This window comes from Falco biarmicus, chromosome 10 (assembly GCF_023638135.1).
Source record: "Falco biarmicus isolate bFalBia1 chromosome 10, bFalBia1.pri, whole genome shotgun sequence".
Lineage (NCBI taxonomy): Eukaryota > Metazoa > Chordata > Aves > Falconiformes > Falconidae > Falco > Falco biarmicus.
Window position 1 is genome coordinate 15,508,555 of NC_079297.1, and position 60,948 is coordinate 15,569,502.

Consider the following 60,948-nt stretch of genomic DNA (forward strand, 5'->3'; position numbering starts at 1 on the left):
GGAGTTTTATGAAACGCGGCTGAAAACATGCCCCCAGCCTCATCATAAACGCAGTGTCTTCCACCACAAAAATAACAACTGCTGCCCGATCATCTTTGGGCACATGGAAGGGAAGGAGCAGAGCCTCATGATTTCTACTGAGGAAGGAAATGAGAACTCCAAAGCTAACCTAGAAGAAGCGATGCAGGCGGTGAGGAGGGTCCTGGGGAATCTGGGGATATGCAAAAGGGAGGGTGTTGCGCTGAGTGACTCTGGGGATCGTGGAGGGATGATATTAGCGATACAGGATAAGGATCAGTGGGGAGATCTGGCGTGGCCTCCTGCCTGGTGCCTGCCCAGGTCTGCAGCACGCCACGATGGCGCTGGCCAGGGCGGCTGTAGAGGAGCGTGACCCAGAGCAGGGGGAGCAGCACAGCCAGGCACCACCGCTGCCCGGGGACAGGGCGCTGGAGGGCTGGGTCCCAGGTGAGCAGGACCCTCGGTGTCCCCAGGTGAGGATCGCGAAGCAGCTGACACTAGATGGCACCATCCAGCCGGAGAGCATCGCCATCCTGAGCCCCTACAGCGCCCAGGTGTCTGAGATCGGCAAGAGCCTTCAGAAGGAGGGCATCAGCGGAGTGACCACCTGCACCATCAACAACAGCCAAGGTGAGGGTGGCGGGGGCGGGGAGCCTTGGTTCTGTGCTCTCCTGCCTGCCCCAGGACCGAAACAACTTCTCCTAGAGACAGTCTTCCAGCAGGGTCCTTTCAGCCAGGGAGAAAGCATCCCTAGGCCAGCTTTCTGGGTGATTTGTGATTATAATAAATCCTTTGGAAACCTTTGGAGTGCCCAGGCAGGGTGAGACTGCTGAAGATAGGAAGGTGGAGGATGTCTGGAGGGGTGTTAAAGAGCTCTCGTAACGTGCTCCTCGAAGAGCAATGACTGGGAGCCCGATGGCCTCCAAAGCTGGAGAAACCCAAATCGTGGCTGCAGCTCTGGTGGTCTTGCTGTAGAGAAATGAGTGTCTTGAGGGGTGGCCAGATGCTTCCTGCTAAAAAATCTGGTTCTGTTCCACTTTCTAGGAAGTGAGTGGAGATACGTGATCCTGTCGACTGTACGCTCCTGCCCCCGATCAGAGATCGATAGGAAGCCCACCAAGAGCTGGCAGAAGAAGTACCTGGGGTTCGTTACTGACCCAAACCAGGTCAACGTCGGCATCACGCGCGCTCAGGAAGGACTCTGCATTATAGGTGGGTCTCCTGGGAGTGTGCGCAGGCCGGCAGGGGAACAGGATGCCTGGATAAAAGGGTGGAGATCCCAACTAGTACAACTGCTGGTCTTGCTTTATTCTTTAGACTGTCTGTGGTATTGGAGCTGGGCTATCTGGACAATCTGGGCAAAGCAGAGATCGTGCATGGCTCATACACCGCATGTATAATTAGTTTTTCTCACCCTCTGGTTCGGACCACGTTGTTTCTGTCACTTGTGTGCTAGAGCTCTCTCCTAACAGAATCTGGCTGCATATTTTCCTCCTAATCACGCGGGTGTAGGCTGTGATGTGTAGGGAAGCTGCTCGCAGATATGACAGCTCTGAAAAGGGAGCTGGGATTTCACAGAGCTCTGGCTGAAGGAAATATCCCTGCAAGTTACCCAGCACTGTTAGGCTAGAAATGTTAGCCAAAAGTTCCCGTGACCGGTCTGTGATGGTATCGACCAAGCCTCTTGTGGCCACTAACCCACTGCCCCCATCCCTGTGCCAACAGGGAACCGGTACCTCCTGGAGTGCAACCCGTTGTGGAAGAAACTGCTCCAGCATTACAGACAGCACAACTGCGTCACTGCAGCCCAGGGGATCCTCGTCAGCAAGGTTTCAGCCTTCCGCCGATGAGGATGGTTTGTACCTTGATGAGCTTGTCCCGCTCTGCCTGAACTGCGTTACGTGTGCCTTGGGAAGGACACAATCTTTCCATTGTTTAATGACCTACAGAGCCAAATGCAGCGGGGGAGCCAGGATCTGCCCCTGCTCGGTGACAGCTCAGCTTCAGTGTGTGCTTTGGCATCTTGGGTTTTTTTTAATCAGTGCAACCTTGGACAGGACCTTTCAGCTGTAGCAAACCAAAAAGCATTTGAAATGGATGGCTGGGGCTGTGACTTTGATGATGATACTATTTTTTTAACTGTAAGATTTTCAGCGGAGCCCCCATCCTCTCTGCCAGTGCAGCTGCACTTTGGGGACCAAATACTCAGTCCATTCGCATGAAGGGTGGAACAACCGCGCAACGGAGCCACACGGCAAGCTGCGATTTGCCATAGAGGACCAAAGCTTCTGAGTACTACCACTCCTTTTAAAACCAAGGCCAGGGAATTTTTAAGACTTCTCATTTCTCAAAGCAGCAAACCAATTTTGTTTCTGTTTTTCTGTTGTTTTGGTTCTTTTTTAAATGAAGGAAAAAAGCAAAGAGACAACGATGCACCACTCTTTGTCTAACCGAAATGCTGTTCTCTAAGCATGTAAATATCACAGAGCCAAGGCCAAGTTGATTTTGTAAATAGATGTACTTATTCTTTGTACAAAGGATGTTGTCCTCACCAGTATAAAGTTAATGAAAAGTGAGGACCACTCCTACCAGGAAACATTGGAATTTGTAAGCATATTTTAAACTGTTCTGAGTTTTATCTGAAATCTCCTACAAGAGGCCCCCCCTTTCCTACCCAATATTTTTTTAAAGCTGCTTCTAATTTATTATTTTTTAATTCTGTGAATTTGTTTCACAGTCTTATGGCATAAGTTTTTAAGAGCAGTGATGGAAATTTGTTAAATATACCACAACATATATGTGTATAAGGTTGTTGGGTTTTTTTAATTGTAAGTATCCAAACTGCTGTGAACTGGAAGCTGTGATTCATTAGAGAAGGCTGCTTTTGCCCAGTAACGTATGGCTGATACAGATGTATAGTGGTGAAGCGGTGCTCTCTGCTGAATCATGGAGCTGCTTTTTGAGGCATGGTAGTTTTGAGGGAGGCTGTCTTTTATCTCATTTCAATTCTGAATGTATGAAGTGCCTGCCTCAGCTCTCCCCAAGACCACACGCCTGGCTGTCTCTAGATGTTCACGTGGGATGGAGCCAGGATGCAATCGCAGTGGTTGTGCACCAAGGATATAGCGTGCTGGGACACGGGTCCTCCTCAGCATAAGTGAGGGGTCCCTGTGACTTCACAGCACGATGGCAGGGATGAATTTTATGCTGTGTTTGCAACCGAAAATGCAGCATGGCTCTTCCCAGTGTGGTGGAATGTGCAATAAGAAAGTGTTGTATCTGGAAGAGTCCTTGGGTAACGCTGTTTCTTCTCATGCGTTTGTGTTAGACTTGACTCAAGAACCTATGGAGAAATTTTGTTGTTCTCTTCCTTATTTGAAACTACCTTCCTGCACTTCTGCATTTGGTGGGTTTGATTTGTATGCTAGAGACCACCCAGGCTTGCTCTTGTCTTTCTGAAGCATGATAACAAGCACGTGGTTGGTGACGCCATGAGGGACAAAAGCCTATGGGAAGTACTTCTTGCTGGTTCTAAAGGTGCTTGACAAAAGCTGGTAAGATGTAAAGTTCATTGTTCCTCTTTGAAGTTATCGTGGCTGGGATCTTAAAAGATTCTACGCTAGCCTGATTTTGCAAATATTGCAATTCCAAAATAAGCTTGTATGGAAATCATTTTGTAGACTACTGAAATGCAATCTCCAAGATGATGTGGAGAATCACAAAAGGTGCTGGAATTGTTGGGATAAATACTTTATCATGGTGCCAGCATAATTCCAAAATGTCACCCTGGTCCCATTAGAACCAGCAGGTCTCATTTTCATGACCTAATGAATAGTCTCTCCCCTGTTATTTTTTTGCTGGTTATTTCATTACATGTAACACAAACGAGGAGACTCACCCCAAGCGTAGTGGCTCTTAGCCCAACGCTCTTGTGTGAGGTTTAGCTGTGTGTTTGTATAGACTGAGAAAGAGATTTCACAAAGCATCTCCCTTTGCCCTCAGCAGGGAAAAGATGTTTACTGCTTCTCCTTGGAGGGTAAAGGCTAGACTGAATGCTTTGCATGGTCACCTCTGTGTTGCAAGACAACATACTTTTTGTTTTTATTTTCCCCCTGAAGATGCATTTTGTGATTGGTGTTTAGAAAACGCTGCCCTAGACCACACAAGCAGCAGTAACAGCCAGGCTGGACTCGGGCTCTTTGGGCTGAGAGCAGGTACCTGTAGAGTTGGTCATGCAGCTGCAATAGTCAGGGAATAGCAGAAAGTGCAATTAATCAACCTTTTTATAGACTGTTAGTGATGGCTAAATATCATGTTCTTGTTCTTACGCTCATAGATAGAGAATCATATAAATGAATAAGAGAAAAGAAGTTCAAAGTAGTCCGGTTTCATTTGCACACAGAGCTTTGAATTTACCTTTGAATTTTATGTTCAAGCACATATTCTTAAAATACTTTAAAAAAAATACGAAACCACCAAACCTTTGATAATTCCGATAGGAAACCACTGGCAGCATGGTGCACAGGGTATCTGTCTGATCACAGCCTCTATGTTTTCCACAGCTCACAGAAGAAAGTATTTTTGCAGGGCACAAATGTCAGTTAATCCAACAAGATCATTTCCTTGGCACTGACTAGAGCTTGAGGCCAAGCTGAACAAGGGGAACCTGCGCACGCAGCAGGCAGTGTGCCAGGCATCAGCCTGAGATAGTCGGAGCGGTTGTAGCCATTGCCCTGTGTCCTGCTCGGACTGGCAGTGAAATTACAGACATCCAGAACTAGGAAACCTCTCCTTGGCTCCAGCTGGCCAAGAAGAAGCCCACTGGACTGTTTTTGAGGATTTGGACAGATCTGTATAGGACAATCAATTTACTGCAATAAATTGTTGGGATTTTTTAAAATGGAAATGAAATGTTAAGTGTCATGAAGTGTAAATTAAGGAACTCTAAATGTGGCAGGTTTTTATCTTTTGTATGTCTGTGACTGGCAGCAAACCTCAGATGACGTTTTGGATACAAATATTTTTACCTGCTTCTACCGTTTATAAGAATGAACCTCAACATTCCTTTTTTGATACTTAAGCCATAATTGTAAAAATTATTTGAATTTATTTAAATAATAAATTTTTATTACTAAAAGATCTGTTTATGTGATGGTTTGACTAGAATCTGTGTGGGGATGGCTACATTTGGACTGAACTAAATGGTAAAAAGAAAATTAGCATTAACTGCAGTACATGGCTAAAAAGATTGTTTTCTTCATATCGGTGGTGTAGATGTATTACCCTTCCCCATTTGTTGTAGGGTTTTAGGGGGTTCTTGGGCTTTTTTTGTTTTGTTGTTGTTGTTTGTTGTTCTGTTTTATTTAATCAGAGTGATCTTTTCCTGCACTGTAGGGGAGTGAGGATGAAATCATGCTTAGGTAGCTGTAAGGCACAGGGTATAGAGGGTGAGAGGAATCAGAGATGGAGATAAGCTGGGGTGAGAAATTTGAAGAGCTTAGGATTTAGTTCAGGTGTTTTAGAGGGAGAACATGGCAGGGCGAGGCATAACTTGTGGTAAAAAAACTGCAACTTGCAACATCATTGCAAGAAGCTGGCACGGGGCATGTTGCAGTGGATGAAAAGCACTGGATGATGGCGATGCTGTGCTATCCCTGTGCTTTGCATCTGAGGTGTCCTGCAAGACTGCCTGCTTCCAGCTGCTCCCGCCTGTGGGTTCTGGCAGTGGGAAGTGAGTGCTGAGTCTGGAATGCTGCCCAAGGATAGCATTTTGTGTGAGAAATTTGGAATGGGTTACTGTTAACCTGGAAATATTTGGGGAAGGTGCTTGTAAAATTGTTGAAAACAAATTGAGTCCAGTTTTACGCATAATGTTTTAAAATAAGGTTTACTTTTTCTCATTTGTCTTTTTGTAATGGATAAAATGAGAAAAATGTTCTTCTGTGCCATGTCATCCTTTTGGTGTCCAAGCACTTCTGTCTGCTTCTCCAACAGCATCAGTTTGTGTCGTCAATGTAATGCTGTCGTGCCATCTTTCAAAAACAAGAGTCTGAGTGTTTGATCTTCTGATGAGGAATGTGTATGAACTGCCAGGCTGCAAGTCCCGGACTACACACGTGTTGGAGATGACTACCTGAATCCTACCATATCCCACTTCTGCCTGACTCCCACCTGTCAGTAGCCTCACGTGCAGTTCATATTGTTCAAGGTGTGACTTTTGATCTTCGGCAAACCACTTGAGTGTGGCCCAGTCCTTGTGTGCAAATGATTCATTTCGATCAAAAATCAGTGGCATCTTGGTACGGAGAGAAAGCCTAATGTTGGGAAGCGTAGTACCTCTGAGATCTGCTTGTGACACCATCTGGTGCTTGACATGGAGCTTTCCCGGCACTTGCAAGGAAGTGAGAGTTTCCATATACTCGGAGAGCTTGGACAGCCTCTGCATAATCATGTCCCACCGGGAAAGAAAAGTTACAGTGTCATAAGTCTCTACGTAATGGCTCAGCTCCTCCCGTCCTCGTTCCAGTTGTTCTAAGAGCTCAGTTAGAAGTGACAGCTGGATTTCAGTCTGGTTTTTTCCCACCTTCTTCATCCTCTGGAATTGCCTGGGGTCTATTAGTTGCAAGATGTTAGTGCGATGCATCACTTGGTTCTGTTCTGTCACGGTCACGTGTTTGGGCTCAATATCTAAGTAAAAGTAACATTTGCTCAGAAGCTCAACTTTTTTCCGGTGGTGCTGGAGGTGGTGCAGGCTCAGGGTGGAGTTCAGGAACTGCAGAACAAAGCTGCTCCTTTCTGAGTACTGCTCCCAGCTGGCATTGTCTTGTGCTTCACTGTGTGCGGTACTGTCCAAACTGGTTTCAAATTCATTCAAAATCACAGCCATGATTCCAAAGCTCAGGTGCTGTGTAAGAAAGCAGTAATAATAACATTAAGAATCAGAGGAAAAGCAGCTGGGAGGGAGTATAATCATGACTGTGACTCTTCTCTTAATTAAAGCTTAGCTTATAAATTTATAGATGCAAAAGAACTCTTAGACTAGATGTAGTACCAGAGGAATTTTCCTTTATAGTTGTATGCTTTCTAATGTTTTGTATAGTCTACTTCTATATATTCCAACCAACTAGTTTCCTTCTACACCCCCACCCCCCGGGAGGTTCTACCTCTGCTTAATAGATTCAGAATGTCAGGAACTGTTCTCTGGTATACTCTGCCAAAATTTCTCCCTATCTTATTATCTTCTGTTTCATTCTAATTAGATGCCTTTGTACTCCTGTAAGCAATTTCTTTCCATTCTTCTACATCTCTGGAGATGTCTGTTTTTCTCTCTTTGTAATCTGCCAGGCTGCCGAGGTTTGAGACCCATCGTCTAAGCCCATTCCTACAGCTATATAATCACCTTGGTGATGATATATTAATTTATATAATATATATTAATTTATATAATATATTAATATATAATAAATTAACACTCTGCCCCCTAGGCGAGCTGGTATCCAGCAGGCAGAACCATGAATGCCCCAAGTGCCACCTCACAACAGCTTTCAAGAGGAACGCTAGCGTTTTCCCTTGTACCTCCACCTTTCACAGTGGATTGACAGTTGTAACCTGACAATGTTTTCAGTGATGTATTGCTTTCCCTTTCTCTGTTTTTAATTTACATCATCACCTTGGACCATGATATCTACTTGCTTTCTTGTAGAGCACTGTTAGTCTATAAACAACATACAGTAAGAGAATGAAACACGTGTAAAGCACCTATGAACAGGTAACAGTTCACTGGAAGGAAGGTGTTTAGGTAGTGGCCCTTTGCAACTGTATCTGCTGTCTTAGTCTTAGCTGCTTCATTTACTGGCAAAGATGTACCCTGGGTGGTGGTGCCCACTGAGCCAAGGTGGAAGGTGTTTCTTTATTCTACTTTAGCTGAAGTACCTGTGGCTCATGCAGCTTACCTATCATAAACAGAAATTAGTTAAATGCCTGTGCCTCCCTGTTGTTGGTGACGTTGTAATGAGAACCCTGCTTGATGCTGAGAATGTGGCTTTCATAAGCTGAACACATTGGATTTGAAAAAGAAAGAAATACAGAATTCTGAGAGGAAGATTTTGTGACCCCAGTTAGACTGCGATGATGCCATCTAGCAACAGGTAACTTTCCTCATTCTATGTAATTTCCTGGTTATAATTATTTAAGTTCTTGTAGTATCTAGCTGGGATATTTTAATTCTTACATGTCTTGTAGAAGCTAGATGGTGATATCTAGTTGACAAAGCAATTTTTCTTAGCCTCATTTTCCATAAATACGTAACAGAACTAATAACACTTCCTCATAGGAATTTCAAGTGTTTGTAAACCTTTCAGATGTCTGGCCCCTAGCTGCACTGCAATTTATTCATTTGCAGCAACTTTGTTTCCCAGAGAGCTGTCAACTTAAAAAACAAGCTGTATTTCCTTTCCACTTTTTTCTTTCCACAAAAAAAAAAAACACCTAAACCAAAGCACAGTGCCAGTTCCTGGCATCCCCGTATGGAGTGCAACAGGGACAGCACATGCACCAGGTTACATTACCCCGCTTTCAGAGTGATTTGGCTCTGTAGAGCAGTCTGTTTGCCCACAGACAGAGCTGTGATTGTGCTTGTTTTCCCTTTCTGTTTTTATATCCCATTTTTTTCGTGCCAGAGACGGCTGTTTTCCCAGTAGCACTGCTACATTTGCAGCCTGGGAGGCTGCAGTTGCCCAGGCTGGGGGCTGCGTGGCCCTGGACTCACCCAGGCCAGGGCTTGGAGGGGGTGGAAGGGGGCACCCATGGGAGCCGGAGCCACCCCAACACCTTCCCCGTGGCTCAAACCCAGCCCTGTATCCCAGGCCTGCAGCCTCCTCAAGCTGCCCTGGGCTGGGGGCCAAGGCCTGGCCCCTCTGGCAAAAGCCAAGCCCGGAAGGCCCCAGATTGCCTTGACCAGCACCAACCCAGCTTGCCAGGCCCTGGGGAGCTCCATCCAGCAGCACAGGGCTGGCCCTGCCTGCAGCCCGGCTCTGCCTGCGGCCCTGCCTGTGGCCCTGCCTGTGGTCCTTCCTGCAGCCCAGCTCTGCCTGCGGCCCTGCCTGTGGCCCTGCCTGCAGCCCAGCTCTGCCTGCGGCCCTGCCAGGCCCTGCCTGTGGCCCTGCCTGCAGCCCGGCTCTGCCTGCGGCCCTGCCTGCGGCCCTGCCCATGGCCCGGCTCTGCCTGCAGCCCAGCCCGGCCCTGCCCAGCCCTGCCCGTGGCCCGGCTCTGCCTGCAGCCCAGCCTGGCCCTGCCTGCAGCCCGGTTCTCTCTGCAGCCCGGCCCTGCCTGTGGCCCTGCCCGGCCCTGCCTGCGGCCCACCCCCTCTCCCTCCGGCCGGCCCGGCCACCCGCAGCCGCGGTTGCCATGGCGATGCTCCTGGCACTCGGGGCCGGGGTCCCCGCCTGCCCTGCCAGCGCCCTGCCCCGGGCGGCCCGGGCAAGCCTCAGGAGGGGGCTGCAGCGCCTTGGTCGGCCGCGGGGGCCGGAGCCTGGTACCCACCACCCAGCTGTGCCCCGGCTGGCGGCTGGCGGGGCTGTGGCACCCCCCAACCCCTCCCCCAAGCCCCCGCTTTACACCGCCATGCTTGTTGCTCGGGTTGTGGGGCCATGCCCCAGTTACCGGTGGGACTGTCGGCCCCAAAATAATTTGTACTTAACCCTCCATGAATCTCAGCAACCCACCTCTCAGCCGCCCCTCCTTCTCCCTGCGGTCCCTGGGGAAACACAGCACCGCGGCTCCCTGCGGGGTCCGTAGCACCGGGCCGGCCTCGAGGGGAGATGGCCGCCGCTGTGTGGAGAGGAGCACGGCCGTGCCCTCCTCTGCCCGCTTAACTGGCGGCGCCTGGGGTTGTACTGAAGCGGTGACACGGGTGGCTTACAGGGAGACAGCACACAATGCCCAGCTGCTGTGGTCACAGTGGGCGCATCCCTCGCTGCCAGGCACGGGAGGGGGAGGGGCCGCTGCAAACCCTGGGCTGGCATCGCCCACCTGGAGGTGTGAGAAGGCCCTGTCCCCCACCCCGGGCCCTGTCCCCCACCCCGGGCTCTGTCGCCAACCCTGAGCTCTGTCGCCAACCCCGGGCTCTGTTGCCAACTCTGGACTCTGTCCCCCACCCCAGTCTCTGTCCCCCACCCCGGGCTCTGTCCCCCATCCCGGGCTGTGTCTCCCACCCCAGGGCTGTTTCCCATTGTACCGGAGGCCATGGAGGAGAAGAGCAGAGGGGCCAGGGGCTCTGTGGGTCCCCCTTGGCAGGCACATTGTGGTCTCACTCCCTCCTTGTGCCTTTGCTGTTGTGTCGGTGCTGTGGGAGTGCTAAGCTGATGAGAGGACCGTGTTCTGAGGACCACATGGTTTCTGATCATTGGGGCACTCAAAACACAATTTCCAAAGCTCTGCCTCCCTGTGTGTGACATTCCCGCTGCTCCTCCAGTGTGCTTCACCTCTGCTCCATGGAGCTAGGTAGCAACGTCAGTGTTTTCTGAGCCCCGCTCCAAGGTCAAGGAGCCTGACTGAGCTGTTCACTGCAGGCAGGTGGAGAGCTCTGTTCTCTCTGCAGAGCCCAGGCCTCAGTAGCAAACTGCGGGGACACAGCCTCGAGCCAGGGGTCCTGGCGGACAGATGAAGTAGCTAAGGCAGGACAGCCAGAAAATGGTAAATGCTAGCTCAGAGCCAGGTGCAGTGAGCGCAGCACGGAGCAGAAAAGCCGGCCCTGTCCTGGAAAACCTTAAGGTTGTGGTGGCACCTTGCAAAGTGGCTGCTGTGAAGTGCTATGCTGGCACAGGGCTGCCCTGCTCCGCACACCCACAGGCACCTCACTGGGGTTTTGAGTTGCTGGGTGTAGGTACACCTCTGCCTCTGATGCTTAGTATCCTAACAGCCCCAGTTATCCACGCTGTTCCAAACAACACATCCATTTCTGGGAGCAGGATTGTGAATGACCCTGCCCTGAATTCCTGAGCATTAGGGCATCAGCAGCAGCACCCCACTGCTGCTCTGCCTGGGACCTGTCTGAGCCCAGTGCGGGGCGGATCTGGGATACCCACAGGTAATGCTTCAGCTTTGCTCATCACCGCTTTGCAGATGTTAATATTTGCCCAGGAAAGCACAGGTAGTTCTGGGGTATTAATGGGATTTGCTGGGCTTTATGGCGTGCTGTGGGGTGAGGGTACTTTTGCTTTTTGAGAGCGAATCTTACACTCTGGTGCTTTGCTCTCCACTGTGAGACTGAGGCTGTTTCACAAAGCGTCAGGAGTTTTGTTAACTTAAACACATAACCCTTATTAAAGAGCTGTGTTGAAATAGGATATAAACTACTTCATGAAATGCAGCAAACTTCCTTTTGGGTAGGAAGGGATTTTCCTGCTCTGCTTTGCTGCAGGACCCGACTGGCCAGTCAGCTGTTTTATTGTGGAGACTGGCTCGTCTGGTTCACAGTGGGAAGCTCAATACCATGACCGGTATGTTCATCAGCAAACCAGACAGACATCCTGCGTGTAAAGGTGCCTTCATACTCCCTGCAATTAAATCTTTGGGTCAGGGCTTAGCCTTAATGCTGCCTTGTACGCTTAGCTGGTGCATCTCTGCTAAGCTTTTTAATTGAATGATGGGTAAGATCCATATCCTGCTTGAACATCAAGGGAGGAGGCGATATGTCATTTTAAGAAATCAATGCATCTTCTCAAGGCAGCTGGAGCTTACCATTTCACTTCACAGCTGCCAAGAGATTAACTATACAATTGTCAGGTGTGATTCTGTAACAGACAAGGAAGATAACAAATATGAGTGAAAGAAGGTTGACAGCCTTGCTTGGGGGGGGGGGGGGGGAGGGCTAGCAGAGGTCAGTATTTGGTTATAATGCCAAGTTTCTGCAGGAAATGAGTGTTCATGCTCATGTCATGGATCCCAGTCCTGTCGTTCGGGCTGTGTGTGCTGGGAACTGGACCTGTCCTTTTCTCTTGGCCTTAGGGGTGTGAGGGCTTAAGGACATAAGAAGAGTCCTGCGGAGGTCCAGCTAACCTCACCTCCTATTCCAGCCACAGCCTGTGCCAGTTCCCTTGGGAGAAGTTCGAAGCAATGCTTGCACTTTGTGTCCATGTCCCATGATTTCTGACGGTGTGATGGTGCTTTGTATTTAATGGCTCTCAGTGGAGAGCATGTCTGCCTTCAGGGCTATTCAGGGTGTTCCTGTACCCCAGAACTGACCTGGAAAAGGTGGAGGGAGAAGATGAAAGTATGGCACAGCTGAGCCCTGTGCAAAGGCTGAGCTTCCCATGCAGCAAAGGTGAAGTCCTGGGCTTAACAAGCTTTGCTCCTCATTTTGGCAGGGTCGGGATGTCACCTGAGCAGTTTCTGTGAGCACGGCATGGTGCATGTTTGAAATGGGATTTATTGGTGGAGTTGTGCAAAGACTTTTGCACTGAGCTTGCTTGTACTTCTCATTGTCGGAAATGCTAATCTTCTTCCCGAATTTTGCATAGAAAAATGGAATCCCTTTGGCTGCCCCTATCCTGAACGGCTGGCCAAGCTTTTGATTTTAGGAACATGAGCATAAACCTGCTCAGTTCAGTAGTCTGCAGCTGAAATTTTACTGTTTTCAGTGCTTTTCATCAAGGATCAATTAAATTATAGGATTTTACAGCACTCTATGAATCTCTTTGATTTAATACAAATGTGTTTGAAGCATTCAACACCACATACCCCTCTTTTCCCCCCTCATCAGCTGAGCTGTCTCTGTAGTAGAGCTGACAGCCGTCGTCTGCCACGTTTGTCACTCTGCCCTGTCTTCCTGCCCGCAGCATCAAAATAAAGAACTTGTTAGTCCTGTCTTTGAGATCAAGATATAAGCAGACAATTGATTTTCCTCCCTCTTCTCATTAGTAAGCTCTGACACTTAATAAAACATATATTTCCACTCTCGGGGTAAGAAAAACATCCAGATAGTGCCTGTCAGAGAGAGCTGGGAGCGGGAATTCATCTTTATGGAAAATCAATAGCTGGAACAGAGAAATTGGCAGAACCCAAATTAAAAGTCGCTGGCAATTTCTGTCTTCATATTTCATGTCTGCTGCATGTCTGAAACAGTAATTTGCTGCAAAGGAAGCTACCGAGGCACAGGGGAGAGCACGGACTTTGTGCCTGGTTCTGCTGCTGCTTCCAGATGGGCCCTTGCAGGTGAAGGTGGCTGTCAGGTGGGCTCGGTTTGGTGCAGCTCTTCAGGCAGTGCCTGGTTCAAGGTGGCCCCTGTCCTGGGGACCGAGAGCTGTTCAACACAGACCTTTCTGTTAGAGCTTGTGTCGATCGCCACCGCCGCCATTGCTGGCAGCGCTGTCATAAAAGTCTCCCATTACCACCTCTTCCAGAGTTCCTGGCTCTGTCCCTGCATCCCTAGACAGTGCCCATAACTTGCCATGCTTGCCTGGCTCCGTGGGAGCTGGACTTTCAGAGCAGGGCTGCCCATCAGCCGGCTGCACTGAGCTGCTTCAAACCCCATTATCACAAGGGGTGTGACTAATTCACTCCGTGCTTGCTCCCAGTTTCGCTGGTGCCTCACATAACTGAAATAAATTACACATTTGAGATATATCCCAAATCCACACATTGTGAACTCGCTTTGCCCATCAGGTTGTCATTCAGAAGGCTCACTTTGGGAAGGAAGAGGGTTGTAAGTTTTCTACTTTTTCTGTTGTAATTTTTTTCATCTGGCAGTTGGGAACTGCTCTCCTGGGATGCAAAAGTCCCAGCTGGACCAGGCCAGGGAGGAGTTAATTGCACCCCCAAGGCAGCAATTATCTCCAGCTCATTATACCCACTAATGAAACCCTAGGAGGGAGCCCCCCAGCCTGGACCTGCTGGAGTTTGAGGTAGCTGTTTGCCTACAGCAGGCCAAGAATTTTGTGGGTTTGGAGGCTGGTCTGGGCCAAAAGTCCTCCCGGTTCTGTGCCCAGCCCAGAGACCTGCTGCGTGCAGGGCTGAGCGCTCGGGATTTCCTCAGGCAAGGGAAAGGGAGCCTTCGTCTGTTAGCTCTTCTCCCCTCCTCTGTTGAATGTTTGATGGTTGCACAGCCCGGACAGGTCTTGGCACCAAAGGGGAGTCCAAGGGCAGATGCACCCTTGTTTCTCCAGCAGTGACATTAGTGTAAACACCCCGACGTGAGAGGTGAGAGCTCATCTGAGCTGTGGGCTACAGCAGCGGTTGGTTTACCAATGACCCAGCTCAGGACCAATGACCCAGCCCAGGACTGATGATCCAGCTCAGGAAGATGGAGCAGGGTCATGGAAGCTCCTTCATCTTGCTTGGAAGCTCATCAAAAGCCCGTTCAGATATCCCTGTGTTGTGCTGCACTTTGCAAGACAGACATCTTTGAGCATAAGTTCAAGGCAGGCTGTCGTGTCCCAGATCCCACAAGATGGCCCTTGCTGGCAGGTTCATCCGAGCAGCGAGTGTGCATCCCCCTTTTTCCAGGCAAGCTTCCCAAAGGGGTCATGTTTGCTTGGATGTGGGACAGAGAGAGAAGATGGGGAAGTCAAAACGTGCTGAGCCCGCACCCTGGTCCCCTGGTTGTCACCTGGTACCAGTGCCCGCTGGGGGCTGCGGCTGGCGGGGAGCAGAACCCGGCTGATGCCAGGGTGCAGCACTCCCAAGGAGCTGGGTGTCCGCCCTCCCTGAGGCTTGGGACATGAAAGCAGCTCCGAGGCTCGAGCATTCATCCTGCTGGGAGCATGGTGACCAGCACCTTTATTTAGTACCAGTGGGCAGAGCATGGCAGGCAGAGCTGGAGCCTGCATCCTGTGATTTACCGCTTGGCTGGCTGGCTCGTGCTCCCTTCCATCGCTCAGGGCTGGCGTGTTAATCTGCAGCACCAACATGCTGGATAAATCAGCCCAAAGCGCTTGTTCCCACAGCTGCCTCTAAGCAAGGGAGGGGCTGCAAACCCCCAGGGCATGAGCAAGGCAGGGGCATTTATTTCTTGCCATTGAAGGCTACAGTTGTTTTGGGAACATTTGTGTTCCCCCAGCACAGAGGCAGTACTGGGGCATTTCTGTGTTACAAGGAGGAGCTGAGGCCCACAGTGAGATAACAACCTGTTTGGGCTTGTGGAAGAGGGGAAGTAAACCCTGCACAGCCAGTTTAGTGTCCCTCACTGACATCCAGAAAGCTTTTCAGAGTAGGAATGAGCATCTTTCACGTGACCACAGGTGCTGGCCTTTCCTGGGTTAAAACAGGAGGGACTGTGGGGCTAGATCCATGCAGAGGGAGCTTAGAGCAGCGCTGCTGGGTCAGGCTTTGCTGCTGCTCACAAGGATGCTCGCCCCGGGGGCCTCATCTAGCCCTGACGCTGGGGCAGGGGGCTGTGGCACTGCATGGCAGTGGTCCTTGGGGCTGATCCGAGGGGGCTGGTGGGGAGGACCAGAGCAGGGGGGTTCCTCTGGGAATACTGACAGCCCCTGGCTCCGATGGCAGGACAGCAAGGGTGAAGTCATGCCTGTGTCAGCTCATCCATCTCCACCGCTCCCAGGCTGCTCCCGGGGGAAGCGCAGTCTTTGGCAGCTCTGAGTAGGGTTGGAGGCGGATGCAATTCTGGAGAACAAGATTCCCTTGCAAAACCTGTAGAAAAAAAAAAATTAAAGTTCTTGGCTGAGAACCTTGTTTAAAGATCTTATCTCTGGCAGAGGAAATAAGGTCTTAATTCCCTCCCTTGCTGCTTGCCTCCCAATGTGTCTTCGCAAGCGCTGGGTCCCCAGAGGAGCGCAGGCCATTAACTCTGCCAGGAAATGAGCTGGAGAGAAGTGGCTTTTGTTCGTGGAACGGAGATTGACCTGAAGCAGCTCCGGGTGAAGCTGCTGCCTCTGCCACGTGCGGTCCCTACTGCGGGGAGAGGCAGGTGGAACGTGCGTGGGATGGGCACCCTGCATCCTGTGCAGCTCCACAAATGTGCCGTCGAGGCAGATCACAGGCAAAAATTATATTTGGCTTTCTGACTTGGCCATCTTTCTTTTCTGAAGCCTTGGTTGGAATCAGGAGGTGGTTTGGGTGATGTTGCTCTCCCTGCTCCATCCCCTGGGTCCCCCGGGCAGGGCTGGCACCCCTGGGGCTGCAGAAGGAAGGATGGGGTGGCCATGGCTGTCCTGTGCACACTGGGGGCTGTGCTGCTCCCGCCCAAGCTGGCGCTGGAGAGCTGTTGGGATGCTGTGTGTGATGGGGTAAAAGGTACTTCGTGGCAGCTCGATGCCACCCATGGATGGCTTTATCCGCCGTGCAGCACTGGGGCTGAAGTGTCCCTGTGCCAAGGACCCCCATGACTGTCCTGCAGCCAAAGAGGGGGACAGAGGGTGAGGAAGGTCCACCTTTCTGCCTCACAGTACGGTGGCCGATGGGGAGAGTGGAGCCCCCACTCAACAGCGTGCCGGCTCTCATACCCTCACGTTTCATCGTCACCTCCACCCGCACAAAGAGCCTCGGCTGAGTCATCTCCTGGCTAAATGGAGTGTGTGGGCTTACCGCAGCTTTAGCTGTTCATCCTCTGCTTTGCTGGAGCCTGACACAGGGTAAAATAGAGCTATTCATCAATGTGGAGGTGAGGCAGATGAATGTCCTGTACCAATAAACCCGGCCTTGCTCTCCTCCTACCAGGTCGAGCAGCTGGTGTCTTGCTGTGGTCCAGCTAGGACTGCTTAAGTGGCTGCTGCTGGAGGCGCTCAGGAAATCTTAAAAGAAATATGGACTTATGTTTTGCACTGACTGACTTAGTGCTCTTGCTGTAAAACACGGCGCCAGAGCCTCTGTGGAAAGGAGGCTCTCGAAAATGTTCCTACCGTGTGTGAAAGCAGGGAGTGAGCGAAGCCGATGGCGGCGGCACCCCACCTCTGCTCGCTGGTGTTAAATCCGTCCGGGGTGAGGTTGGTGCTTGCCCAACTGGCACTGGAGACCACAGCTGGCCTCATGGTCATGGTGGCTGCCATGCCCTTGCCCTGCTGCCTGGCCATGGCCTTCGCCATGTGCAGCTCTACCCTGGCACGTGCCACCACCTGGTCCCCACGGAGCAGCGGGGCAGGGGGTGGCTGGTGCTAGGGTACTTTTGTCAGCTATCAAGTACTTGAAGCTCTTTGTGGTGCTCAGCAGCCCTCTTTGCATACAAAATAGCAGGTCTCCAGAGAGCAAAGCTGCAGTGAAACATTTCTCCTGGTGACTGACACCAAGCTCTCTCTGCTAATGATGTTAAAAGCTTTTTGGCTGCTGGTTGTGCCGTGTGGTCACCTGCCCTTACCAGCTTCTCACCTGCAGCGTGGCAGCACACGTGCAAGGTGGCCCGGGCTCACCCTCAAGCTCCTCCTGGACTTCATCTTTATTATGTTTACGAGCTAACGAGTGCTGGGGGCCGTGGGAGCTCACAGGGCACGGTACGTGTCTGGTCACGGAGAAGTACGTGATGCCATGACCCTGGAGGTGGGCAAAACTATCCTTGTCACTGGTGCAGCTTAAAACAGAGCGAAGCCATGAGAGCAGAAGGAGCCTGCCCGGAGGTGCAGCAGCATTTGTGCTGGGTACTTTGGGGGCGAGTGCATGTGGTAGGGGACAGCAGTGTGGCACAGCCACTCTCTGCAGCTGCACTTGTCACCAGGACAGGGACAGTCTTGGGGCTTGTCCCATACCCGCTGCCAGTGTGCTCCAGCCCATTCCCTGCCTGCAGGCAGGATGCTCTGGGCAGGACTGGGGAAGACATTTGAGCACCCGGGGTTCCCCTCACAGTGGGTGCCATACAGTCAATGCCCCTCGGCCCTGAGATAAACCAGCTGGAAGCTGGGGGGCCAGAAGGAAATGTGGCCTGGGCCCCCCCTTGCCTGCCAGTGAGTGGGGCAGCTCTGGCACCTCAGCATCACTCCAGCCGGGGCTGACCAGCCCCACTGCGATGAAAGGATCCATTTTCTGTCCCTGTCGGGAGTGATTAGGGAGCACAATGCTGATGGCCGTGCAGGGGGAGCCCGCAGCCACGTGGCCAGCAGCGCTGGGGCTGTCGGAGGGGGAGCAGGAGGGGAGACTGGCCGCTCGGCACGTCCCAGAGCGGGTGCTGCAGCTGCCCAGGGTCGCACGAGGCTGCGGGGCTGTTACACAAGGGCTGGCGGGCGACGGTGCGTGGCCCCGCATGCCAGGACACCGTGTCCCATGCCAGCTCAGGGTGGCCCCAAGCTGCTCAACACACGGGAAATCGCTGGCTGATGCTCCCCGGCCAAAGGAAAACTTCCTGCTGCTGCAGGATGCGGCTGAGCCTTGCTGTGCTTTTCCCACCATGAATGTCACCATGGCACTGGGGGTCCCGGCTAGAAATGGGGCTATGGGGGCTCCCAGCTGCTGTGGTTCTGGTCTGTGCATCTGGGACCTGCGGCAGAGCATCTGTGCAAAGGGAGAACACATTTGTGGTTACTAAAGCAGCAATTCTGCAGGGCACATTCCTTGCTGGGTTTGCAGCCACCTCCAGAGCAGGTGGCCAGCTGGGCAAGAGGCTGCTCATCCTCTTTGCCTCCCAAACAGCGGGGCTGCGGGGGACGAGGCAGGAACGGGAGGCATTCCCGCAGGCAGCGTGCAGCAGAGCCTGAGCTCGCCCACCCCGCTAATCGCCGTGGCCTACTTGGTGTCTGCAGCGAGAATGGGGCTAATCCTAATCCAAGGTGAGGATAAATGGCCACGGGTGCCTCACGCCAGGGAGCCATGTTCTGGTTGGCACTGGCCACCGTGCCTTGGTTTAGTGCCCCAAGCCCCCGGGGTCAGGCCAGTTACCTGTCCTGCGGGATGGAGCCAGAATTGCTTTAGTGCCTTGGTCTGCCCAGCTCTGCTCAGGGACCCTGCTTCCTCGCAAACCCGCTGCCAGCAGCACGGATGAAGACAAACGCACAAAGCTTGTGTTTCAAGTTGTGTGTGGCTTTTCAACCCCACCAAATAGCTTTATTCACACAATCGTTTCTTAATTTACAAAGCCTCTGCCACTCATACACATCAGGGTATCCACAGTGTTCAAAGAACTTAAATAGAACATCTCATACCAAGCCAAGTAAACCAAGTACAAAAAATAGATATAAAGTTGTTCACACATAGGTCCTAGATTACCAGCTTCTGTGCAAAAAAAAAAAAAAAAAAAAAAGAAAAATACAGATTCATTTACTAGTACCATTATCTTTAATTTGGAGTCTGGGTTTAAGCCTTCTGCTCTTGCTAGCTCAGCACAGGAGCTGCAGGGTGAGGGGGGAGCCTGGAGCAGGACTGGGCCAGTACGCCCCTGTCCCAGGGCTCACCTAGCACCACTGGGGCCTCAGCACCCCCCAGCACGGCAGGGCAGCAGCTCCTCTGCAAAGCTGCTGTGCTTAGCTGGATGAATGAGCTGAAGGCCCATGGTGGGCTGGGCAGCTGCAGGTGCCAGAACAGGGACATCAAGCACTCCCCTGTGGCCCCTGCCAACTCTTCCAGCAGCTTGGATATCACCCTCAGAGATAAAAGCACTTGGGTAGCAACAGAGAAGCAGGATTTGTCAGGTCACAGCTGGAGGAGAGCATCTCTCTGTGCTTTCCTTCCAGCTGCGCCCACTGCCCCGACACCCACTCTGAAGTGGGAAATGCTTTTAGACCTGAAGGGCCACATGCTGGGATGAGCCCGGTAACTGACTGAGCAGCAGAGGTACCGCCAGCACAGCTCACCCCACCACCAGCGACAGCTCCCAGCACTGCCTCGTCGAGGGAGCCAGCAGCATGAGCATCGCTCGCATCCCATGGCCGAGGAAGCCAGCGGCTCTGCTTCCCAGATGCTGCCCCTCTGCTGAGCCTGGGACCTGTGCAGCCTGGCTGGTGGGATGGGAGGCTGCAAGGAGCCAGGGGAAAGCACGGCAGCACGCTCCTGTGGCACACGGCTGAGCCGGCATGCCAGTCCTGCAGCAGCATCGCCAAAAGGGAAGCAGGAGCCTGCCTCACCTCAGGCAGCTGTAGTGTGAAGCCTGGGCAGCACACACCTGGGGGAACGAGGGAAAGCAGCAACGTGTTTCCCTGCTCTCATGACCTGCAGAAAGCACAGGGAAACATATCCCAGTCCGTGCCCTGACGCAGCTGGCCCACGATGCTTGGCAGGCTTAAATCCAGACTCAGTACTGCATACAGAGGAGACACACAACGCTCACAATGGAGGATTTCCACAATGATGGTAATGCTTGTTTTAAGTCTTATTGCTCCAGAAAGGCTCTGGGAGCCTCTGATATGTGAAGGAGCTGGGTCCTGAGGAGTAAAGGAAGACCACAGGGGTAACTCTTATCTGTCACTAGCACTGCTGAACCTCAAACACAGCAGCAAGGGGACAAGGGGGAGCTAATCTAACCCCTCAAGGCTAGAGCCATCTCTGCTCTCTCCTCCCCATGGACCAAAGCTGGCTGGGAGATCCCCGTGACACCTGCACGATGCCAGCAGCGTCAGCCTTGCTGCAGGCTGGTACAGATAACATGTTTCCCAATCCTCCTGAGGCTTGGCTTGTTCCCCCCACCCACCCCATATCACTCTTGTAAACAGCATAGAAGTAAACAGTTTCATACAATCGCTTCCCCGGTACGGGCACCAGCTGTGTTCCCCACAAGCCTGGAGGGTGGCAGGGTTTAGAGAGGGTACTTGGCTCCCCCCATACTGACCAGAGCACCCTCCCGCCACCTGGATGCTCAGCCTCACTGCAGCCAGGAAGAGATGGAGACAGCATGGCCCTGGGCTGGGCAATAGGCTGCAGTCTCAGTGCTGCTTTCTTAAGCTTGACATTTCCCAGCAGCACATCCTAATGTCAAGAACATCTACAGCGGAGGGAGAAGTTCAGCCTGCAAGAGCTGGCCAGGAGCTGCCTGACAGACCCACCTGGGAAAAAAAAAGCCTAAACATCCTCCATCCCATAGCACATGCAGGTTTGAGCTGTTCCCAGTTCCCACCTTGTTCTAGAGGGAGTGCTGGTCTGGGCCAAAGTAACTGGGAAGAGAGAATGCTGGGAGCTGTAAACACAAGGCAGGTTCCTGTATAGTCTCAGGAGTTGAGCACAAAGAGCAGCAAAATCGTCAGGGACAAATGCTCTTAAAAGGGTAAATTAATCAGGGAAACATCCGTATTGGCCAAAGGCTAGCAGCCCTAGGACTTGTCCTCAGGAGTGTTTGCTAAATCCTAAATAAGGCACTACGGTCTAGCTCACTAACATCAAGCTGCTTTAAAAACACATCTGCAACGCAAAAGCTGAGGTGGAGACGTGTGGTTTGAAGATGGCCTGAAATGGTGGTGGACCAAGAGGGCTGACGCTCCCAGGGCTTGCCTGGATGCTGCCTGCCTGCTCTCCAAACAGGAGCTGCCTGCTGGGCTCACCCTGTCCCCAGAGAGATGGGTGACAGAAACCTCCTGCTAGGAAGCTCCCTTCAACTGGGATGTTACACCTGGCGAAGGGCCCTTCCAGCAGACAAAGCCACGTGAGCAGGGCTGGGAGATAAAGCCCTCTTACCGCACCTGTTCAAGCCATGGTTAGGTTATTACAGTTATAACAGTCGGGAGCAAAGGCTCTGTCAGGTGGAGGAAGGATGGCCCAATGATCAGGGCACTAATGCTGTAACTACAGGGTTCAGCTCTTGTCTCACTGCAAGCCCCGCCCCCCCCCCCGGGAGCTGGGGGAGAAACCCACCGGCAGCTTCTTGGCACAGCCGCTGTGGGGACCTGCTGCTAGTCAGAGAGGAATGAGAGCAGCCAAGGTGCCGTCCAGAGCCCCCGCGAGTGCTCTGCAGCCAGGGCCAAGGACAGCGCCTGCTGAGCAAACTGCTCAGACCCCTGGAAGGAGCCTGTACAGCCACAGTCTGACTATGGCCGGCCACATCCCACAGAAGCGTCCCCAGGAACAAACAGAAGAGCAGCGTGGGAACAGGGGCTTGGCGCTGAATTTGTGATGTCCTAACCTTCACAAGTCATAGACAGATGGTCTGGAGCCTCCTGGCATCGTCCTTGTAAGAGGGCCCTGGCCTTCCTGCAGCAACAGCCTTAACTTTGTGTCCTAGAACCAAAGGAAGAGGGAAAAAAAAGAAACCCCTCCCTCCATTCCCTGCTTTAGCCCACCTGAATTTCCTCCATTTCCACTTATTCCCATGAGGTCAGCAAAGTACACTGAGTAGATACAAGGACAGGCAAGGAACAGTTCCCACAGCTGGGGACGAGGGGGTAGGAGGGACCCTCTCCTGCCTGTGGCCCTGGCCAGCTCCAGCTGCAGTAAGGGCTGAGGGCCTGGGCAGGCTGTGAGTGATGCTGGGTCAGAGCAGCCCACTCCTCAAACTGCTCCCGGGTGATTTAGCCTGGTGAGAAATGTTTTAGTCAGTGCAGAACTTGCAGGGTGGAGAAGAGGTGGTGCTTTGCATTTACAGTGAGCAAAGTCTAAAAACTGTTACCACAGGGTCAGCCCCTGAATATTAGTGTTGCTCTATATATAAACAAGGAAATCCAGTATTAACTGCTCAGCCTGAGGTTCCAATCTCCTTACCTGAGCTGTACTGCAACCAACCCTAACCAGTGGCTTTGCTTCCAGGACATAGCCCTCTAGCAGGGAAGTGTTTCACGGGAGGTTAGAATCCAGCCCATGAGCTGTTTCGGCCAAAACTCCTCTTCTCCCAAGCATTGTTCCCAGCTACTGAAGTCTGGCATTACATGGAACAGAGCAGTGGACTGCTTTCCGTTTCTCTTCTATGCAGACAATGTCCACCTGAAAAAAAGTATTTTGGGGCTGCCTGTTGCTCTCTGTAGGGAAAGTCTGTAACAAGTGTCGCTAGTGAAATCCAGGTTGGGGAGAACAAAGGTCTGCCTGTCGCAGCAGCAGACCTGCCTTAGCAAATGGCTTTCCAGCTTGTTCATGCTACTCTATTCTAATGTCAACTGCCCACAGCCTGGGTAGCATCCACCTATTCAGAAGCTGCCTGGCCATGAAATTATTTAGCTGCTTGCAACACGTGGTCTGAGAGAGACTCACTTTTTCTAAACCATTGCACCGCCAGTGCAAACCTAGCAATCACTGTGCTCCCATTTCCCCTAGGCAAAAGCAACAGCTTTAAACCCAAAGTTGTGCCCAGCTGGACTGAAGAGCTGGTGCCTGGCAGCACACCTCGCTGCCAGGCTGCCAATCCCCACCTCCTTATGGAACCAGGTCTCCTCTAGAAACATCTACTGAGTCAAATGGCAGTACAGGAGATACAGGGAGGGCTGGGCAATAGAAGCTCTGCTCTCTGGATCTTGTTTAAAAGTTTCATAAGCATGACAATTGCCAGCTTGTGCTCTTCTACAGGCTCATACAGCCCCGTCCTGCATCCCCAGAACACCCCTTCCCAACAAAACCAAATAACACCCAAAGATTTCACATTGCCAGAGATCCTGCAGACCAGGGATCTTCCATATCATCATCTTCCCTTATCTTTGACTTCCCTCGTTGCACATAAATAATGGAGATTATGGGTCCCTGGTAAATAGACCTGCAAGAAAAACAAGAAAGGAGAGAGAGAGGTCAGGTATGTCAGTGGTTTTGTCCCAGTTACCACACTGTGACAACGTCCTGCCAGTGCTCCTGCTGCCACCTGACCCAGACTGCAAGTAGGGAAAGCAAGCAGGATCGTTAGTTCAGTGTGCTCACCGCACCTCTCCTTTCATCCCAAGCCCTAATCAAGCATCATTTGAGGGTCTGGGAGAACTCAAGAAGAGCGCACGCCTTCTCGTTACACAGCCCCAACAGTCACTGCAAACAGCAGCGCCTACGAACAGCAGCACCAGGTGGAGGGTGCAATAGTAACTGGATTGGTGCTGGAGTCATCCGGCTGCTGGGCAGCAGGGCTGGAGGACACCACTGTGGAAAAGGCACCCACTCCCAGCGCCTTCCCACTGGTCCCAGTTAGTCTGAGATAGGTGTTGCAGCATCCCTCTGCTTTGTAGTGCTTTTGTTATCGGTCCAGGCACCATGGGTCTACACTCTGTTTACAGTTATTTCTCCCTCAGGAGCAATTCAGACAGCCCTGCACGGAGCACGCTGCCAAGGTCAGCCCACATCCAGCTGCCCCACTGCATGGGCTGGGCTGGGCTGGGATGGGCTGAGCATCACCCCACAGCCCATAACACAGCCCCATCCTGTGGGGCTCACTGCAGTGATAGCCTGGCCAGAACCAGGACGAGCATTACCACAGCAGAGCCCAGCCTTGAGGGTCCACACGATGCACCCACAAGCGCTGGCTCCCAGTCCTCCACCGGGAAAGGTGGAACAAGCTGACACTGGGGACACCCTGCACCACTCACCCTGTGCGTCAGCAGCAGCTCGGGCTTCTCAAGTGGCACTGCAAGAGGTGGTTAAAATCCATTTGGTGCAACTGAAAGCAGAGCAGGATGGGTTCACAGCATGGCCCTGCTGTGCTTGAAACAGCTCATGAGGATGCTCAGTGCCAAGGATTTTAGGGAAAAACAGGCAGATCTGTGCTGCACAGTCGCTGCTCTGGCCCAAGCCCCTGTGCACAGCATCCCCCACAGCCCCTATAGCACCAAGGGTCCTGCAGTGATTCATCTGCAGCCCTGGCACAGCACCCTCCTGCGCTCTGAGGCTCAGGGATGCAGAAATTCTCAACCCCACAGGTAAGCCACCAACATTTTCCACCCCGTTTATTCACAATCCAGCAAATTCCCTATGGACATCCCATCCAGCAGCAGCACTGGACCCAGCAGAGGAACAGCAGAACAGCACACATGGCATGAGATGTCACTTCTGTACTGGAAATACATCATCCAGGTATTCACAGCCTTCAGGAGGGAGGGACCAGCAGAGCTGAGGCCAGGGGCTGTGCTGGGAAGCAGTGGTGATGGTTTGATGAAAGCTGGGACCCACCTGGCTGACAGAGGGAGCTGAGGGTCTCCCCATTGCTGCCAGCTCGGCTCAGTGGCACCTCAAGGGCTTCCTGCAGCAAGGGACAGGGCTGGAAGTCTCTGGAACATGTGCAAACCTTCAACCCAAGGGGAGGGCCCTGCTTCACTTCATCACCCCAAGTCCTATGCACAGGTGGTAATTTTGCAGGACTTAGCAGTTTAATTTTTCCCCAATCTTGAGCTCTGAGCAAAGTTACATGGAAAAAATAGGGGATGAGTGTTCACCTCTCCCACCAGGAACAAGCGAGGGGCTCTGCAGAGATGCAGAGTAAGAGCAACAGAGCAGTGGGAGAGACCTGCTGAAGGAAAACTGCCACTGCCCAGCAAATTACTCAAATCTCTCAGCCCTAGGAAATCTCATTAAAGAAATCCATGCCCAAAGAACACATTTCTAAAGGGGCTGCCTCTACTGCTCAGAGCAGAAGCCAGGACAATGGGCACGTTGCTTTTCAGGAGAGGTTCACCAGGAGATGCTGCCTTTGCAGGCTGCAATCAGAAAAGCACCCTTCTGTTTGAGAAGGCAGGCTTACAAGAGGCACCAGGACATCAGGTCAGGAATTTTCTGGAAGTAGCTTCATTAGTAAGTAGGGCAGCATTTCTGTTTGTGCTTCCCTGGCATAGGAACATTTTCAGGGAAGGAGCTTGCCTGAGCAGCCCCGAGCTCACAGCACTGAGACAGGAGAGCTCACTCCATTGATGCACACTGTTTCAGGAGTTTGTTCAAGGGCTTTTAATCCCTCCACTGATGCCACTTATAGTTTTAATCAGCTCGAATGTTCATTCGGCATCAGGAAGATATGAACCAGCAGTCCCCAGAGTCCTCATCCAGCACCTAAGGAAATGACACTAATGCGTGGGTCACAGCAGAGATAGGAGATGGCAGTGCAGTCTGCGTGGTAGCTGAGGGCTCAGCGCAAGGCAGAGAGAGATAACCCAGCACCTTCTCTTGTCAATCACGTTATCTGCCCCTGCATGGGAACACAGGGTACCAGGGAATGGGGCTGAGGGCCTGCTTTGTCTTTTAAATCCTTCCTCATGCTCTCCTCATTTATTTGCAGCACACCCTTTAGGAGCTTCCTTAAATCCAACCTTAAATTCACAGGGGGGAGAGCAGGGATGGGGGAGAGCAGGGATGACTTCGAGCAAATGCAAACAATAACACATCTGGCCAGAGGTGATCCAGTTCACCCTCAGGGCTTTGCTTCTCCCCAGGTAGAACCCAACACTGCCCAGAAAGATGTGCACACTCCGCAGTGTGGCCCTGCGATGCTGCACCCGCGGCTACAGCCAAGAAGAAGATCTGACCTTGCTTTTACTGTCCCATGGCTTTTGTCCATGCCAAGACTAACAAACCACACCGAAAACAGACTGAGGTCAAATCCAACATTATTTCAGAAATGAAACTGCTATTCTTTTCCTTGCCTTCCTGCCCTGTTCCTGGCCAGGGGGTCAAGGCACTTTTACCACATGGTAAAATTTGAGTTGAGTGGTACTAACAGACAAGACATCACTGACAGCTCGCAGAGATGCTGCTGATGGGCTCCCCATCCCTGTCCTTCAGGTCTGAAATTCTGTAGGGCAGCAGTTTATCAGGAGCGGCTGGGCACAGCACCAGAGAGCTCTCGCCGGGTGCAGACACCGTCATGCAGGGAGAGCAGATGAGCTTGTTCAGCATCAGCTCCTGTTGCATTTTGAAAACGCAAAGAGAACAATGCAAATGCAAACAGTTACTTTCAGCTGAAACTGGAATGATCGGAACCAGTGACAGAGGAGTGCTGGAGTGAGTCAGGCTGGCCTTCACCTCAGATACCTTCCTGCCGAAGGCAGCCGAGATGGTGCAGGCTGCACCACGCCACACACAGATTCCTGCCACTCACCTTGAGCATCCACTCCAAAGCCCAGACCTACTGTTTTATCCACAGCAAAACCATCGCAGAACACGATCTATCAGAACAAGCTGCCTTCCACACTGATCACAACCATTGCAGATGGATATCCTACATGAACTAAAACAACAAAGTCTCTTAAATGCATAACTGCAAGTGGTGGGTGACGCTGCCACTGCTCCCCTTGTTTCTGTGGCTGAGACCACTGGTGCCACTCCAGCGAGCAAACAGCCCGCGCTCTCGCTGTACCTCGCTCCTCAGCAACTTCTCTGAGCGTTGCTCAACCACACTACACAGCCCCACAGCATCAGAGCATCCCACCGAAGCAGGGTCCACGGGAGCCCCCTCGCCTGCCCTGGGAACTTGGAGGGCAGCTACAAGAGACACGCAAAGAAAACTATGTTCCCATTGTAGGAACAGAGGAGGGGGAGGGCAGCCCCAGACTCCCAGTATGGACGTGGAGGGGTGAAATACTCCTTTAGTGTGCCTGCAGGGACAGTGCCGGGCTATCCACGGCAATCAAGAGAATCAGCAGGTACTCGCACAATCCAGCCACTCCCTAATTGCACTATAAAAAGGCTTTTGTCCTCCTTGCCCAAAAGGCATGCTTTTGGGAGCAGCGATCTGGGGCTTTAGATAAACTTGCTGCAGAGGGTGGGGAAGCAGAAAGTTCAAATGAGATAAGACTTTCCTTCTCCCCACCGAAATGCTGCCCACCTCTGCTGGCCTTTACCGCCCCTGGGCAAGGAGAGCAAGGGATAAGCAGGCTCATCTCCTCCCCAGACACCAAGCCAGAAACAATTTCCCAGCTGAGAACTGACATTTCATAACTGCATTTTGGAAGGGTAACAGAGCATGAAGCCTGCTGACTGGCAGGTGCATGCAGCATCCGAGGCTGAGCTAAAGGCAAAGCTGTTGGGACATGAAAAAACAATCCTAAGGGGTCAGCGGCCATGCCAAAGACTAAGCAAAAATCTGACTGCCTGGGTCAGGAAGGGTTATGGTTTTCCAGGTTATGACATGGAACAAGGCTGAGCAGGGGCTGAAGCTGTCCGAGGGAAGAACTTCCTGCATGACCCAGCAGCCTATAAGCTCACGCCAGTGCCACAATTAAGCTGTAAGAGGTTACTTGAGTTTCTCAGTCAAATTACCTGAGAGCAGAATTCAGGCCCTGCTCTAAATCCTACTTTAGCTTCTCAAGCAGGTTTCTGATTTAAGATTTGCATTTACTAGGAGCCAGAGGTAGGCTGATAGGAATGCACAAAGCTACACAACACATTAGACAAACCCTATAGGAAGGCACACCAAATATCCTGCTGCCCCATAAGCAAGCCAGAGGACTGCTCCCCACAGCACAAAGCTCTGGGTTTGCGGTGAACATATGGCCAGCGCCGGGCTCCTATCTGGGCCAAGCAGCCGCGCTAGGGATGCCAGGTTGCGTTATGCAAGCGCATCCCTCACCGCCGCAGCTGCGTCACCCACAAGAGCTCTCGGTGCAGACTCACGGCTGGCTCCGGCCACGGGTGGGTAGCGGGGAGGCTGCAGAAGGCAGCTGGGTTTTAAGCAAACAGCCCCCGGGTAGGACTGTCCCCTTGGTGTTTGTTATCCCTGCATGTACTGTTCTGCAGATCTGCGCAGGATGAGTTCTCCCCGCAGGGCGAGGGCTGGTTGTGTAACTCAGCAGCATCATGGCAGGGAGCAATGGCAGATGGCAGCAGGCGAACCCCGACCCTCGGCGAGCAGCAGCACCGCTCCCAGCAGCCAGGAGCCCCACACCTCAGCCTGGCACGCAAGGTGGGGTGCCCTGCGCTCGCCCCAGGACCGGATCACACCCAGCTCCAGGGCTCCCATCTCTGCGGATTCGCTCCCCCACCCTAATCCCCAGCCCACACTTGCACTGGGACCAGTACCAAGCCTCAGCCCCAGGCATAAGCAGTCGCATCAATTACTTGCACTGGAGTCTTAAGGGTGTTAAATATTTTGCGGGGGGGGGGGGGCCTGGTGTGCAGATGGGACAAACCAGCAGTGACAGAACTAGACCTACCAGCGGGCCTTCCCATTTCTATATTGCTATTGCTCTGCATACAGCACAAAGCTCACCTGGGTGGGCACAAACGCACAGAGGGGACAGGCAGCACGCTGCTTTACATGAGCTCAGGGAGAAGGCTCAGGTGGGCAGCCATGAGGGTGTTTGGTTGTTGTTTTGTGTTTGGGTTTTGTTTGCTTTTGTTTTTTGGTTGGGTTTTTTTGTTTTTGTTTTGGTTTTTTTTTTAGCAAAACCTGCCCAAAATATCCCCACCTTCCCATCACCCTGCTGCTGGAGGCTCGTTCTCGGGAGCGGGCCAGGCACACAGCCGTGGGCTGCGAGGGTGAGGGCTGAGTGTTTGCTGGCTAGGGCAGCCATTTCGTCCCTCTCTGCTCTCCCGTAGCTGGGATCTGCTCTGGTCCGGCAGGATCTGTGGGGGTTTGGGGTGAGGTATGGGCTTGGAGCCCAAGCTGCAATGCCAGCGCCAAACACGAGCAGGCTCCCAGATGTCTCCTGCGACCTGCAAGGGCCTGGTGGCTCTGCAGGAGCCTGAGAAAGGCCCTGGGCTGGGAAGACATCAGCCTCGCCCCTTGTAATCTGTATTTTTTTGGTTTCATTGAAGCATTTGGCCAGGAGAATGCCTAGTAACAGCTCCTGTTTACAAACTGCTTTGCCATGCAGACACCACCTCCCAGTCCTTCGGCATCACTGGTTAATGACATCACCAGCTGCCCCACATCCTGGGGTCCTTCCAGACCATGTGTGACCACTCAGGCCCCTGGAGCAAGACCTCTGAGCTTGGGACTATTTAGGAACCAAGCTGGGGGAGGAAGGAAGGGACTCTGCTTGAACAGAGCTGAGGTCAGCCTCAGCACAACTGTTCTGTAAGCTTCCTTCCTGAGCAGACACAGGTCTACAAGTCTACAAACTCAGACACGGGGGACCAAAGCATCCTACTGGGTTTGGGCAACTGCAGCTCACACCAAAGGGAAGTCTTGCCTTTAGCAAGGAAATGAAACAGACCCACGAAACAGACCCACAAGACAGACCCCACGTGCCTCGTCGGTGAAAGCAAACAGCTTTGTCTGTACAGAAACAGACGTGCCGCTCCACTCAGTGCCTGCTCGCCCAGCCAGCTGAGCCCCAAGGTGTCCTGTCTGAGTCTGAGGGGAAGGGGACTGTGCCAGACAGCAAGGTGCTCACTGCGCTGACCACAGAAATTATACCACACAGCAGAGGAGACTGAACTGGCAGCTCCTTCCCTGCCCCCGGGGAGAAAGAGACATACCCAAAGAAGGTGCTCACAGGTCTCTGCCATGCACCAGTGTGTCTCAGCCACTGGCCAGGACCTCCAAGGAGCAGGGCTCCTGCCCAGCCCTGCCAGCCCCGCTGGGCCTTTAGGCAGCAGTGGGACATGCAGCTGCTAATTCTGTTTCCCACCTCTACTTTATTTTTGCAGTAGAATAGGTGGAAAAAACCTCAGAAGCAGCACTCTGATGAGTCACTATAGAAATAACTGGGAACATAAAAGAGTCTTTTGTGTCACAAAGTGCATTATCAGGCTGGTACAGCAGACAGAATAATAGAAAAACTGTGGATCACTTACCCAGCTGCAAAGCACAGCTGTGCCCTGCCCTGAATTTAAGCAGCACATGTAACCTGGTCCATTCTGGTTTCAAGCTCAAAGGCATCAGGTCGATCCTGCGGGTTAGCAGCCAACATGTCTTTCAAGAGCTGCTTGATTCCCTCAGACATGGAAGTCCTGCGTTTCTGAGGGATGTGCAGCTCCATCTTTGGGTTTTCTAGCAGCGCTTCCCCAACAGGCACAATCTCGGTCCCCTGCTTGATGTAGGTCCCCAGCAGCTCCTTCTTGGTCTCCGCATCAATGAAAGTTATCCTCTCAATCATGGCCCAGATGATGATGCCAAGGGCGAAGATGTCAGCCTTGGCGGTGTAGTGTCCCTCCCAGACCTCGGGCGCCATGTAGAAATCGGAGCCGCAAGCCGAAGACAGCCAGTACTTGTTCACATTCACATTTTTGTTCTCATGCCCGCCCTCCTTGCCCCGAGCAGTCAGGCCAGCGCAGACCTTACTGAGCCCGAAGTCAGCCACCTTGAGAACAGGGGTGCCAGACTTCTCGGTGATCAGGATGTTGTCTGGTTTCAGATCCCGGTGGACAATATGGTTCTTGTGCAGGAAGGCAATGGCACTGGTCAGCTGCAGCATGAAGCTCTTGTTTGTGGCCGGGTCAGGTCTTCGTGAGAGCACGTACTGGTTGAGGTCTCCCCCTTCACAGAACTCCATGACAAACCACAGGTAGCAAGGCTCCTCTGCATAGCCCAGGATCCTCTCACCTAACCAAAAGGGACAAAAACAAGAGTGGGTTTTTCAGGCACATTACAAAATGTCCACACTGACTCAGCACAGGCAAGAAACGGGTCTGGTTTACATCAACAGTAAAGGCCTTAGGAATGTGGCCGGGACCTATCGCACCACGGGGTACCAGCAGTGATGCTGGTACTGCCATGGCTTCACATGCTTTAGGACCTCATCGAGTGCCACGCACCAGCACCACGTTTATCTGAGCCCATTGCCTAGGAGGCAGCTCAGGGACTTGCTCCCAGCAAAGTGCAGGCGCATGAGTGAAACTGAGCGCACACCTTCTCAGGTGCTTGCAGGGAACTTGGAAGCAGAGAGTTACTTTCCTGCACTACTGTCAGGCAGTTCTCCCCAGGCTCTGACAGCCAAAGCAGCAGAGACTAAACGCACAATTAGCAGCAAGTCCCCAGGAAAAAAAAAAAATAAATCAGTTTATGCGAACACCAGCTCTCCCACCTGAGCTCTGCTGCAAGAGGCAAAGGCTGGCTTGTACCTTATGCTTTACTAGTATAACTGCAAGTGAGGAGTAAATCACAAGTAAATCAATGCTGTGCCAGTACAGCCTTGCTAAGAGCTGTCACACCAGTGTCAAAGCAAGCTGGCTCTTCCAGACTATATCTATGCATTTAAGCATTGTGTTTGTGCTAGAGAAGCTCTGCCACTTCAGACAGTTTTCCTTAAGTGTCAAGAGGTCTTTAAAAAGAGGAAACTGGAGACTCAGGTAGCAAATGCTGAGCGCAATCTCAGCCACGCTTACAAATATAACTGTAACCTCACTTGCGAGTACCGCTACTCAGTATTATGTCCTGAACAGCTTCTTCCTTCGCCAGATGTTCACTGAGCTCTTCAAGCTTAGAGCATCGCTGGTCTAGCTTGGCTCCAAACTCATCTAGGTTTTACTCCACTATGCCCCTGCCCGAGCAAACCACTCTCCTGCACATAAGCTAGATCCATCGAGAAATATAAAAGCACCGTATCAGCTAATGGGACCAGGTCTGCCACCGGTGCTCCCAGGGCATCCCCTCACAATGCTGTGATGCTCTGGGGAGCACCAGCAGCAGATCTGGCCCTGTCAGCTGATACCAGGATGCAAACCCTGCTGCCAGATCCCAGTTCACCTTCACAGAGCACCCAGGTGACAGGCAGAGCCTGCACACACAACCAGGGCATTGTTTTGCTCTAGGAACCAGTTTTGCTGTTTTTGTTGGGTTTTGTTTGTTTGTTTTTTTTTTTACCCTCAAGCATCATAAGGGAGAAGCTGGAGGACACCACTCGCCTCTGCCACAGTTAAGTCACACAGACAGACCCAAGTGTTTTGAAAGCAGTTAAATAACTCCACCCTTCTGACAAAGTTGGGTTTTGTTTTAGCAAAGCCCTAGAGAGCATCTGGGAAAGCAAACTTCCAGCAGCAGGTAAAGCCAAGGACTACCAGAGACACCCAAGCCCTGGGCTGCCCAGCACCCGTGCCTGGAACAGTCAGTGATCAGTATGGGTGGGAATATTGGTTATTTGCACAAACAGTCTGTATCCATGGCTACTGCTATGGAAATGAAAGTCTGCACAACAGAAGGATTTGGCTGCACCTCCTTGCCCTCAGCAGAAGGTAAAGGTTAGCTCTGGGGGATGGGAAGGACCATGAACAGGCTGGAGATATGGGGACCTGGGTGCGCTTTGAGGAGCCAAATGAGACACACACCCCCCCCCCAAGTGCTGGAGGGGCAGCACGCAAGGCCAAGGACCAACTAGGAGCAGCACAGGACAGCTCAGCTCTGGAGACCAAAACGTTGACCAGGAAAAGAAGCATCTCTGGCATGAGCCAAGACAAGCATGACAGCACGGGAACTGAAGCAGAAGCTCCTCATCCTGGGAGTGGAGCCCTTTGCACAGCCAGGACAGCTTCAGCTCACACCACTGCTGCCACCTCGGGTTTGCTAAACCCCCGCAACGTTGCAGCAGAGCACACGGCTTTGCTTTCCTGCTCCCCCCAGCATCCCAACGTGGGTTTGGCTCTTCTCAGCCAGGAACCACACCATTGATGGGGAGCATGGCAGATCCCTGTGCCCATCATACATGGCCAGGAGCATCAAGGATATTCACACAGCAGCACTGCTGACAACCCCTTCCTGCAGAGAAGTGGCTCAAACATCAGCTCACCAGCAGCCAGGACCTGCTGTCTCTGACAAGCCAAGGTTTGTTTTTAGCATAACTAAGGCTCTGATTTAAAACTTGGCCCCTGAACCTCAGCAAGCACAGGGAGGATGCTGCCGACCCAGCGGTAGCTGCAAGCACCAGGCTCTTCACTTTGGGTGGAGCACTGCTCAGAGAGGCTTAAGCCAAGAGTAATATTTCCTCATTTTCTTTCTATAATCTGAAAGTGTTTTAGTCGTTAAATCATCTTCCTGCCTTCAAAACAAACAGCTTTAAACATAGAGATGGCAAACAGCTTCCTAAAGATGAGATGTTAGCAAACTGAAGTCAAGCAGCCAAGAGCTAAAGTGATGCAGACAGCAGGCAAGACCTGTTCTCCATCACAAAGCAAGCATCCCTGCATGCTCCCCGCCCAGACACCGGACCGGACTACATACACTAACCTCTCCATCTTTGCAGCAGCCCTCCTACAACCCATCCTGGGAGCTCATTAACAGCTTGCTAATTTGCTTAGCATGACAGAGTGGAAAAAAACCCTTACTGACAGAAGAACCAATATCCCCCTCCCCACCATTGTGTGTAACCTCTGACTCCCCCCATGCAAAGGGGCTGTGCTAGAGAGATGAGAGCCAGTGGCACGAAGCCTGGGTCCACCGGCTGATGGTAACATGTGTGAGTGATGCCAGGGCAGCCCACAAGCGAGTCTGAGCACTGGTGGCCCCACAGGTGACGTGCTAGGAAGCAACACCTTATACCTGTTCTCTTATTAAGACAGCTCTACCACTGCTATGGGCACATGGCCATGCACAAGCCTCGAAAGTGCACATGTATCAGGACACCAAGCACATCGCTCAAGTATGTGCCTGTCCTCCAGGCACAGTGCCAGGCTTTCAGCTTCCTTTTTGCTCTCTGCCCCTAAATTTATTATTCCACAACTCATTAAAATGAAGAGGATTTGAGCTCTGCACTGTAGCCGAGACCCAACATCGCCTGGTATCCCAACAGTTGTGCTCCCGATTCAGAAGGTCTCCAACTAATCCCCCCTGCGCCCTGAGCCCCGGCATGTTGGCACAGCATCTGTGCTGGCCTGTAAATAGCCCAGCTGCGGTCGTGCAGAATGGCACGGCAGCACAGCTACAAGTCGGCTACCTCAGCTGGAGCGACAGCACAGCAGCTCCACGCACACAGCTCATGAGCTGCAGGCAGGGACGGAGAGCAAGCAGACCTGGGAGGCTCATCTAGCCCTAACTTTAGCTTTGAAAATATTTATTGGTGCAATATCAGACCCAAAGCTTGGGAAGGCAACAAGCACAGCCTCTGCCGGAGCCTGTGGCCAGCACAACACAGCCTGGGGGGCAGTCAGGAGGAAGGCAGATAGAGGGGAGAACACGCTCTGGTTTGGGGAGTGAAACTGCTACTCTCCAGCCTTGGGATGGAGAACCCAGCTCTGCTCCCCTCTTCAGAGAACTGCAGCAGGACCCAGACAGGCAAAGCCCTCCCCACAGCAGGGAAGTCGGGGTCACCTATAGCTGCACAAGAGCTTTCTCCAAGCCATGCCACCTCTTCTTGGGGTGTGCAACATGAGAAAGGAGTGCAGGAAACACCTGTACCTGCCAGAAAGAGCTTGACTTACTACAGCCAGGCATGCACACGAAGGGAAGAGCTGGCTCCTCTCCCGAGGAGTTGTGCCTGCAGGAGCACATGAAGGAAGAACACAGGCTACACAGAAATTAGGACACTGTCCTTCTTGGGAAGGCTCCCTTGGGCAGTTGTGTGTGGAGTGTGAAGGGAGAGCAGGATCAGGTCTGCATGGGGTAGGGCCAGGCAGGTCTGGACGTGTCACCCCCGAGAGCGCAGAGGGGACAGGCAAGGCAGGGGCAGCCAGAGCCAGAGGTTTGCTTGGAAGATGCACCTCAGCAGCCTCGCAGGAAGTCTGTGCCGGTTACAGGGTTTAAAGGCTGCCTACACTAAGGGACTCAGCTGGGTGGCAGGGGTGGGCACAGGGAGACCGAGCTCACCCCAAGGAGTGTTCGGGAGTCCAGGCACACAAGTTTGGGGAAAGAGGGTTTGGGGTGAGCTGGCTCTGGCAGGCTGGGGGGGGCATGGGGGCATTGAGGATACAGGGCTCTGGTATTTTTCCACACCTTCACTGCACTTTGGCAGAGCTGGGTCTGACAAGCAGCCAAGGGAGCAAGGGGAGGGAGGGAGCATTTCAGAGATGTCACCATCACAATCATCAGCTGTAGCAGAAGAAAGTGACTCCTCACAGTCCCACAATGCTGCTGAGGGACCTCAGGGGAAGGAGGGAGCGTCAGCCCAGGCTGCAGGCACTGGTGCTTCCAGGGCTGTCCCCACAGAGCCAGCACTGGCATAGGAATGGTGACAGGAGAGCTTGAAGAACAGTCCCAAAACTGTAAGAGCTTGAGGGAACAGGCAGGGCACCATAACAGGCTGCAGCCTTGGGGTCCTCAGAGGAGATGGGATGCTGTGCATCAGGTGTCCCCTTGGGGACCTTCACTGGTCTCTGGCCCGGTCACACCAAGGGACATGCATGGGCTGTGGGGCAGTTCAGGGTAGTGGAGGGAGCCCCAGGACTGGGGATGTAACTGAGGAGTTAAGTGCTGGCAAGGGGTGCAGGGAAGAGCTGAGGGCAGCACACAGGGACAGTCCCCAGGGCTGGGTCTGAGCCTGAAGATGACAATGGGGTCCCTCAGGAGGAGGGGCACAGGGCTGGGGGGCTGCAGAGGTGTAGGGTACAGGGAGGGACCCCATGGGCAGGGCACAGGGCTACTGAGGCACAGGGTGGGGGCTTAGGAAGGGGTGTCCCTGTGAGCCACACACAGAGGAGGAGAGAGTAGTGGGGACACAGCAGCAGAGCCCAGGGATGCAGCACAGGGCAGGGTGCAGGACAGGTGATGCTGGGCAGAGGTCCCACAGGGGTGGCTGGCAGCAGAGCAGGGTGCTGGGGCAGCAGAGGGACCCTGTGGGGGAGCCCCATGGGGACACATGGAGGTGGGTGATGGGAGCAGCAGGGAGCACGCCTGGGCAGGTACCCCGGCAGTGCAGGGAGACCCCAGGGCAGGCAGGGGCGAGAGGAGAGCCCAGGGATGGTTATACTGGAAAAGTGGTGAGTCAAGGTGGAAGGAGGGGTGTCGTGAGAGCTGGGGGGAGCTGCTGAGAGCAGGCGATGCCAAAGAGGGATGCGGGCAATGGGGTCGTGCTCTGGAGCCAGGGACCAGCAGCAGCACCTGGGGTGTGAGTGGCCGGGAAGGGCACCCCAGGGGCAGGAAAGGGGACGACCCCAGGGGATCCCGCGTGGCTTATCCCCGCGGGTACCTGCTGCGGGGGCGCTGGTGACAACGGGGAGGTGGCAGCCCCAGGGTGCTCAGCAGGGGGTAACCGGGGGGTGAGGCTGAGGGGACACCCCGGGAGGGCGGCGCTGGAGCAGTGCCCAGGCCGGTGCGGGGGGTCCCGGTACCTTTGAGGGAGGTCTCCACGAGGCGCAGGTAGAGCTGGCTGCGCTTGTTGCCGTGGCTCATGCGCTGCCCCAGGCCGTGCCGCTGCAGAACACACTCCTCGAAGCGCACCACGTTGGGGTGCTGCCGCCGGAGGCTCGTCAGGGCCCAGAACTCGGCCAGCGCCAGCTCCACGTTCTCGGGAGCGTCGCAACGGATCCGTTTCACCGCCAGCCGGGCGCCGCTGCGGCCCGACACCGCCTCGTACACCACGCCGTAGGCCCCGCGGCCTATCTCAGCCAGCAGGCTGTACCGTGGGGCGCCGCCGCCGCCAACCGGGCCGGGCCCCGCCGCCGCCGTCATGGGGCCCCGCCGCGCCGCCCGCCGCCGCCGCCGCCGTCCCGCCCTTTGTGTCCCGCGGCGGCCGCCGTCCGCCGTCTCCATGGCACCGCCGCGGGCCGCACGCCTGCCACCGCCGCCCCCCGCCCCCCCCCCTCGCCCGGGAGCGCCGCGCCGGGGAGCGCCGCGCGGGCGAGGGGGCACGCGCCGCCGCGTCGGAGGGCGGAAAAGCGCGCCCTGCCTGCCCCTTTAAGCGCTCGGCCAATCGCGGCGGCGCGGGATGAACCACCGCGACGTCGGGGGAGGGGGGGGGGATACGGTACCGGCAACCGGCCTCCCCCCAGCGGCCGGGAGGGCGAAGGGGGCGGCGGGCCGGCTTTCCGAACCCGCAGCCGGTAGCCGGGGTGCAGCGCCGCCAAGGATGACTCAGCGTGGCGGAGGCTCACAGCGGCAGTCGGACCTCCCACCCCCCCCGCCGCCGCCGCCGTGGTACGCGCCGGCCCAGTGCTAACAAGCCGGTCCTCGGGATGGTGGCGCCCGGCGGCGGCCGCCCCGGTGTGTGTGTGTCCCCTCCTCGCCGAGCATGGCAGGGCACCGGCACGGGGCGGGGGGAGCGCGGCGAAGGGAGGGACTCGCCCGCGGGGCTCACCTGGGGCGCGGGGCCGGGCTCCGGGCCGGGCGCTGCGCGGCGGCGTGTGAACGGGCGGGGCGGCGGGATAAAGTGGGGCCACGCGCCCTGACGTAACCCCTTATGTAACGGCGGCGGGGGGCGGGGGGAAGGGGTCACCCGTCCCCGTCCACCCTCCCACCGTCACCGGCACGGCCGGTGCTCCGGGGGAGGGGGATGATACCGCATTTTAGGGGGGTGATGCCCCGGGGGGGGGTGATGCCCCGGGATCCGTGCACTGCGTGCAGGACCATGAGGGGCGGCGGGGACCTGCTGGGACCCCCCCCCCCCCCCCGGGGCTGCAGCACGCCCCCTCCCCCAGGATAGCGGTGCTCCCGGTAACTGGGACCCCGGCTCCCCGCGGGGCCGCTGCAGCTTCACCGCTCCCCGGGCGGGCAGCGATGGGTGCTGGGGTCCCCCCCCGGCCGGGGGCTTCGCCAGCGTCAGTCCAGCCCGGGCAGTGCGGGGGGGGCGGGGCGGGGCAGGTTCTGCACCGGGCTGGGGACCGGGGGGAGCAGCCGGCAGCCCGCGGGGCTCGGGGCTCTGCACGCCGCTCCCCCCGTGGGCTTCGCGGGGGGGTGATAGCCACCAACCCCCCAGACTTCATTTTCCAGCCGCTGCTCCCCACGGTTCCCGGCCGTTTCCCAGCGCCGCCGTGGGTGCCGTTAGCAGCCACCACGCTGCGGGCGGCCAGGGAGCACATCCACAGAGCCGGGTTACGGACGGAGCAGCTCCCAAAATCACCGTTTCTGGACTTGTTCCTGAGCGGTGCCGCTGCGCTCGCCAGCCCGCAGCAGCTCTGGGCTGTGTCATACTGGTCCCCCCACCCCGGCAGGGATGGAGACCCCCAGTGCCCCCAGCACCCAGGGCTTGGTGGGGCTGACCCTCTGCGGCACACAAGCATGGCGCAGGCTGCGGCTCCCGCCAGCGGCTTGAACTCCATTTGCTGTTAAATGGAGCCGCTTCACCTCCTGGCCCTGGGATGAGGGGGCCGGGGGCGAGGGGGCCGGCGCGGTGCGTGCCGGCGGCAGGGATGATGGCAGCAGGGTGATGTGCAGTGTTTACGTGGGTTCTGCTTTTTTGTACCGGCATCAAGTGGCCACTTGTGCCTCCTGCCCACGCAGGGAGGTCACCGCGTGCCCGCACGCGTGCCCACCTGGGCTGCGCGGTGACCTCGAGCCACCGCAGCGTGACGCAGGCAGGGGCTGAATCGGCTCCCGGTCCCACGCTGCTGTTCTGTCGGCTGCCGCGGCCCCCGCAGCGGTGACCTGCCCCTGCTCTGCGCTGCCTGCCTGGCATCTGCCTCCAGATCGCGCCCGAGCAGTCACCGGAGGTTCGCTCCGGTGCTGTCGTGGTTGATCGGAGATCGCGTGGCTCCTGTGGGTGGTTGGAAGAAGACCCCCAGGCTCAGCCCACCCCACAGTTCTCCCCACAGAGCAACTGGTACCTCTCATGTCCCGCAAAATGCATCGATGTGTCCCTTGCCCCGCAGTGGGCAGCCGCTGCAAAAGGGCACCCTGCCCTGCCCATGCAGCCGGCGGTTGCTTTGGGGCCAGGAGGGAGAGGGGATGTTTTAGGAGTTTCTGGAAAAGCCCCGTCCCACTGAACAGGAGAAAGCAGATGGTGCTGGAGGAACCACAGCGGAGCACCTGCTTCCCTGTGGATGCTCCTGCTGGCTCACTGTCCCGCTGCCTGGGGACAGCCCAGGCGGCCGGCAGAGCTTCTCCTGCCTGTGGGGACAATTTATGACCTGGCAGGATGGGGGCCCAGCACCTCGAGGTGCCCTGTGTGGTCGGGGGGTGAGTCCCCGGGGACAGGCTGGGGGTGTCGGGGCAGCGCAGCAGTGCCGTCTGACGTGAGCTGCCATCAACTCCCACGTGCTTTCGCGGGAGCCTGGTACGCACACTCGTCCCCCTCCTCGCTGAGCCCGCTTCTCACTGATGTAGTTAGGAAAACTTAAACTTCTCTATTACTGCACATTTCTCTTACCCAGGTGCTTAATTACCATTGTCCCAGGGAAATGTCAGTGTGACTCAGAGACAGTTTCCCATTAGGAAGCGACAGATGAATATTAATCAAACTTGCTGGTGGGTGGGCTTGCTCCCAGCACCTTTCCCGGGGGGACCCTGTCAACCCCCATGCCTGCCCACACCGTGACCGACCCCCGGGAAGACCCTCTTGCCCAACTCAGTGTATGTGCCATGGGTAGAAAATAAGACAGCTCTGCTCCGGGGACGGGAGTAACCCGACCGACCTCCTGGAGCAAAAGGAATCAGCCCTGAGGAAGGAACCTTATTACAAATGACTTTTCTCTCCCTGCCTGTGGGGTTTGCTCCATCCCCAGCAGCGCATCTCCCTCCAGTGCAATTACCCTGCGTGGGGGGGTGGCTGCACCCCGGGCCATTGGGCTCCGGGAGGGATGCTGCAAGCAGGTCTGCATTTGGGGGGGCTGGCGCTGGCCACATTGCTCCCCCCTGCGCTCTGTGGTCCTTGGGCGGGCACCGGCCTTTGGGGTGATGCTGTCACTCTCGCCTGGAGATGCAGCTCTGGGACAGAGCCATTTTCCTGCATAGTGGCAGGTTGAACCAGGGAGGCCAAGTGCTGGGGGTCGACTTCATGGGTTTGGGAGGGCTGTTTGATAGAAATAAAGGTTTTTGGTGTAAAAAATGCTCCTCTCTGCCTGGTCTGAGGTGCCTGCAGGACCACTAGTCCCAGCAGCAAGAGTTAAACCTGCCCAGGGTGTCACCGCAGCCCCTGGCTGAGTGTGTCTGTGGTGGTTTGCAGCTGCATTTTTTCTTGGCTTTGTTCTGTGCCTGCACAGCCTGGCATGGTGTGGTGAGGGGGGGCCGTGGTGCCCTCTGCCCATGACCCTTGTGGGGCTCAAGCCCTGTCGCCCCTGGCCACAGCGCTGCTGCCTCCCAGAATGGGTCCCAAGGGGACATCTCCTCCATCATCGGTCCTGGGGAGATGCAGGATGCTCTGCCTTTGCCTCGCCCCCCCCTCCCCAAGCCCTGCTCCCTTGGTCCATCTGTGCTGGTACAGCCCCATCCCGGGTGAGCCAAAATCCACCTCCAAGCAAAATCTGTGGGGTCCCATGTGCTTTTTGGTGAGCAGAGCCTGGCACCCCAAACATGGGTGCTAGTGGAGGCAGCCACCAGCCTTGGGGACAGGGGGCCACGGGCAGCTGGCGCAGGCTGCCCTGCTCACCCAGCTGTGGCTGCTGGGGGGCCCGTGGAGCGTCCCGGCCATGCCAGCGGCCCCCGCGCCCCTCACCAGCACCGGAAGGGCTGAGCAGGGGGCACGGGGTCCGGCAGCTGGTGTTCAAGCCAGGAGAAAGGCAGGTTGCTGGGAAACATCCCTCTTGAGCTCCGATAAAAATAGCTCCGTCTTCAAGGCGAGAGGATGGGCTGCGCTGCCGGTGGCACACGGGGTGCGCTTGCACCTGCCGGGATGGACCAGCCTGGCCCTGTGGGGTCTGCGCCCCAGACCCCCAGACCCACACCTCTGTTGTGACATGGTGCAGGGGGACGGTGGTGCAGGGGTCCAGCAGGGGGGCCCAGCGCTGCCCTTCTCTACCCCTAAATCAGGCTTGGAAATGTGTGAGCAGGAATCAGAGCTGGGCAGGGAAGGTGGTGGTGGGGGTCTCCATGCCCCCACTTTGCTCCCCCTTCCCCTTTGGCTCATCTCTTTGGGTTTGTCCTCAGGAGGAGGGGGGGCAGTGGAGGGAAGGCCGGCGGGTGCAAGCCCCGGTGGTGCAGAGGTGGGGGGTTTCCATGCGAGGGCTTGGCTGCCCAGCCGGGGTGGGTGGGCTGTGGAGGGGGGGACAACCAGCCTTTCACAGAGCGTGAAGACCCTCTCGCCCTTCTTGTGGCTGTGGACAGGCTCACTCCTCTCCCCAGCATCACCACAGGGACGATGCCTCTCCCCAGCCTGGGGAGTGGGGGGGCGGGGGGACAGGGCTTCAGTCCCCCCACCTTCTTGGGCAGGCTTTGAATTTGATGCCCAGGGGGATTCTCACCCCCGGCAGCCAGACTCCTCCGGCACTCAGCTGGGGGGGGCACATGCACCCCGTCCCAGCCCCTCGCCACCTCCCGCATTTGGGGCATGTTTTTGAGCCCCAGGGACCGAGGCTGGCCCCAATGGGGGTCCCCAAGGGGCGCAACCAGCAGTGGTGCAGTGGCGGGACGTGCACCCCGATCCCTGGGGTGGCTGGGTGGCCCCCGACACAGCAGCAGAGCCTGCTCGGGAGGTGGTGAGGATGCTGCAGGTCTGATTATTCACAGCTTCCCTCGCCACGATTGGCTCCGCGGAGTGAACGCAGCCGGGCCCCGCCGCAGGAGGAGACTCCGTAGCCATAAAAGCGGGGTGGCAGCCGGCCGGCGGTGAGTCCGGTGGGCACCCTGTGCACTGCCGTGGGGCCACCAGCCAGTGTGGCCTCGCCACCGCCACCGATGACCAGCTCAGCCTGACGCCCGTGGAGGGACACCCAGCACCCAGCACCCATCCTGACTTCGTGGAGCTGGCACTCGGCGGGACAGGGAGCAGCGGCAGGTAGGGCTGCCAGGGCCGCCATCCCACTCACATCGCGTGGGCACACGGGGGTATCGCTCCTGCTCACCAGAGAGTGACTTTCTTTAAAAACGCCCCCCCGAGCCGCGATGTTGAGAGCGGCTTGTGGTTGGGCTTGTTGAGTTATTTTGGGGGCTCCCGCCTGGCCACAGGTGCTCCTCTCGTTCCTCGAGCGATTTGGTAGCCCGTGAACTGCTGTCCAGAGCCTTGCTGGGGTTCGTTTCGATGTCGATGTCATGCTTGCCACCCTAGCAGTGGGGACACCCAGGGCTCAGGGGGGCAAAGGGAGCGGGGAGAGGGGATAGGGGGAGGTTTCTTTCTCCCCCCGCTTGGCTCCAGCAGCAGCGGCAGCTGCAGTGCTGGGTTTTCCTGTAATTCTGTTCCAAAAGTCATTGACTTTTTTGGGAAGTCTTGTCCTGGTGGCGTTTCCAGGTCAGTTTTAAAGGTGAGGGAAGGAACTGTTGGAAGGTGGTTCTTCTCCACCAGCAATACCTGCAGCGTCCTGACTTGCCTGAGCTGCAGCGGGGTGGGAGAGAGCTGCTCAGCGCAGGAGAGCTGTTCACAGCCCTCACTAGAAATGATCACAGGTTATTTGTGACGGGGGAGCCGGTCTCTGGGCTGCCTGGCACACGCAGTGCTGGTTTCCCCGTCCCTCCTTGGGTCACCCCGTCTGTAACTGGCCCCCGGTGTGCACAGATGCCGCTCAGAGCTTTTCCACACACCAGCAAAGCCTGGGCAACAAACTGGAAACAGGACAGGGGAGAAGGGGACCTGGCAGACACTTGACACAGGTAGGACACACTGGGGGCAGCCGGGGACTGTCGTTGGCATTGCCAGACACTGCCACGATCCCGCTGAGGTGTTTCTGCAGGAGCGACAGCTCTGGAGCCTTGGGACTCCTCCAGGTAATGCAGGATCAAGCTCCTACACTGCTTTTCTTCTTCCTCCCTTTGTGTGCTGCTGCTTTTTGCTCTTGCCCAAAGCCCTTCGTTTTCCTCCCCTTTTCCTGCCCCAGTTTTGCCAGTCCCCTCGCAGCTGCAGGAGCAGGCAGAGTGCTGTGGGGCCGTTCATGGCACCATCTGGACAAGGTACGTTTGCAGCGGGGTGTCCCAGGGTGCCCAGGCGCGGGTGGTCCTTGGCCATGCTGTGCCCCAGAGAGCTGCAGCTCCCCTGAGGCTGCAGCAGGGCCAGGTGCTGGGTGACAGGAATGGGACGTGCCGTGTCCGACATGCCATGACACCGAGCTGTGCCGAGCTGGTCGCACCTGCAGCTTGTCCCGAGCTGCCGGACACACGTGGGGTGAAAGTTGCCATCGTGGCCCCCGCACGCTGCTCCAGCAGCACCCACGGGGCTGCCAGCAGCAGAGGAGCACAGCAGGGGTGAGGGAGGGGAAGGGGGTGGGAAAAGAGGGGGACAAAGGTTCCCGGTGGGGCTGGTGGGAAGCAGCCGGTGGCTGTTCTTGGGAGCATCATTCCTCTTGGTGCTGCCGCTAGCACCTACCTGCGTGGCTGGTGAGTCCTCGCCCATCAGTGCCGTGGTGGTGGTGAGGCAGTAGGGGACTGTCACCGTGTCTCAGCGGTGAGGGCTGGCTGGGATCCCACCATGCCCAGCCCAGTCACCTGCCTGCCCCGTTACCTGCCGCTCTGCCGAGGCGAGACGAAGTGATGCGCCGAGGGCTGTGTGGAGCCGGTGTGCGGTGCAGCCAAGGAATGCAGACGGCTTGACACACAATGGTGCAGATAATTCAAATTAAATTTTAATCTAGCATGAATTAATACTGTGGCATTAACATTTCTTCATCAGTACCAATTACAGTACATTAACAGATACTGCTGGAGAAGACAATAGTCTCTAACATGCGTCATTAATGTGTAACAGATCCCTCTGGGTCATGCCTTTCCACCCCAGATAAAAGCAGCAGGCAGTGCTTGCTGCCAGTGCACCCCTTTGGGGTTGGCTCTTGTTCCCGGGGCAATCGTGGTCCTGGTGGCACCACAGTCCTGTGACATTGCAACCAGGGCTGGCACCGGCCCCTCCAGCCTCACCTGGGGGGCTCTGAGCACTGCTGCCGGCACAGCCACCCTCCCAGCCATTGCACAGCCCCCCTCCCAGCTATTGCACGGTGTGTTCAGCCCTCCCTGGCTTCATCCGTGGAGGCCAGAGGCTCTGACAGGGCTCCCCGCAGGCTGAAGGATGGCGATCACGGTTTGCAGGTAGGCTTGAACCTGAAATCTGGCTTTTTCGCCCTCCTGCTGCACCAGCTCAGCAGAAGTGGCAGGCAGGAGGGAGGGGAGCCGGGCTGTGCTGGCATGGGGTACAGCAGCATGGGGTGAGTCCATACCAGCTGATGGCATCCCTGGTCCCCTTCCTGCTCATGGCTCCAATCACGGTGCTGCTCTTCCCCAAGGCCAAGAGGGAGAGCCAGTGATTAATCCCCTCCATGCTGATCACAATATTGCAGAGAAACTCAGTGCTAAAGAGAAAAAGGGTCTTTTCTTTCTAATGATATGGAAAGAGAGATGGGGGAGATGGGGTGGGGTGAGGTGGGGTGGAATGGGATGGGATGGGATGGGATGGGATGGGATGGGATGGGTGGTCCCTGCCCCAGGGACCAGGCTGCAGCCAGGGTAAGGGATCGCATCCCATGGTGTCCCCACTGGTCAGACCTGCCCCCTTCTCTCCCTGCCTGGGACCAGGAGCAGCACCCGGAGGTGAGTTGCACGGGCACAGGCACAGGTCGTGGTGCACATCCCCAGGAGCGTCCACACAGGTGGAGGCAGTAGGTGTCCCACACCGAGGGTGCCAGCGGCATGGTGATGGGTTCCCCAGGGCCAGCGCGGAGAAGGTGACAGGCTCTGAGCTGTCTCACCTTCCCCCAGGCAACAGATGCGGGGTGAGATGGCACAGCGGGCACTGGCGCTGGCACTCTGCCTCTCCCTGGCCACAGCGGCATCCACCAACTGCGTGACCCAGTGCTCCCTCTGCACAGCACAGACCCACGGCACTGAGAGCAGCATCTGGCCCCTGGTGAGTGCTGGCCCCATGCAGCCATTGGGGGGGGGGGGGGTCCCAGCAGCGGGGGCATCGTGGGTGCCAGTGCATGGTGAGCAAAGCTGGGTGTTGCCACAGTGATGGTTGTGGGCACCCCAGGGTGCTGGGAAGGTGCAAGCTTCGGCTCCTGGCTGAGCCTGGCAGCATGGTGAGCACGGACTCCTGGGCTTGGGGCAGGGGCACCCATGGCACGGGGTGGGAGGAAGGCAGGGGATCACCCTGAGCAGTGGGGTGATGCTGGCGGGCACCCTGGGGCCGCTGCGGCCGCTGTCTTGCAGATGTGCCTGTGGGAATGCCAGGGCTCCTCGCCACCCGGACCTGAGTGGGAGATGTGCAGGAAGGCGCTGGCGCTCCTGGCCCCGCTGGTGGCCCTGGCCGAAGGGACAGACCCATCCCCTCAGGGGGCAGAGGAGGACGAGGCAGAGCTGGAGCAGGAGCTGGGTCCTGGGGAGCTGCTGATGGCACCGGCCAAGCGCTATGGGGGCTTCATGAAGAAGATGGCCAAGGGGAAGCTGCTTGCCCTGCTGCGCGAGAATGCCCACAGCAAGGGCAGCTTCAGCAAGAAGTTCGGGGGCTTTGGCCGCAAGCCGGGGGAGCGGGCGGCCCCTGAGGACTACCTGGGGCCGGTGGGCGCTGGGGCTGAGGAGCCCACGGGCGCTGGGGCCGAGGGGCAGGAGCTGGCAGAGCTGCACAAGCGTTATGGTGGCTTCATGCGCCGGATCCGGCCCAAGCTCAAGTGGGACAATCAAAAGCGCTATGGAGGCTTCCTGCGGCGGCAGTTCAAGGTCACCACACGGTCAGACGAGGACCCCAGCGCCTACTCAGGGGAGGTCTCGGACCTATAGAGCCAGGTGTGGGATGGGCGGCACCACGGTCCCCACACTGCCAGCCCAGACTGCGCCATTACCCCCAGCCCCAGCCCCCGCCCAGCCCGGTGTGGCCGGTGTCACCCCTGCCTCGTCCCCCTAGGCGACCATGGGTCAGTCCCCCTCCCCAGTTGTCCCTCTCTGGTTCACCTGCCCATCCCTTAGGGACCCTGTGCATCGAGGGGACAGCACCACTCCTCCGGCTGCTGGTGGTGTGGCCGTGGATCCAGCCCCAGGGCTCCAGGGGGCAAATCAAGGTGGGGGGACATATCCTGCACCCTGCCGCAGCTGCAGAATTGCAGCTGGGTCTGGAAAACATCACAGCTGATGTACAGGGCAATGGCCTCTGAGCAGTGGGAAGGATGAAATGGGGCAGGATCAGGCCCTCTGGGCTGGTAGATGGCTCACACAGCCAGCACCACCGTGGGGAGAGGGGGCTGGGCAGGGCTGGTGCCACGGAACCATCACCGGGGCAGGCAGCCGGCTGAGCACAACCCCAACTCCCCTCCCGGAGCCACTCGCCACCTCCCACCTGTCCCAGCGCCCGCCTGGTGCCCCTGGGCTTCCCCCTCCAAGAACGACCCCCGAGGCAGGGTTCGACCCCTGCCCCAGCCCCTGCTCCCCCCCGCAGCCAATAAAAGGCAGATGCCAATGAAGCTGAAGCCGTGCCAGGTGCTGAGCATCTTCCACAGTGAGGACCAAGCCCTCAGCATGAGGGAACCATGCACCCCAAGCTGGGGCCTGAGGGGGCTGTGGGTGCCCAGGCCTGGGATACCACACAGGCAGCGCATGGTGGCACCTTCCTTGTGCCACGGGTGCCAAGGGGGAATGTGGGACCCCACACACCCCATCGCTGCTGCCACAGGGGAGGCAGGGCCCCCCAGCCCAGCAAGGGCAGGGATGCTCAGGTGCACCCCAGGTGCTGGCTGGGGACCTCCCGCAGCACAGCGGGACCACCCACTCACCCCCAGCTGCACCCAGGGGAGGCTCCCGGGGGAATCATGGCAGCTGCCCCAGCAGGGAAGGGCAGTGGGCAAGCTGTCCCCTTCCCCCTCATGCTTTGAGGAGGGCACAAGCCCACCGGCAGCAGCTCAGTGCTGAGAACACCCAGCCTGGGCAGCAGCCCTCCTGTTGAGTATCTCCTCTGTGGCCTCACTCTCCACAAGGCATCATCACCTCATGTGCCAGCCATGGCCCAGGCGCCGGCTGCGGGGTGGGAATGGGGGGAGGTCACTGCAGAGCACTGGCACGCTCAGCTCACCCAAGGCACAGGCTGTGGCCAGCACCTGGCCTGCCTGCACCCCGCTTTGGGCACACCAGCTCAGCTCCCAGAGAACGGGGGCACCTAAAGATGCAGCTGGCCAGATGCTGGTCTGTCCTTGCCCTTGGGGGGGGCTGCTCCCCTCCCTCACGCTACCCAGGGGAAGCAGCACCATAACCCCCATCCCAACCTCCAGCTCCTGCTGTCTTCCCTCCCTGTGCAGCACACCACGGGGCTGTGCAGGATGAGACCCCCCTCCCACCTCACTGCAGGACATACAGGCCCCCCACCCCACCACGCACCCCCAGTGCCTGTGACCAGGTACAGCCCCAAGCACGGGGACACAGGGGTGTGCAGGAGCAGCACAGGACTCTTCACTTTTATTATAAAAATATCTTGCAAGCAAAAAGAAAAAAAAAAGGAAAGTCTGTACAAGCAGTCACATGATTCTCAAAGCGTCACCAGGCCCCCCTGCCCCCCCGCAGCAGCCACGGGGGGCCAGCCCCATGCCTGCCTGCTGCTGCAAGGCCACCTGGGTGCTGCAGGAGCCAGCGATGCGGTGGCACATGGAAGACACTTGTCCCCACGGGTGGGCTGCGGGGAGTCTGCCTGGCCCCCGCAGCAGAGCTGCGGGGGGGCCATGTAAAACTCTTAGAAACTCTACAGGGCTTAGAGGTCTTTACTGAGGCCTCTGTCTTAATTTTGCACATCTTATTCTAGTGTTAAGTACACAGCAGTACACCCACGTACAACACAAAACATTGGGGTTTAGCTCTAAAAATTAATAGTTACATGTCAAACAGTCAAAACATGTTACACAGTACCTGTGGGGAGCTCCGGGAGGGTGCCAGGCTGGCGGGGGCACCCGCAGCCCAGCCGGCGTGGAGCTGCACACTTTGTACAAGCCTGGGGCAGCGCTGGTGGGTCCCTGTGTGGGGCAAGGCTGTGCAGAGGACGAGGAGGAGGAGGATGCTCGGTGCCAGGAAGCTGTACCTGGAGCCTCCCCGGGCAGCAGGATGGGGGACAGCCTGCAGCAGGGGGGCTCGGCTCACCAGCCTTCCCAGCCTTATTGGCCTTGGTGCGAGACAGAAGTCCCGCAGAAGGGACACTTGGGAAGAGAGAGGTGGACGCTTCGGTCCTTCCTTTAAAGCCAAAGTTTGTTTTCAGGTGCCGGCAGCAGAAGGCAGCACAGGGGCCCCAGCTGGTCCCTGCAGGGTCAGGGCACTGTGGGAAGCTGTGCGAGCCTGGCCAGGCAGCAGCATCCCCATGGCAGCTGGCACAGAGTCACTGTCCCCATCCCCTCAGCCCGGCTGGAGCTTCTCAAGGAGCGGCTGGCAGGCAAACCTGGCACCCCAAGGCTGAACAGCCCCAAAGGGATGGAGCTGGCAGCCCCAGGACCAAGTTGCCCTCCAAAACTGGGTCTCTGTGGGGGGGAGCCAACCCTCACAGTATTGGTGGCTCCACTTCCATCCCAAAACGCGGGTACCGCAGTGCATCTTCACATCACTCTTGGTGCTTCCAAGAAAACCCTCCTGGAGAGGAGCAGGGCGGCTCCCCGTGAGACAGGGGGTCCCGGCAGCCACTGCAGCCTTGCTCATTTCCTCGGGATCTGGACGCTGGCATACTCTGAGCTGGCCTCCTCAGGGCGCGGGGCCGGTCGCCTGGGTGCCTTGCTGAGGTGCACCATGTCCAGGTCGGCGTAGGTGAGGTTGTCATCACTGGTGGGTGCCTGGCTGGTCTGGATGCAGGCGTACTCTGACTGCTGGCTCATCTCCACCATCCGGCGGATGGTCTTCCTCTCTCTGTCAAAGTTCAGGTCTGCGTAGGTCAGGTTGTTGGGGTCGGACTCCTGTGTGAGGCACCAAAAGTTCCTCCTCTGGGAGGACAAGAGAGGAGCCCCCACCGTGTCCACCCAGGCACCAACCCAAAGCCCCTCACTGAGATCAATCCGGCTGCAGCTGTGACCTGGGACAGCTCAGTCGCTGCTTGTACAGGGGGAAACAATCCTGCAGCAATGCTTTACCCCACGCTACATCTTCAAAACCATCAGCCACAGCTGCCACTGACAGCCTTGGGAGCCACCACCGCGATTCAAGAGCCACCACTGCAGCCCTGCCATCACCCCATCCTGGCAGGGCTGGGCAGGGGCCAGGCTGCCCAGCGATGCCCACGTGGGAGCTGGCAGAGGCTGGGTGGGACAGGCAGATTGATGCTGATCACGACTTTGCCCGCAACGGCGTCACCAAATGCAAAATAACTCCACAAATAGCCTGGCCGGCTATCGCACAGCTGGTTCTGCAGGCAGCACTAACCCAGACTTTCCTGGGAGGAGGAGGAGGAGGAGAGAGGGCGAAGGCAGAAAAGATGCTGGGAAGTGGCTACCCCATCCCTGGGGCAGCTTCTCTTCCCTCTCCAGCCACAGCGTGGAGACACTGAGATGTTTCACAGGGGAACCACCACCCTCCACTGGAGACACGGAGGTGTTTCACGCAGGAACCACCACTCTCCAGCTCCTGCCTCTGCCCCTGGCCCGGCTCCCTCCCTGCGTGCGGGGTCAAGCAACACACCTGGGTAGTGGCCTCGCTGCTCTTCTCCGGCTCGTGTAACCTGAAAGGGGGAACAAAATAAGTCAGATCGACTGAGCGCCCCGTTGCCTCTTCCCTAGTGATGGAGCAGCTGGGGAGGTTCAGATGCAAAACCAAGTCCTTGCAGCAGCACGAGTCCTCACCAGTGAGCATCTGCTCACGTCCTGGTCCAGCTACACCTCTGCAGGCTGGGGAGCTGGCTCCCACCTGCTCATTCAGCCTCACCAAAAGCCAAGAGTTTGGGTACAAGATCACTGCAGGGGCAGAACCACAACCAGGGAGACTGGCAAAGCTTGCGCTCCTGCCTTTCCTTTTGCAACAAACGGGCATCCAGCTCCATCCTGATCCCAAGGGACCCCCTTTGCAGGCTGGAGGTGTCCAGCTCAGAGTGCTCACGAGTCACTCAGTGACTAGAGAAGATGTGAACTTACCTAGCAGATGGTGAGCTTTTACCTGCCAGAAGAAAAATAGTTTAGGAAAGAAATAGTTTAGGAAACAACATACACACACCACCCCCACCCACCCCCAGCTTCCCCGGGCACGCAAGCCCACATGCAGAGTGCAGAGACTGCTGCAGGAGCAGATATGCATCTTTTCCCAGAGGCAAGTTCCTGCAGTTTTGTGGAGTTTCACTCCATTTACCACATGCTCCTGGCAGAGGGCAGGGGGGTGTCAGACATTTTAGGTACCAGGAACAACACGTTTGCTGCTGGCAGGCACTGGCGCGCAGCAGCAAGCAGGCAGAGCTTTCCCTGCAGCCTGCAAACAACCTGGCCAGCTCTGCTCCATCCTGCCCTTTGGGCAGGAGCTGCAGCAGCACAGGCATGAATTCAGCCTCCAAGCAGTGATGCTCAGGAGAGAGGGAGAAGGGGGTCGGGAGCAGCTGCTTCCTCGCCATGCACTTGGTTCCTTACCCTTGCTCTGCTTTGCTCGGATGAGGTAAAGAATGGCAGCCACCAGCAGTGCCAGCACAGTGCAGACCACTCCCACCACAATATAGATGAGCAGCAAATTGCCTGAAACATGAAAGAAAAGGGTCACCACGGGCCTGAAAACACTGGTACCAACCATGTCCCTGCAGCCTTACAGCTGGGTAGACCTGATGACGCCTGAATCACAGACAATGACAGCTCAGTACCTGCCAGCATCACGCCCCTCCTCCCTCCCCCCTCCCCCACCGTGGAGATTTGTGTCCTTGAACCAGATTCTGGTGGGAGTTTGAGCTTTCTCAGGCAAGTGACATCTTACAGTCTCCCCGGCAGGGACAACAGCCTAGTGGCTTCCACGCACCATTATATGTCTGGGACCAGTCGCTCAGTCCATCTCTGGCTGGGGCAGCGATCCGCAGGGTGGCCGTCCTGCTGATGGGGTCCTGGGCGTCGTGCACCACTCGGCAGGTGAACACGGACCCGTTCTTCTCCTCCGTCGCTTGGACCTGCAGCAGGCTGCTCAGCTCAAACAAGCCCTGTGGGGTCTCCACCGGCTGGGAGGTGTTCTCCACCTTTATCTCCGTCCCATTCTCCAGCCAGGTGATGGTCACCCCTCGCGGGTAAAACCCCTTCACGTGGCAGGTGAAGTTCGCGGTCTTGTTCACCTCAGAGAGGCTCGGCAGGTCAGCATCCACGTGGACACTGGGGGAAACTGGGAAGAAAGGCAGCACCTGGTGCCTGGTGTCCCCTGGCTCTGCTCCCCGCAGGGTGCCCTGTCCCTGCCCCAGGACCCCCAGCCCCACAGAAGCTGGGCACCTCAAGCGCCGACTCCCCTCCCAGCCCTCACCTCGCAGGGCTTTGCTGAGCTGGTACGTCCCCGTCAGCGGGGCCGTCAGCGTGAGGTGCTGCACCGCGCAGATGAGCTGTGAGCGGACGTCGTCCTCCTTCAGCATCACCGTCAGGGTGCTGGACATGTTGTAGGAGGATTTCAGTTGCTCAGGGGTGATGATCTGGGGCTGCCGAGCCAAAATTGGGCTCCTGTCCTTGAACCATTTCACGCTGATGTCTCTGGGGAAGAAGCCCCCGGCCGTGCAGGTGAAAGGCACCGACTGCCCCGGCCCCACTCTGTGCTGGGGCCCGGACACAACCGGGGGGCTGGGTTTGGCTGTGGGAAGAAGTGTGGGGCCATCAGACCAGGCTCTGCCACCCCCAGCCGGCGCCAGGGCTGCAGGGAGCGGGGTCTCCTGTGGGGGCACAGATTTGCCCGGGGGTGGCCCACAGAACCCTCCTGGGACCGGCCCCCGAGCCCCTTCCCCATCTCCGCTCACCCACAGCAGAGCCCACCGTGCTGGGCTGGGCTGTGCTGGGGGCTGCGCCCAGCAGGGCTGGCATCCACCGGGAGCTGCTCTGGGAGCCCCACTCACCGTGCACGGACACCTCTGTGCCCTTGCCGTGCTGAAACACCTGAACACCACCCAGTGATTTGCTGAACTTCACACAGTAATAGCTGCCGGCATCCTCGAGGCGAGCATCCATGATGTGGATGGTGAAGTCCACATCAGACCCACTGACTGCCCTCGTCACACGAGGGAAAGAGCCTGTCTGGTCGTAAATGGTCTCGTTCTCGCTGCCCCAGCCCTTCAGCCACTTCACAGGGCCAAGGGGACCACCTCCGGACGTGGTGCAGGTCAGGGTGAACATCTTCCCCTTGTTCACCGACACCTTGGTCTGGGGCTGCTGCAGCTGGAAGCTCTGACCCGCCTGGGCACCCGCACCTGGGGAAAAAACAGACCAAGTCCCACCTGGCACCACACGCCTGGCCAGGGTCCCCACCTGCCCTCCCCAGCCACGGGACAGGCTGGACACACAGCTCTGGTCAGCGGGGCCCCTGGGTGACAGGGTTGTGCCAGCACCAGGAGCCCAGGGGAGAGGCTGCGGTTACAGCAGCTGGCACAGACCTCTGCCCGCAGGTCACAGCGGTGGAGCTGGCCGGAGCTTTGCTAGATAACAGCACATGGCATGTATTCTGCACAGCTAAAACATCGAGCACATCCCAGCTGCCCACACACGCCGTGCCACCTTCTGTAGCCGCTTGGCTTTGTCAGTCAGGAGGAGACAAGGGCACAAAATGCAAGGTGCTCCAGAAAGCAAGCTCCCCTTGCAGATGCAATACCGTGTTTTCTGCGCTGAACCTGCCCCATTTCTGCACCGAAGCCAAGCCTCCGTGAGGCCAGCAGAGCACAGCCATTAGCCGTACCGGTGCCAGCCAGGCAGACGCCATTCCCGCTTGTCACCAACAGAGGAGAGCAGTCCCCTTCGGAGCACCTCAATAGCAACATTCCCTAATCCAGCCAACCGTCCCCGCACAAACAGAAAGGTGCTGTCCCAAGCGACCCCCACCTAAGCACCCATGGGTGCCAACGCAACTTCCCGCATGCACTGTCAGGCTGGGAGAAACTCCCAAGGTCTCCAGGAAAAGAGCAGGGTCTCCGCTCTCCCCAAGGACAGGCAATACCAAAACCCATCTCGGCGGACCTGCAGCCAGAGCCGGCAGGGACAAGGGTCTGAGCTCACCGCCGCATCAGTGCGGTGCACCAGGAGCCGGTGCTGCTGCTCCCCAAAAACAGCTGCAGGAGAAGGAAGAGCCACCGCGCAGCACTGCTCCTCCAGGGGTTAACTTCGGCAGTGCTTGCCATGCCGATATAGTTATTGCAACTGAATCGAATGAGATTTCAATACAGGTCACTGCTCAAAGGAACATTTTAAAGCAACGTGTGAGAGAGGTGGGAGAACCACTTAAATCTGCCTGCTGCTAACAGGGGCCAGGCACTGCTGACTGCTGCAGTCCCGGAGCTGGCAAGTGGCACACAGAACCAGTGTCACGCTCACACAGAATCATAGAATCTTTAAGATTAAAAGACCTTTAAGATCAAGTCCAATCATTAACCCAGGACTGCCAAGTCCACCACCAAACCACATCCCCAAGCATCGCATCTATGCATTTTTTAAACACTTCCCAGGATGGCGATAACCAGAGACTACTATATCTGAGCAGGTAACTCCTGCTGCAGCTGAGCAGCATTGGGCACGTATGGACCAGCATCCTGGGCATGTGGGAGCCGCATCAGCACAGCCGGCTCCCCAGCCTTGTTGGCTGGAGGGCTCCAGCTGCACCCCACATCTCTCACAGCAGAAAAACCCAGGGCAGCGACTCCTGCAAACACTGCCCTTGGAACCTCCACAGCCCCCGCCGCAGCCACCCCTAGCATGGGACAAAACTCTCGGCTGGATGTTCCCAGGAGGACCCACTGCAGGATGAGCTGCTCTGACCCCTCTCAGCCACAGCTGGCTCCTACTGGAGAGGATTTTTGGCAGCTGTTAATCCCTTCTGACTTCCAGTGGTATTTGATGTACCCACAGATGTTCTCACTGCACAATTACTCAGTCTCAATGGCCAAAGTCACCAGGACCCCACTTTCTACAGACTCCCCAGGTTAAAAACCTTTTGCCCAGGGCATTAGTCCGTTGCCTCCCCGGCACAGGCTGATGCTTGCAGCCAAAACCTTCAGCCCTTGGTGCTTCCCTTTGAAGCCACGCCAAGGCTGATGCAGTAGTAGCACTCAGCACCAAAACAAGTTTGTCCCATAAGACAAGCACAAAAGCATGGAAACCTGATTAGTGTCACGTCCGAATGAGTCGTTCAGGCTGAGCCTCTTCTGTCTTGTGTCTGAGCAGCAGCACCCTGAGCTTCTGCAAGGTGAGGGGAGCCCACATTTCTCAGCTGACCCCCCAAATCGGGGCGAGTCCGGGCCCTCAGCAGGAGCTCGTGCAGCCCTGCGCAGAGCAGGGCTGTGACACAGGGCATGCATTGCCAGCCTCCGCTGCTGTGGCACCTCCCGAGCTTGCTGCCTCCTGCCCCCAGACCTTTCGCAAGAAGCAGTTGAGAAATGCCCAGAGGAAGTCTGAAAGGCATCATCCACCTCTTGCTGAGCCTCCACATGGGGACACGACGCAGGCGGGGGACTGGGCTGCCCTGGGCACAGAGCACCCACCGCACAGACCCCCCAGCCCCTTCCCATGCCCAGGGTGGTCACATTGCTAATTGTTCACTCCACCAAGTTGGGCAAATGAAACCAGTGCTGCCACACCACGCATTAGCAGGTGGCATTGCAATGCAGCAAGGGCTGTGCAGCCTGCGTGCAGCCGTGGGAAGCAGGGGCCAGGAGCCAGGCTCCCTCCCCCTGCAGGGGCTCTGTGCCCTGTGATGAACGCATCACTCACTGCTCCTCTCTACAATCCTGTGTAAAAGCAACTTCTGCAGGGTGGTGACCCACCCTCAAGGTGTCTCCTCGAGGGTCCACTGCACCGGGGAGAGCTGCCCTGCTCAGGGGGCCCAGCGCCACCCCGCTCAGCCAAGCCCAGCCCAGCCCGCAGCCAGCCAAGCGCTTCCTCTTCATCCTCCCTCCCTCCATCTGTCCAGTTCCCCACGAGGCACATGCCACGCCAGAGGGGACAGAGCCAGGGGAAGCACCCGCCTTGGGGTCCCGGAGCCGACCCCAGCGCCGGAGCATGGTCAGGGCGAGCAGCACGAGCGCTGCCCGGCCTCAAAGCACATTTCTTTGCAGCGATGGGGTCTCAGAGCAACACCTGCAAAAGCACCGGGCAGTTAAACCATGCGTGGCTGGGTGAAGCCATGCCCGGGGCCAGAGCCCCCCACCACCTCGGCACAAGGCTTCTGCCTCCCTGGGGTTCCAGGGGGGTATTTGCTTTGCAGGCAGCAGGGCTGCCTCTGCAAGAACCCACGTTTGCAGCCAGGCTGCCGATGGTCTGCATGCATCTCACACCGCCCAGCCTGCATCACCTCCTCGCCGGGCAGCGGTGTGAGAGCACCCTGCCTGCTCCTTGCACCAAGGGATTTGCAGGCAGGGCGCGTGCTGTCGGGCAGCGACAGGCTGCCAGAGGTGCCACTGCAGTGGGGCTTTTCTGGCGGTGCTGCTGCTTCCAGAACAGCCAGGGAATAAGGGGCTTCATGCTGCCCCCAGCACAGCCTGCCAGGAGGCACCACTGGCAGCGCTCAGTCTCTCGGTCACTGCGGAGAACACCCTGTGGCTCTACAGAGCCTCTCAGATAGGACTAAATGAGTCTTTTCACATATTTTCCCCATGCATTCTGTTGTGAGCCACCACGTTACGGAGACTTTCACACACAGCTCTGCTTGGCCACTGCTCTTCAGATCACGCTGTGCAGGGTTTGCTGGAGATCTATTATAGGTGAGCTCCAGCCATGATATGCCGTGTTAACACCACACTGCCATAACAAAACCCACGCACACCTCCCGGCTGAGCAGCATGAGTCCAGTCAGGCCAACCAACTTCTCTACCTGCCTACCCGGCACCAGGGCTAACCTGATCCACCACGTGCTCAGAAACACCTTCAGACTCCAGCAGCAGCAGCACCCCAAGGATGCATCCACCACCCTCATCGTGGGAAAACACAAAGGGGAAGTTGATAGAAAACCCCAGTATATGCAAGTCAGAAAACGCAAAGTTTCCACTAAAGCTCCTTTCCTCCCTTCCCCCTGAAGGCAGCTTCTCCTTGTACCCAGCAGAAGATGTCTCTCCTCCTTCCCCTTTCTGGGTGCTCGCCCCAAGGAGTGGTGGGGCCAGGAACCTGGCTGAGCCCCCTCCCAGCAGAGATTTGCCAGCAGCCTGTGCGAGCCCTGTATGCTCACAACACACTCTTGCACCAGGAGTAGGATGCAGGGGGGGGTGGTCTTCATGCTGCAAACACATGGGACACACCACGATTTCTCACCACAAGCACCACTTCAGCGCAAACTTGCCTCCCACCCGCACATTCCCAGTGCCACCCAACGACACTATTTTCTCAGACATCAAATCACCTAGCATCAGAGTACGAACTGTTTGCCCCCAAGATCGAGGGGACTTTAGGTGCTCTGACCTTGTAGTCTGCTCTGTCTTATGCTCCAGAATTATCAAAGGGGTTTAGAGCCCTGAAAATCAGCACGTGGCTGTTCCCACGTAGGTGGGAGCACCCTCGCAATGCGGACCCAGAGCACTTCCAGCCCAGAGAAGAGGCACGAGCACATACATCGTGCTGCGCCTGGTCTGGCAGAGCCTCCCTCCTGTTATTCAGTTTAATTTGAGAGCAAAATAATCCCCAGCCCTCTCACTGCAGTGCAAGTTTTCCACCTCAGTGACACATTTTTTTTGCTATATTCCACCTTTTGAAGTATTTGATACTGAACAGATTGCCAGAGGCCGGGGTTTAATTCAGGAGAGGCTGCTCGGATGCTTCCTGATAAAAATAGATTTTAATTTTTTTTTTTCTTCCAAAGGAGCTGGGTAAGGAGCTCCAGGATGGTGAGAGGAGGGCTGCATGCTCCAGAAGCAACGTGCAGCTGGTCACCGGCATCCAAAGCTCCAAGATCACTCCTTAAAGGAACAGGCTGATGGGCAAGAGAAGCCCCAAAATAATCCTGCTGGAATTTCACCTGCAGTGGGGCTGCCGGCGGGGAACTAACAGGTGCTGCCTATAAAAGGGGCCTGGAATCCACAGTTCAGGGGAAGACAAGAAGAGACCTGGGGATAGCTGTCAAGTGCTATGCAAATCCCAGAGCAGCATGGGGACGGTTATAGTAAAGGCTATATTTTACATACGTGACATCAGAGGAAGCCTCGGATCACACGCAGCCACCATTTGCGAGCGTTCCTCCTACAGCATTAGCAGAAATTCAGCTTGAAAGCCAGAGCCCCACAACCAAACAGATTTCCTCTTTAGAGGAGGCTCTGGGAAACGCAGCTGAAACCCTCCATCAAGAAACGCCCGCACGGCACAGATTTTGCAACAGGGCTTTGCAATTTGGTTTCCCAGCATCTCACTCCTCTTTGTCCTACAGGAAGATCTCCTGCAGGACCTTCCCTTTTCCCTTTGCTTCTGCAGAAGCGCTGGTGAAGCAATTGCCCTCTGGCATGGGAGCCTGGGCCAGCTCTTCTGGAGTTCATGCTTAGCCTGAGCCGTGGCCCAGGAGGGGCTCACTGCAGGGTCTGCACTGTGTGGGGGTGGAAATTAAAAAAAAAAAAAAAAAAAAATTTCTATGTGCCTGCACCTGGAATCAGGGATGCAAAACACCCTGCAACCCGGGCCTTTCTGCCCCAGGACAGCTCTTTCCCTATAGCTGCCTTGGAAAAATGGGGTTCTTACTCCAAGGCCACGTTTAATTAACTCAGGAGCTTTGCTCAAGCCATTCTTTCAAGGCAGGAAATCGCAACGGTTCGCTGGAGCCGCTCTCGCCGCCAAAGCCTTCTTGGCTTTCAGCAACCGGGAGTTTTCAGCTCGGGGCCAACACTTCTCAGTTGTGATCAGGCAACTCAAAGCCAGGAGTGCCGTGCTGAAAGCATTTGCTTTCTGCTCAAGTTTGCGCTCAACTCTCTGCCCTAGTGAAGCTCTGACAGTCAACGTTTCCAATGGGCCTGGGAGAGCGTGGCTTTCCCTCCTGTGGGACAAGCGTGTCAACCACGTGGGAGCCTGGGCTGGGCTGCGTGTAGCAGGACCCAGTTGGAAGGTGCGCAATTTGGACAGATCAGGCAAAACACTCAGCAGTGCGATCTCCTGCACGTGCACTGCGATTGCCCCAGGAGGTTTGCCCAAAAAGCCCCATCCCTCCCCGAAGGTGCCGACAGCACCGGGCAGGGAGGACAGCAATTGCTTGGCGATACCGCCGGAGACGAAGAGCAGTGAAATGAAACATCCTAGAAAGGAAACATCCTTGAAAGCAGCAGCCACCATGGGGCTTCGCCGGCGGTGGGGCGAGAAACTTCCCACTGCTCATAAGGGAAGGGAAACAGGCGGGGAGCGGCGCGCGCTCTGATCATCCCTTCCCAGGCTGCATCCCCGAGCGCGCACCAGGGCCCGGTGGAGCCCCAGGGAGGGCTGGGGTACCCGCTGGGGTACCCGCTGGGGCTGGCGCAGCAGCCCGAGGTGGCCCCAGGCCAGCACTGGATGACACCAGGTGCCTGGGAGGACGATGCAATCCCACCGCTCCGGTGCTCAACAGTTGGGTAGAGCAGCCAGGACTGCGTACACCAGCGGGGGAAGCAGGAGGGCAGCAAGAAAAACAAGTTGCTGGCAGAGGAGGCCGGCAGCCCTCGCCAGCCCCCCCCTCGCCCGGCTCCACCGCTCCCCCATCCCCGGGCCGCTTGGAGATCTGCCTCGGAGGGAGCTGGCAAGGGGTGCCAGCACACGGGTGGAACAACATGCCTCTTCACGTCCCTGCCTGCTTCCCTCGTCTCGCTGGAAAAGGGGAATGTCCGCCTGGAAGTTTGCTTCCAGAGGGGCCGTCGAGAGAGCCCCCCTCCCCCCCAGCCGCCGCTCTAGGTCACCCCGCGGAAAGGTCAAACCGGGCGCGCGGCGGGGGGCAGCAGGGAGAGATGGAGGGGAGGGGGGATGGCAAAGGAGCCAAAGCGGCAGGGGGGGTGGCAGCAGGGGGGAGCCGGGCAGGGGCAGCCATGGCTTACCTGGCCAGCGCAGGCAGAGCAGCACCAGGCAGGTCAGCGGCCAGGCGGCGCGGCCGGGGCCCCGGGGCAGCGGCTCCATCGCGGCTCCGGCTGGGCAGCGCAGACCGGAGCGGCTTCAAAGCGCGGCTCCGCGGCGGGCTTCGATCGCGGCGGGCTTCGCTTTTTTATGTTAAAGGCAAAAAAAAAAAAAAAACGAAAACATAAAGGGAAAAAAAAAAAGCTGAATTGCAGCTGGAGAAGGAAATCGCTCTTCTCAGCCCCAAAATGAGGAAGGAGGGCTGCCCCCCGCCCCGCGGCTGCCCCCCCCGCCCCGCAGCACACGCGCGGCCCCGCCGCCCGCGGGCGCTGCCCGGGCCCTGGGGCTCTGACGGGGCCGCCGCGGCGGGGCCCCGGGCGGGCGCGTGCCCCGGTGCCGAGCGGAGCCGCGCCTGCCGCCCGCCGCCGCGCCGCCTCCGTTGCCGTGGCACCGGGGCGGGATGGGGCCGGCCCGGCGCGGGCCCCCCCCCCCCCGCGCTCCCCGCCCCGCGCTCAGGCCGCTTTCCCGGTGGCGGGGGCGAAGGCAGCACCGCCCGGCCCGGAGCGAAGTTGCTTTGGTAACGGCACCCCCGGTGCGCCGCCGCCTTAAGGTGGGCTGGGGGACACCCCCCGGGCCGGTGCCGCGGGACCCCCGGGCAGGGCTGCCAGGAGCCCCGGGGTGCCCGGCCCGCCCCGGGCCAGGAGGAAGCGCCCAGGGCAGGCTGGAGGAGGAAGCAGCTGGGGCAGAGGAAGGATGGTTGAGTGGCACCAGGGCTGCCAGGTGGGGGGCTGGGGTCCCCCAGCTGGCCACAGGCTTCCTGTGCCAGGGCCAGCGTGGCCACCAGCACGGCTTGGGGCCCTGTGCTGGAACTGGGGGGCAGGGTGCACGCAGCATCGGGGCTGCTGGACACGCAGGGTGATTTGTGCCCCCCAAGGGCCCACGGCTGAGCTGGGACAGCCGGTGGCAGGGGCACGAGTGGCATTGTGGCGGTGCCATGCAGGCAGGCCGGCTCAGCCCAGGAGGGTCCGAGCAAGGAGGGGACCCCAGTGCAGCACAGACCGCTGGGGTGGATGGCGATGGAGAGGGAAGACCTGTCCCTGTCTTGGCAGCATGGGGACATCCTCACGATGTCCCCTCATCAGGAACCTGTGGCAGGGAGAGGCAAGAGCCCGAGGCAGCTGCAATGGGAGATGAAACTGAGGGAGGGTGCCAAGGGCATCTGGATGAGAGCATCCCTAGGATGCACATCCCTGC

The 60,948-nt window shown here is 56.7% G+C and overlaps 5 protein-coding genes across 5 annotated transcripts in view; 2 read left to right on the forward strand and 3 right to left on the reverse strand.

Moving 5' to 3' along the window:
• The window catches only part of HELZ2 (helicase with zinc finger 2), a 20,980-nt gene extending 15,841 nt beyond the window's left edge, over positions 1-5,139 (forward strand). Inside the window, 4 exon segments of the mRNA XM_056354049.1 lie at positions 1-190; positions 492-648; positions 1,063-1,230; positions 1,744-5,139. The exon segment at positions 1-190 is cut by the window's left edge and continues 29 nt beyond it. Of these exon segments, the coding sequence (XP_056210024.1) occupies positions 1-190; positions 492-648; positions 1,063-1,230; positions 1,744-1,868 (640 nt within the window). The 3' untranslated portion in view covers positions 1,869-5,139.
• Positions 5,140-5,315: 176 nt separating this feature from the next.
• FNDC11 (fibronectin type III domain containing 11) lies at positions 5,316-6,915 on the reverse strand. The gene has a single exon (XM_056354048.1). The coding sequence runs from the start codon at positions 6,902-6,904 to the stop codon at positions 5,969-5,971; it is 936 nt and encodes a 311-aa protein (XP_056210023.1). The 5' UTR covers positions 6,905-6,915; the 3' UTR covers positions 5,316-5,968.
• Positions 6,916-18,951: 12,036 nt separating this feature from the next.
• Positions 18,952-37,457, reverse strand: STK35 (serine/threonine kinase 35). Its single transcript, XM_056354614.1, has 3 exons — positions 36,898-37,457; positions 30,499-31,246; positions 18,952-23,551 (listed from the first exon to the last, which is right to left on the reverse strand). The coding sequence occupies exons 1-2, from the start codon at positions 37,316-37,318 to the stop codon at positions 30,534-30,536; spliced, it is 1,134 nt and encodes a 377-aa protein (XP_056210589.1). The 5' UTR covers positions 37,319-37,457; the 3' UTR covers positions 18,952-23,551; positions 30,499-30,533.
• Positions 37,458-45,308: 7,851 nt separating this feature from the next.
• Positions 45,309-46,922, forward strand: PDYN (prodynorphin). Its single transcript, XM_056354715.1, has 2 exons — positions 45,309-45,476; positions 45,779-46,922. Exons 1-2 carry the CDS (start codon positions 45,336-45,338, stop codon positions 46,343-46,345), a joined length of 708 nt encoding a protein of 235 aa, XP_056210690.1. The 5' UTR covers positions 45,309-45,335; the 3' UTR covers positions 46,346-46,922.
• A 1,057-nt stretch (positions 46,923-47,979) lies between these two features.
• LOC130156185 (tyrosine-protein phosphatase non-receptor type substrate 1-like) lies at positions 47,980-59,815 on the reverse strand. The gene is made up of 8 exons (XM_056354480.1): positions 59,679-59,815; positions 52,566-52,916; positions 51,989-52,306; positions 51,503-51,853; positions 51,127-51,228; positions 50,644-50,665; positions 50,195-50,234; positions 47,980-49,476 (listed from the first exon to the last, which is right to left on the reverse strand). The coding sequence occupies exons 1-8, from the start codon at positions 59,755-59,757 to the stop codon at positions 49,222-49,224; spliced, it is 1,518 nt and encodes a 505-aa protein (XP_056210455.1). The 5' UTR covers positions 59,758-59,815; the 3' UTR covers positions 47,980-49,221.
• Between the last annotated feature and the right edge of the window lie 1,133 nt (positions 59,816-60,948).

Coding starts and splice junctions, on each gene's coding strand:
- LOC130156185 (XM_056354480.1), bottom strand. CDS start 59,757: ATGGAGCCGCTGCCCCGGGGCCCCGGCCGCGCCGCCTGGCCGCTGACC. Junction 50,666..51,126: donor CCGAGCAAAGCAGAGCAAGG/GTAAGGAACCAA, acceptor TTCTTCTGGCAG/GTAAAAGCTCACCATCTGCT. Junction 49,477..50,194: donor GCAGCGAGGCCACTACCCAG/GTGTGTTGCTTG, acceptor TGCCTCACACAG/GAGTCCGACCCCAACAACCT.
- FNDC11 (XM_056354048.1), bottom strand. CDS start 6,904: ATGGCTGTGATTTTGAATGAATTTGAAACCAGTTTGGACAGTACCGCA.
- STK35 (XM_056354614.1), bottom strand. CDS start 37,318: ATGGAGACGGCGGACGGCGGCCGCCGCGGGACACAAAGGGCGGGACGG. Junction 31,247..36,897: donor CGTGGAGACCTCCCTCAAAG/GTACCGGGACCC, acceptor CCTTTTGGTTAG/GTGAGAGGATCCTGGGCTAT.
- PDYN (XM_056354715.1), top strand. CDS start 45,336: ATGCGGGGTGAGATGGCACAGCGGGCACTGGCGCTGGCACTCTGCCTC. Junction 45,477..45,778: donor AGAGCAGCATCTGGCCCCTG/GTGAGTGCTGGC, acceptor GCTGTCTTGCAG/ATGTGCCTGTGGGAATGCCA.